A 60948-nucleotide genomic window follows, 5' to 3' on the forward strand; every position below is an offset into this window, starting at 1 on the left:
TTCCAATCTTTTCCAGGACCCATACATTTGTCTTTTTATTTTTCCATGACACCTGCAACAGTCTCCTGTAGCACCACATTTCAAAGGCATCAACTCTCTTCCTGTCATTCTTTGTCATGGCCCAGGACTCACTTCCGTAAGTAGCAATAGAGAAAGAAGTTGCTTGAAGCAGACGAACCTTCAGACTGAGAGATAGGCCTCGGCTCTACCAGATGTGGGACATATTCTGTACTGTTGATCTTGCCATTGCCATCCTTCTTCCTATCTCTGTGGTGCTCTCTCCTTTGTTAGTGATAATTGAACCCAAGTACTCAAACCGATTTACTACGTCAATCTTATTTCCAGCTACGGTGAAGTCAGTGTTATCATAAGCTCTATCGACAACCATTATTTTTGTCTTTTGGTGTTTAGAAGAAGGTCTTTCTCTTCACTTGCCTGTTTGATTCAATAAATCAATCAGCTCCTCTCTGCTGCTGCAAACGAGACTGGTGTAATCAGCATACATTAGGTTCGTGATCTTTTTACCTCCAAACTTAACTCCCCCTTGAATCCTTCCAGAGCATTTCTCACAATGTCTTCAGAGTAAATATTAAAAAGATTAGGAGACAGTATACAGTCATGACGTACTCCCCTGCCAATTCCAAACAACTCAGTATTGCCGTTGCTGGTTCTCACTGTTGCTTCTTGGTCATAATAGAGGTTTTTGATCAGTTCGATGATGTGACTTGGGAACCCCATCTTTGCCATTGTATTCCACAATTGAGAGTGGCTCACACAGTCAAGTGATTTGCTATAATCTATCGAGCATAAATAGAGGGGATGTTTGTGTTCTCTGCCTTTCTCTAATATGTTTCGAATGTTGACAATCTGTTCTCTTGTCCATCTACCTTCACGGAACCCTGCTTGCTCATCTGAGATCTCGGCTTGCAGTTTGATTTTCATTCTTCTGTTAATCACCTTATTTTGCTTGCATGACAAATCAAGCTGATCGTTCGGTGATTTGCACATTGTTTCAGATCTCCCTTCTTTGACAATGGTATAAAAACAGCTCTACACCAGTCCTTGGGCCACTCCCTACTATTCCAGATATTGCAACAGAGACGCCACATCAGGTCAGCACCTTCTTCACCTGTAGCCTTCCACATCTCGGCAGTCAAGTTGTCAAAACCAGAGGACTTGCCATCCTTCAGTTGTTTTAGTGCAAGATCCACTTCTGATCTTAATGGAGGGGCCTCCATTTGATCACGTTCCTCCCACTGAGTGTCAACTTGTTCCTGTGCAGCAAACAGCTTGGTACTATACTGCACCCATCTTTCCTCGATGTCTTCATTCTCCGTCAGTGTTTTGCCATTTTCATCATTAATTACATCCAGTCTTGGGATTCTTTTCTTTGTGATTTCTTTCACAATTGCAAATGCTGCCTTAGAGTTGTTCTTGTGACGCTCTAGGTCTTCACACTTCCCCTCGATGCATTTCCTTTTGTCCTCCTTCACACTACTTGCAACTGCCTTATTGAGTCTCGTCCATTTTCCTCTATTGCGTTTTGCTTTTTCCCTCTTCCTGTCATCAGCAAAGTCGAAAGTCTGATTTGAGATCTATAGTTGTTTCCGCTTCCTCTGTTTCATCGTTTCTCAACAGCAGCTCAAATTTGTTCTTCACTTCCACTGAGAATTGAGAAGGGATATTTTCCACATCATACCTTGTGGGAGCTGAATCACATTTCTTAGCTTTCAGTCTACATAGTCTATACAATCCAATACTATAATAGTCAACTCCATTAGCGATATCAATATACACGTTTATATACCTCATTTTAAGATTCTTTACTAATCCTGTCTTCTGATTGGTTGAAAATGCAGTCATGTTCTTAACCATGCCCGCTAATTGAAATTCATAGTCATTTTTCCCGGCTCTACCGGTTTATATCCATTTTTCATAGCACTTTTTCCATGGCTGTGAAACGTGACGTCATTTTGCTGCGATCCCCATTTTGGTTTACGTGTTACCGTATAAGTTTCTTTTGTGCGATGACCGATGCGCAATACCGTTAACGGTGTTTGAGTGCAATTCGATTTTGGTCGCTGCATTCAGGAGACGAATCTACCAATCCACGCAGCGCAGACGACCGATCGCCATTTTGTGTACTAGTCTCGATCGCAAAATACTGGGGTTTTTGTTTCATACTGTACACAAGTTATTGTTGGTGTTAATATTCATGACTTCAAAGAGATGGAAACCTAAATGGGTGAGTCAACATTTTCCTTTTTTTCGGTATATAAAATATATATTGACTGCTTTTAATATTCGAGGCATAGTTGTTTCTATAGGGTCTCGGGAAACTCACAACCTGCTATGACCCCGCGGTGCAAGCGCCTTGGGGTCATAGCAGGTTGTGAGTTTCCCTTGACCCTATAGAAACCACTATGCCTCTCAAAGCAGTCAATATATCCTTAATATGACAGATGCCTAGAATGGGAAATGAAAATCCCATTCATTCCCAAGCTCCCTTCTTACTTAAATGATATTTTAATCTTAATCTGATATTTACAACCTTTCGGTCTGCACACTAATTACCGGCAAAATAAAAGCGAAGAGTGAAAAAAGGTATGTTGCTAGGTTTCATACTATAGTTTGCTAAGGAATGTATCTTTTTAATACAACAAGCTTCAAAAAACCTGTGAGGGGATAGTCACTGCCGTCACCTTCGCCCCTCTCGTTCACTATGCTTCCTCGCCCCTCGCACTGACGGACTGTTGGGGGGAGGCGCGGGGGCAGTTGCCCCTCCCCCCCCCCCCAAAAAAAAAAAAATAATAATAATAATAATAATAATAATAATAATAATAAATAAATAAAATAAAAATAAAATAAAAAAAATTTAAATTAAACTAAAAGTTTTTCTCACTTCTTTGTAAATTATAATTTGTGAAAGAAAGTATACATACAGAGGATAATTGCTTCATATGCCGTATGTTAGTTTTTGCAGCTATATGCAGATTTCGTGAAAAGGGCAGGGTAAATAATAACGACAAATTTGCAAACAAAATGGTCAAAATAAAAATTATTTAAAAAAAATATCAGCACAAAAATCAGGAGCACCAGTTTTTCATGTGTGTACGTAAAATGTATTTCTTGCAAGTCTTTGCACCCGTGTATCATTGTGCCGCATTTTCTGTGATCACAATATTAAATATACTATTAATGACACATTGTAAAAGATTTTTCTTTAGTGCATTTAAATTATGGAGATTTGGCAAATACTGTGATATACACTTAACAAATAGCTAGTAAAGCATGAGAATATTTTTCCAAGACTACCGAGAAGACTACCGGAATATTCACCCATTACAGTAACTACCCATCACACTGAAGTATATATATATATATATATATATATATATACAGTAAAGTTATCAGTCATGCCTTTCGTTATCAGGCTCATAATATTGATGAAATCTATACGAGCTTAGACGTCTGTAAAATATTCATTTTACATTACATAAGTATGCTTTATAATTGTGGGTATGTTGTATATCTTTTTCACACTTCCCTTATTTTATACTTCAAACCTTCAACTTCACTCTCTCCTCCATTATTTTCTCTTTTTCTCTAGTGGTTCAATTCTTTGCTGTAGGTGTTGTTTTGGTTTGTTATAAAAATATGGACGTAATATAAGAAGTCCCAATAATTTTTTGTTTTGATTTAATTTTAGCGCAGTTAAAATTCGGTTATGAAATACCTAGAATAAAAGACAAGTAGTCATAGAATTAAATTTCGATAAGGGATTGTCCGATCTGTACAACCATGACTATCTTCCCATACTTTTCTTAGAACTGTATAATTCTATAACTCAGAAGGCAAATAATGTTGTAAGACAGTCAGTCTAGATCGGTGATATGAAGTCATGTTATTCACATTTTCTTTTCTTTTTTCTTGTTTAAATTGAAATATAGGCAAGTTAGGGAAGCGGGAGGTCACAATAACCCTAATGACATCCTGTCAGCTTTCCAGCATAGAGGGTTTGAAGAAAAAGCTGATTACCTTGCAGAGGGCTCGCCCTGATCTAATAGAAGCCGTGAAGGTCCTCCAGCTCCCTTACAGTCGGTTACATTACTACACCTTCACTGAGGATGTTGATATCATGGTTCTCTGTCACTCTGTCGAGAACAGGCCGTTCGCCATCACAAACGTAACAGACTCCCTCTACGATGAGTTCCTCAATTATTGTAACAAGGAGCTTGGTGAGTGAATGATAGAAAAAGTCGAGTAATTTATAGTAAAGATGACAAAATATTTCGTGAACTTTCTTATACTTTGTTTGTTAGTCAGTTTGGAAGAAAATCACACTTAAAATGTCCCCTGAATAGAATTGCTTGTCAAAATGATCTCAGATGCGAAAAGACAGTTTGGACCGAAATTTGAAGCCGCATGTGTTTGTAGACCCATATACCCATATATGTGTGCAGAGCATGTGGTTTTTTTTAACAAGAAAGGTTCACTTTCTTTCCATTTTGATCGTTCAAGAACTTTACACTGCCTAAAGACCTACACTGTATAAAGTTGACACTGGTTCTTTTTAAAAAAAAAATCGAATTTCAAATGTTGATCTTTAGCATTCTGTGGTCTCGTTATGAATGCCTGCTCTGAACGTAATATTATTATGACTCTAAAACATAATAGCATCCTTATCTCACAATGAATAGTATGAAGCAAGTATTGGGGTACAAATTAAAGCTCAGCTAAAGCACTGGCACACTCCAATTGCAATTCTTAGAAACTTCACTATTGTTAACAATGAGACAGATAAACTGGGCAGATGAAAGAAATGGAAAGGGATGTCAAAAAATCATCACCAAATGTAAAGATTTCTTTCCATTCAGTGTAGACTCACTCTCGATCGCTGTCAAAAGGGAAAAAAGGCATTCATGTTGCTAATCAAGACCGGAAATTGTGGATTTTGCAAAATATGTGTTCCATACAGCACATTTCTGTTAATTTGGCCCTTTTCTTTTGTGCCAATTAGCGCATACGGTCAAGTAGCGACTGTGCCAATTGGCACTGGTGGTGGATGAAAGGTTTGTGGAGTAGATTTTATAGGAGCACGATTTGCCAATGGTTCTTTTACGTCTATATCCTTGTGCTTTCTAGGAAAAGAAAGAATCGCGGTCATTGCTCACGATTTCTCACATGATGAAGACGAGGTGAGGGCAATGAAGATGGATACTTTCAAGAACACCCAGTGGTCGACCTTTGAGAAGGCGGGCCTGGTCATGATCTGTGGGAGGATGGATAAGACCCCAGAGATTCAGGAGAAAGATTGGAACAGCTTGGTGAAGTTCCTGGAGGACGCTTCCAAGTCGTCTCCCGCAAATGGTGAGTAAGACATCTCTTGATTTTTTCTTTTTACGAAGTGATTGATTTTTTTCTTTTTACGAAGTGATTGATTTTGTTATTATTACATGTAAAGGGGTATCTCACATGGAGAGCTATCATAAAGTTATGCTATTTCATACAGCTTTTTGAGAGCAATAATGAAGGCGTCATAAAGTTATAGTTTGCTTTATTTTGATTAATATCAAGCCTATTACATCTTTAACCAGGTTTATTCAATAGCCTATGTGTGTTTCTTAGTTACAAATATCACCATTAACTTATCTATAACTACCTGTGATGTTGTTAATCTTGAATCCTCTTGATTTACGTCAGATACTATCACTCACATATGTCACAAGCCTAAAAACGACCTGAATAACGTATTTGGCAATAAGCCATTTCTAAGAAAATCTTCTTGTCGCTGCATAATTGATATATTTTGAAATAAATATATGTATATCATAAGTTCATAAATATCTACAGATATTCTTTATTCTGACAACAGCTGATCACAGTCCATCAATGCTTCTCAAAAAAGACACTTCTGAATCCAAACGAAAACCAATCGAATCTAAAAAAGATAAGAATGGGAGCAATATCTTTGGCACGTCCGTGATGACATCATTAAGTCACTATTTTTTTATGGAAACGAGATCCTGCAAGCCCGCCATCTATATCAGCACCTCATTGGGGCTAGACAGTGTCAAAGGACTCAAGGAAAAGTTGCAAACTTTGTTGAAGCAATCGTTCTCAAAGTATGAGATCAGGGAGCTAGTGTTGCCTTACAATCGCCTGGAGGATTTCAACTTTCCCTTGGTGGACAGAACTGATGCCATGATTCTCTGCCATTCGGTCCAGAGCAGAGGGTTCTCCATCACGGATGTCCCAAACTCAATCTATGACGAGTTCCTGAAGTACTGCAATCGAGTCTTTGGTAGGTGAAACTGTGATCTTTAGTGTATATAATTATTTTGTAACGCTATCTTTAGTTCGATTTATCTTGCAATCAAATTGATAGATTAATCTTACTTGATTGATTGCATAAATTAGTTTGAATGCCTTGACTGGTTGACTGATTGGTGAGTTGTATGATAGAGTCATTTGAGTGCACGAGTGATTGGATGCTCGCTTGATTAAATGAATGGGTGAGTGGCTGATTGAGTGCAAGGCCTAATTGATTGCGAATTATTGATTGTATGATTTATTTTATGAGCGCTTGATTGTGTAAGTGATTGACTGCGTAAGTGATTAAATGTGTAATTGATTGATTGTGTGAATTATTGAATGTGTGAATGAGTTATGACTGATTGTGTAGGCCTAAGTGATTTGTTGTGTGATTGAGTGGTTGCTTGAGTGGTTCATTGTTGTAGAGATTGCCGTTTTCAGCAAGTGATTGAGTGCGTGATTTACTGAGCAAAAATGACAGAGTTAATAATAACACTAATAACGGAAACAACAAGAAAGATAATTATACCATCACCACCATCAACAACAATAATGATGATAATAATAATAATTATAATAATAATAAAAATAATAATAATAATAATAATAATTGGTTTTGAATAGTGCTTATTTCCAAAGGATTCTAAACGCTGTCCATGATTCGATAACTTAATTCAGAGTTATTGTAGAGGGAAGTTTTGAAGTTATACAACTTAGGGCCACATTAGCTGCATGCAGGCGCGTATGCAGGGGGGGGGGGAGGTTAGGGGGTAAACCCCCCTTGAGTTTTTTTATGTGTGTATTATCTGTGTATTTTTTAGCAATACCCCCCCCCCTTTTGTGGATTTTTTTTTTTTTTTTTTTTATTAAAAAAATATATATATTAATAATAATTATGCCAATGGCTGACCTTAAAAAAAAAAAGTGACCTTACCCCCCCCCCCCCCCCCAATTTTCAAATTTCGAGACCAAAAAAAAAGAAAAAAAGTGTCCTCTTATTCCCCCCCCCCCCCCCCCCCCAAACCTTGAAAAAATCCTGCGTACGCCACTGGCTGTATGAGACTGTGTGATTGTGCATCTGACTCAGTAAATGATTCTTTTGTCAATCGAGTGAGGGATTTATGATGCGATTAATAATATATATATCGATTGTTTAAATACGCGACGTGATTGATGTGTAGTGATTTTGATCCAGGAATTTTCCAATCGTCCCTTCTATCATCATTAAACGATTCTTTTTATTTCAAACCGAGTATCATCTAAATCTAGTACTAATCATCAGTAGACAATAATGTATTAAGTTTGTTCTTATATTCTTTAGGGAAAAATCACATAGCTGTGATTATACACGATTTCGACTACAAGCCTGAAAACCTCAAAATCCACCTCGAGACAATGCACCGATCCCAGCCGACGACTTATGAATTGGCAGACTTTGTAGCTGTGGCAGGACGGCTCAACGTTCCCGATGTGCAACTCTGTCACGATAAGTCAACCAGTTTAGAGACGTTTGTCGGGAGATTTCGCTAAATACGATCGCAGAGACTTTCGAGAAACCATTCCTCAAATCTAAAAAGCTAGTATACACGTCCCCCCCCCCCCCCCCCCATATCATGTTTTGGTTATTATACACCACTGTTATGTTCACACATTGGTTAGAAAATTACACAAATCATGATTGTAAAGGCTTATAACACAAAACACAAAGCAAAGAGCTAATTTACATATACATCCCCATATAAGCAAACATGTTTGTATTACGTAATAACTATTACTGTTCGCACATTTCAATAGACACAAGAAAAAGCCCGCTGAAAATTGCCATAATGTGATTTTGCGAAGGTCTTTGCAATAGAGTTGCTAACTACTTTCTTTGATAAAATATCAGTTGGTAAATATTTGTCCCTCTCTGCAGGAACAATATGAAGATAAAAAAATCGAGAGTCGTCTGAGCGAAAACTTTAGGCATTAACCTTTATACCATATGGATTTACTTATGTAATAGATGCCTTACTTTATCGCGTTGTGACGTGCTTCTCGTAATCATGCTCGTATATGCCTGCTATAAAATTTTCGATGATTTTCAGAATTATTTGATTTTTGTTATTTATCCCATTGTTGAGGTGCTACATTCATGATTATATAATTGCTTCCGCGAAGTGTGTCATGATTAACCATAATCATAATTGATCCTGATTAATCTGCCACAAAACACTGAAAATGAACAGGTTAAAAGTTTTAATTCGGCTGTTCAAATGACCAGCAAATTAGCAAGTGGAGCTGATCTGTTCATAGGATTATATTTATACGACATTGATATCGTTTATTGTCGAGGAATCAACATGAAATTGATGGATTTACCAAGTTTGATACTATTATTACCGAATTTGATTTCAGAATATAGTGATAACAGATTAAAATGTTTTTCATCTTCATTTCCCTCCTCTCTTTTACTGTAATGAGTTCTAATACCCCGGAGTGAAATAAACATAAACATATTATTGTATGAATACAAAATAGGCTTGTCTATTAAAAGCGTAAAGCGATTATAACGAATACATTTCATAGATTATGCTCCCACATAGTGTATGGATACTGACAGTTGAAATATATACAATTTTCATTTTAAGCCATTTGATGTGATATTCGGCTCAGTATATATTTGTATACTCTAAGATAGAATGACTGTGCGATATTATTTGATGCTCGAGGGTTAGTGGTTGCATAAAGTCGGTTTTGTTTTTTTGCAAAAGAAAATTTGCATGAGGTGATGCTCTTTTGAAATGAATCATATATATTGTAAATAAAGATTTAATATACTATGTATGACATGTATTCTATTTTTCTACCAATGTATCACTCCATGTATGTATGCTATTTAGTTATAATGAAATTGAATTGAAGTAAAAAAATTATCAGACAGGCTTATGATTATGTACGATTTTCCTCTCGGAGTATCAACGCTCCTGTCGCTATATCTATAAAATATGATTAATCGGGATGTTCACCCTGAGTACATCATTATTTTCAAAATGCAAAACAATAAGCAAAGCATATCACTGAATGTTTGAGGAAAATCCGAAATAAAAGAAAGTTATGAATTCTTGAATTTTGTATACGTTTATGGTTTCCTTTAGAGAAGGTCTTTATATTTTGTATGATATGACATGATTCTTTCCTTCTTTTTTCCTAAATAAGGAATAAAAGGGCGGGGTGTGTGGTACCACGTTACCAATATAACGAAGGCGCAGATGGGCAAGTCTAAGCAATCTTGTCCTATATTACGTTACCGACCACACCTAAACTCTGCGTCTATCCGATGACTGCATCAAGCTGAGGACTCTACTAGAGTTTAACTCGGACAAAACATTAATTAATATATTTTATGACAATTTATGTTCACATTTGCATCATACAATTCATTTATGCTTGATAACGAATGGGACATGCCTTCAAATTCCACAGATAATAATTACTCAGATAAAAAAATACTCTCATAATAAATGTTTTATACGAAGCAGTTACTGTCGACCAATGGATGATAAATATATTAGGGCAAAGTTACATATGATTTCCTTCGTTCTTTTAGATTTAAATAATACGGATTGGTATAAGTAGTGGTAGTAGAAGTAGAAGTAGTAGTAGTAGTAGTAGTAGTAGTAGAAATAGTAGGCATAGTGGTAGTAATAGTAGTATCAGCAGTAGTAGTAGTAGTAGCAGTAGTAGTAATAGTAGTAGCAGCAGCATTAGTAGTAACAGCAGCATTAATAGTAGAAGTAGTGGTAGTAGCAGGAGTAGTAGTAGAAGTAGAAGTAGTAGTAGTAGAAGTAGAAGTAGTAGTAGTAGTAGTAGTAGTAGTAGAAGTAGAAGTAGTAGTAGTAGTAGTAGTTGTCCAATAGTAGTATATGTTGTTAGAATGCATTTTGTTTAGTTTTTTTGTTACGTACATTATTGAAAATTAAATTTAAAATTGTCTAACTCATGACAAATGAATGTTTTCTGAAATATACCTATACGCTGGTCGTAGACAAGTTACTATACACATGGTTAATAAAAAAATATTCCATTTAGGCTACTACATAATTATGAGTAAAGAATTTATTTGAATAGAATTGAATTGAATTGAATATCTCTCTGTTACTAAATTGATAGTTATATTAGGTTATATCTCACTTTGTAATGTGATTTAACTGTATTGCTGTCATACACTTTTGTACCGAAGACCTTTATAGTTGATAATTAAGAGGCTGGTATCTTAATGCAATCTATATTTTTGCAATGAAATGTACAAAGCTACTAAATAATTATACCATAATCTGTATATTGTGGCTATTTTTGTAATATGGTTATGTGATAATTCCCCAGGGTATGGGGCGGACAATACATTTTGGAACTTTGGGAACACATACAAACAACAACTATCCATAATCCTTTTTTGTTTGACAGTGTGTTTATTTAGATTCCTGAGTTCTTAACTGCTGGTAAGTACGTATATAGGGTCGAAATATGGGGGCTTTTCCGGAACCCGGGACCTCTCGCATTCATAACAGCATGTTAATAGCATATGTTTCAACGTCTGATGAAAACGTTTAAAGAAGAAGTTGAGTTCTGGTCATGCGATTGCATTGTGAAAGAAACGGTGTGGAATCGACCAGAAAAGGTTGATCATCTAGCATATAAGAATTTGTGTGTATTGCAAGGTTCTGGAATCATCAAAGTGATAAGAAATTTGGCCAAGTCTTGGTAAAGTTACAAACAATGTACACAGAAAGGTGTATATGGGACTAATCGAACACGTGGCGTAAAAATCCTACCCCAGAGTTTTACGATGTTACATGACATATTTAGAATATGAAGGGATTTGAAGAGCCATGTTTTTCAGGGAACATGTCTTATCTGATGTTCTTCCACACTTGTATAATAAGAATGATAACGCTCACAAATTATGTTTCACTTCATCCCAGAACTCAACCTTCTCTTTAAGAGCTCCCTGCACTGTGAAAAATTTGGGCAATATTTTTCAACACTTTGCCCAAAGTTGTGCCAATAGTCAACCCAACCATCTATTGGGCAATATTTTCGTATTTTGCCCAACAGCTGGTCAAGATTTTCCCAACAAGTGGGCTACCGTAGTCGGGCAGTTGAAGGGTCATATATTTGCCCAAATTTTGGTAAAAATACGAAACAATTATGCACGTTTGAAGTAGGGTACTTACGTTTACCAATACCACTGGGCAAAATATTGCCCAATAGATGGTTGGGTTGACTATTGGCAAAACGTTCGGCAAAGTGTTGAAATAATATTGCCCAAATTTTTCACAGTGTGACTCATGCACTTTATAGCTCATTCAACAACTGCCTATTTTAAGAGCTTTGAGGTAAAATTGGAGCCTTGATCTGATTGTACCATTTTTGGCAAGCCTACCATTGTGAAAAATTTCACTAAAGCCTTACTGATAAATACTGGAATTTACAGTGTGTTACTGTTAATACTACACACGTGTGTTTTTTGTTATTATGTGGCTTGAAGGAGAGTTGTTCTAGAAATTATTTGTAACCCCATTTGCATACTGGGGAGCTCTGCTTAAGTTATGCGCAAAACGTTTGTATGTGGGAAGTGTTAGTTTTGGGAACAGATACAAGCAACAACTATCCATAATCCCCTTTTCTTGTACAGTGTGTTTCTCTCGATTATCGATCTCTTTACAGCTAGTAAGTACTTAGGATGGTTATACTATGATTAATCTCGTAAAATGTAGGAATATATGATATGATTATTGGATCATTTGAAATGGATAAGATTGAAAGGTGCGAGCAGCTCAAGTGGCTGATGATGTTTAGTTTACAGAGAATAAAATTCAATATAAAACTTTTAAACGCATATCATATTAAATATTGAAAACAAAAAAGATTGTCAAATGCAACATTATATATGCGCTGAATAACTGAAAGAAAAACTTGACTTCTGGTAAAAAAACGAAAATGAATTCTCACAGAATCAAACGAAACTTACGCTGAATGTTCAAGATGTCAAATAAATATCATTTGCCAAACAATTTTGGTAGAAAATGTATACTGGCAGAGTAATGGGCATAGGAAGATAAGGAAATCAAGGTAAGTAGGACTAGGCCTGACACCATTTGTGTAGTCCCATATACATCTTTCTGTGTACAGTGCTTGTTACTTTACCGAGACTGGGCCAAATTTATTATGATTTTGATGACTCCAGAACCTTGCAGTACACAGCAATACTTACATGCTACATGGTCAACTTTTTCTGATCCATTCCACACCTTTTCTTTCACAATGCAATCGCATGACCATAATTCAACTTTGTCTTTAATGGTCAACAATGAAAACATTATTTTAGTGACTACGCCATTTATCAAATGAATAACCGTTAATTGATTGATTGATAGATTGATTTTTATTCGCCATGCTTCCAACATACAATAGGCCTATAAGAATAACAGATCAAAATTAAGTCAGCTTGGACAGGATCGATAACCCACGAAAGCTACATGGCTACATGGATAATTTGTAATGAATTTATTGAGCATGACTTAAACTAAATAAAGGTTTAAACACAAATTTAAACATGATCGATAAAAAGAACAATTTTCTGCAAAATATTCTACAAACTTTCCGTACCATAAATTAATATCTGCAATATTTCAATTCAAAGTCACATGGAAATTCTTTGCAAGATACTATAAAAACAAAAAAAACATTCGATTGAAATGTGTTATTGGGGTGTCTACACAGTGCATCAAAGTTAAATAAATAAACTGACCATAATTATGTAGGCCTAGGCCTATACTGAGAAAAAAATTACCGGGAAAAGATTTAACATATTTCATATAACTATGATTTTCTTAATGTAGTAAATACAAAGCTAGTGATGATATTGTGAGTATTACGAGAAAGATTGAAAGGGAAATATATGCTCCTTGGGTAAGCCTAAATGAGAATATAAATTTAATCAAATAACGAAGAGTTCACTCCTGATTGAAACTCTGATGAATGTATGCTACACGTACCACAACCTCACATCATCAATCTAAAACACTATAATGTCTAGAATTATGAGGAATATAAAATGTCAATATCAAATTTACGCCAGTGTTGTATATCAGGCTGTGTTCAATTATCGCAGGAATTGTTCGTGATCGGGGAATCCCCCTACAGAGAGGTCACTGGGAATTTCCAAATCTAGTCTTTATACCGGGCGCTCATCATTTGTGTTCTTGTTTACTTTCTCCTCCGTGTCATTATAGAACAGTTTATACTTTCAAATCGACTGAAAGAGGTTAAAATTACATTGTCTTAGTAAGTTTAATGTTAAAGAGAGAACGAACGTCAACGAGTGGATAAGATACAGTTGCGCACACCGTATAAAAATAATGGTAGATTACATTTCAATTGGCAAAGCTAGGTATTTCTAAATATGTAGACAAATAATGCACAATGTGCCTTCTGGGCTGTGGTTAGCTTAACATGATTGGTTCTACCAGCTTCCAGATGTTGATGACGTACACTCTGATGAGGAAATAGTCATCCCGGATGATAACGATACAAATAAATTGAGCCTGAAAAGAGACAACCATACGATCTACGCTACCCACCCGTGACCCAACATCCACAATCCTAGCAATACGGCTAGCCGTATGCGCGACACAAGTGTTTATACGGTCAAACAGAGCGGCGCTTTTTGCTGGTAACTTTATAGCAAGGGATTAATACCGCGGTGTTTACATGGTAAGTCATTTTTATAAAAAGAATATTCCGCACTGATCATTGGAGACCTTTTCGACACATCTAATATAGGTCTATATGTTGTAAATAATAACTGCTTCATTTCAGCCAACTTAAACTTAAAGACTGCTGCATTCTTACTATTCACAAAGTTGCTGTTTATCTGAATTCTTAAATGTAGATCTATTTCCTTGCAAATTAAAAGTGTAGTGATAGTCATCAGCCATGCATCATGTCTGGCCCATACAGTATAAGTCAACCTACATTTGGTTCGCTCGAGATTTTGCGTTCTTTAGATTTATACTCCATTGCTCCTTCCAGGCGCGTACGCAGGATTTTTTCGAAGGGGGGTTTTAAAATCGCCCCGAAAATTAATAAGCCGGGGGGGGGGGGGGGGGTAAGAGCATTTTTTTTTTGTCCTGAAAGTTTGGCCCATCGATATTTCGTATCGTTGGGGGGGGGGGTACCCCATTAGCACATTAAAAAAATACACACACACTCAAAATTGAGGGGAGGTTCGACCCCCCCCCCCCCCCCCCCCCCCCCCCCCTGCGTGCGCCACTAACTTCTTGTATTACAAAATATAAGTTAAGTAGAAAATTTATTAACTTATCATGTCACAACCATCTCCCGAATCAAACTTAAATTCTTTAAATCTAAACTCAAAGCCCCACAAAAGCATGAATTTTTACTTGCCACGTAGCCTATACATGTGTGTATGTATGCATGTATGTATGCATATATGTACCTGTATATCTTTTCAAAGTTTATTTGATTTACCAAGGACCTATCATTTGAAATTTGTTTTAGTATGGACCTTGTTCATCGTTTGTGATTCAGAGGTCACTAAAACCATGAATACAAAGTGAAATGCAAAAAGGGAAAACGAAGAGCATTAGCATATACCGAATGCTTGAAGAAAATCCAATGAAGTAATAGAAATTTATGAATTCTTGATTTTGTATATTATGTTTATGGTTTCCTTTAGAGCAGCTCTCTATTTTGAGTATGAAATGATTTTTTTTTTTAAACTAAGGAATAGAGGGTCAACCATGTGACCATATATCGAATGCGCAAGTCCAGGCTATGAAGTCACATATTACGTAAGCTCCAAGTCTATTTGATGACTGTATCAAGGTGATATCTCTACTACAGTTTACCTCAGACAAAACATAAATATTTCACAATTCCACTAAACAATTCATTTATTCTTGATAACGAATGGGTGGACATGTACCTTCCACTTACACAGACGATACTTTTATGACATCAAAAATAATGGCATAATAAATATTTGATACAAATTAATTATTCTGCACCAAGGCATAATAAAAATATTGGGGCATTGTTACATATTACTTCATTATTTAAGATTTAAAAAATGCGGATTGGCAGTAGTAGACCTTTGGTTGTTCCGCCCTTGAGAGGACATCGATCTGCAAGTTTCCTCCACTGTGTCCTGTCGTGTGCTTTTTTATTTTGCTTGATTCAGTCCGTCTTTTCGGTTAATGTCTAAAATAATGACAATCTATCGATCATTATCTCCATCCAGACACGCAATGAGCATTCCCATCGCTTATGTCTCTGCTACCTGGTTCATCGATGTCAAAGCAAGGAATATTTAAAAACATTAAAGAGAGGTTGTGGAAACCTTCTAAAAAACGACAAAAATTACAGGATGAAGACGACTGGTGTGATGCTCTAAACTATTTGTCACTGGACAGCGATGACGAATACTTTGATGCACCAGAGCCAGAGCAGCAAGTTAAACCACTCCCGCCGCGGAGAAAGAGAAAAATAGCCCGCGGCAAAGAATTGTCAGAAAATAAACTTGAGAAAAAGAGCGAGATGCATCAACCTCCAATTCGGCCCTGCACAGCACCCTCCACGTCTGGAGTGCGAAGTAGGAGAACATATCGGGAAACAAGTGAAGAACGACAAGGCCAGGTGAGCCATGCCCTGTATTTGAGTGCCGTATAATATTATTTTTTAATAATGCGTTTTCTTTAATAATAATTTTAATACTACTAATACAGGTAGGTATTTGTAATAATAATACAATGATTATTTTAATTCATATAGCGCAGCTACATTCATATTCTAATGCGCTGTATTATGCCATCTATCTAGAATTTATATTTCGAGACGCACATGGAAAGTCGAGAAGAAAGAAGATTCGGAATAATTGTCATATAATTGTGTCAAGCATTGCTAAAAGAGGTAGGGTATGAACTTAGATTTGATGTTAGAGTTCACAAGAACAACGGGAATTTGTTCCGTAGAAAAGGTGCTGTAGCCGAGAAAGCGCTTTCCACAGGCGATTTGGGATCTGAAGAAAAAGTTGTTGCGATGAACTTAAGATTGTTTGTGTTGAGTGGGTTTTAAAATCTGTTATTTGTTAAAATTATTTCCAGGGTTCTCGGCTACAACCGCACAGTGGCGTTTCTCGACTTGGTCAGCAAGATTCTAGCACTTCCACTCCGAAGAATACAAATCCTTTAGGTGATAAAGGATACAACACTGCATCTTCATTCTCTTCAGAATCGGACAATCAGGCTGGTTTCAAATGGTCACCAACCATGTCGGGTTACGCAGATAAAGGTATATTGTTTAAAAGTTAAATTTCCTTCTCAAAATGAAATTCTTTACCTGTTTTCAGCTGTTTAGCCACAGCCTTTGTCGGCAATGTGATCCGACTTGACCTGACGTAATGGACAATCACCTTTATTTCTCTAAATAAATACATGAGGAGCTACAAATTTCCGAATGCCTATGAGGCTATGACCGGTTTATATTATATATAATTATATAAATATATATCGAAAATGCTGAAAACAGGGACAATGTCCAACGAGATGCAGAGTGAAAATAGTAGAAAGTGTATCAATTCACAACGCTAGGTGGAATACACAAGAGGCGTGGATTGAACTTCACAAACGCTTTCCAATCATTCTCATCAGGTGAAGTGAGCATTCATGATCTTACAGGGTTATACCTACCTGGCTGCCACCGTCAGTTGGCGATTGGCGTCCACATCTGCACATCTTCTTGTTGTCTTTCTCCATTTGTTTCTATCCTGTGTTAAACTTTTGGCTTCTGAATATGTGAGACCTGTCCATTCTTTGATGTTATCAAACCACAGTCTGCCTCTTTTTCTTTTTCCTTCTACTTGGCTTTCTATTATTTGTGCTGCTAAGGGGCTCCCACTGCCACGCAGGGATATATTTATGTATATATATATATATATATATATATATATATTACATGTATCTATATATATATATATATATATATATATATATATATATATACAAGTACAAGGTTACACAGTTGTATTCAGATGAGGTCTAGGATTATTAGGCTTTCCTAGTTCTTTTTACGACTTTGATTTCCCGGGTTTTCCTATTTTCTTCTTATATGATTAGATGTTAATGGTGCAGGTATAGTCTGTATTGTTTGAGATGACTTGTATGTAAAACTTAACATAACATAATATAAATGAGTTAAACAAGGAGCCTTTCATATTGTGTCTTGAGTGTGTGGGAATGTTATACAGAGATGACTCGCTTAGACACAGTATATTGATATAATGGTAATTGTAAGAAAGCATTTTACCCCCAAATGCAGGAAATACAATATGTAAAAAATGAAAATGTGAAAATCGCACCCCCACCCCCTTGAGCACCAGGGGAGGGGACCCGTCTCCAAACAAAGATGAAATTAATGATTTGTTTTGCCTGTTTTTTTCTTCAAACAGATGCCCCCCCCCCCCCGGTTCCGCCACTGGGTTACACCACGTATTCTTTCGACAGGATAAATTAAAAGAGGGCATAGGCCGTTACCCCCCCCCCCCCCCCCCTTAAAAAATAATAATAATAATAATTTTAAAAAAATGGAAAATCCACTGCTGGGTATACTTCTGTATAGGTCTGCATTCATCTCTAAGGCTATCTTTTTGTTCAGCTTCTTACTCATCATGATCCTTATTCCTCGTGTATTTGTAAGCAGTAAACATTTAATGTGTACTATTTTACAGGTCGTCATTTTTTTCTTAACATTCAAGGTGGAATACCCGACAGCAAACTTGAAAAGCTGGCCAAGGCTCTTCCGGGTGAGGAGTATAGAAATGTTCGTTCGCTAGGTCAGAATCTCGGGTTCAACCGTACAAAACTATATGGGTATTGTGGATATGGTGGTAAACCAAAAGATAGTACTGGAATCTTGCGCATGTTACGGGACTGGAAAGAGAACACCCCTGATGCAAAGCAGATATCTGGTTTACTGGAAGCGCTAAAGAAAGCAAACCTGAAACACCTGGCAGATGACTTCCATTCACAAGAAGGTATGAAGTTTATATAGTTATCTTCTTTCTGCCGCTTAGATAACCATAAACATGGTCGAATAGGTAATTTAAAAAAAATCTACCCAAGGCAATTTCAACATCCTTGTGCGTCACATATTGAACTTAATGTACAAGGATGACAATCACATATTAATGAGAACATGATTTCCATAGGCAACACAGAGTAATCGATAAGTATTGATAACTTGCATAAGGTTTTTTAAGTAGTTCAAACTCCGAAGTTAATCACCCTTTTTTTATAATTCGAATTATACAGGTCAACCTTTCGACCGAAATGATCTTTCAGCTCCTAGCACTTCCACTACGAAGAAAACAGAACCAGTTCGTTCTGGTTACGGACGATCCAACACTGCACCTTCATCCTCTTCAGAAGCGGACGTTCATGTTGGTCCAAAACAGTCGGCAACCAGCGATGACCCGTCCCAGTCACAACTCCCCATGAAGGATTACACAGATAAAGGTTTGATAGTTATTTTGTTTGAAAGTTATATTTTCATCTCAATGTAACATTATTTACCTTCTTTTACCTTAAATTTTCAGCTGTTTAGCCACATTTGTCAGCGATGTGACCCCACTTGATATTTCTGAAGTAATGGACAATGACCTTCAATTCTCTCAATGAATACGGGAGGCCCTACAAATTTCCGAATGCATGTGACACGTATATATAATTTTGTATATAATACATAAAAATTAGCAATAGACACATGAAGCACAATAAAACAACACTGGAATTGGAAAAATGTTATCCTTTATCTTCGTTTCTAAGCATCAAAAAATGAATACGTATTAACTGAGTTTCATTAATTACCTTTGTTTCATCCTTCAAGGCGGACTCACTGAAGCCAAACTTAAGACAGTGGCTGATGCTATCGGTGATAATTTCGACAAGATACGTCTGCTTGGAGAAAAGCTTGGTTTCAGCCGCTACTGGATTAAAAATGGTCCTCGCGGTATATCTGGGACTTTGCGTATGTTGCATGATTGGAAACCCAGAACAGCTAAAGCAGAACAGATGCCGAAATTGTTGGCAGCATTGAAGTCTTCACAACTGCAAAATGTGGCTGATATGTTGGATCGAGAACAAGGTATATCTTCTACATTCTCATTTATTCCATCTGTGTGTAAAAACTATACATACAGAGGATAATTTGCTTCACATGCCGTATGTTATTTTTTGCAGCTATATGCAAAGGCGGATCTAGGACTTTGTGAAAGAACAGGGGTATATAATGAAGAACCGAATTTGTTTTAAAGCCAAAAAATGAAAAATGTATATATGCACATTTGAGGTGCCTTTGTGGTTTAGTAAAAGGAGCACAAAACAAAAATTGGGAGTACTAGTTTTTCCTGTGTGTATACGTAACATTTATTTCTTGCAACTCTTTGCGCCTGTGTTCGTCATACCCTTTCTTATAATTATCATGATATTGTATTAGTGCGTACATTTATGAAGATAAATGATTTCAACATTTATTTTGGACTTTCTTTCTCCACTCCCTCCTCCCCCCCCCCCCACCCTTCCCTCCCTTTTAACATTTACTCACTGTGTCCGTTGCTTCATTATGTTCAATATTTCTGTTCGTCCTGTCATTATGGTGCCGCATTTCTGTGATCACAATATCAATTATACTGTTAATGGCACATTGTAAAAGATTACTTTTTAGTGCATTTAAATTATGGAGATTTGGCAAATACTTTGATATACAATGATCAAATAGCTAGTAAAGCATGATAATTTCTTTCCAAGACTACCGAGAAGAATGCCGAAATGTTTACCCTTTACAGTAACTACCCATCACACTGAAGTATATATATATATATATATACAGTTAAGTTATCAGTCATGCCTTTCGTTATCAGGCTCAGAATATTGATGAAATCTATACGAGCTGAGACGTCTGTAAAATATTTAGTATTATTATATAAGTATGAATTATGATTTTGTATGCCTTTTGCAAACTTCCCATATTTTATACTTTAAACCTTCAACTTCACTCTCTCCTCCTTAATTTCCTCCTCCTCTCTAGTGGTGTAATTCTTTGCTTCCGGTTTGTTATGAAAATATAGCCGTAAGACGATGTCCAAAGACAATTATTTAGTTAACTTTATTGCGGACAAAATTCGGTTATGAAATACCTAGAATAAAAGACACATAAATATGTATATATAATGAAATGTTGAGAAGGTATTTTCTGATTTGTACAACCGTTAAGATAGTCATTACTATCTTCCCTACTTTCCCTAGAACTGTATGATTCTATAGCTCAGAAGCCAAATAACGTGAAAAGACAGTTTAGTCTAGATCGACTGTTCGAAGTCATGTTATTCACACATTCTTCTTCATTTTTAAATTAAAATATAGGCAAGTTAGAGAAGCGAAAGGTAACCGTAACCCTAATGACATCATGGCACCTTTCCAGCATAGAGGGTTTGAAGCAAAAGCTTATAAACTTGCGGAGGGTTCGCCCTGATCTCATAGAAGCCGTGAAGGTCCTTGTGCTCCCCTTCAGTGGGTTACAACGCTTCACATTCACTGAGGATGTTGATATCATGGTTCTCTGCCACTCTATCGTGAACAGGCGGTTCGGCATCACCAACGTAACAGACTCCCTCTACGATGAGTTCCTCGATTACTGTAACAAGACGCTTGGTGAGTTAATGAAAGAAAAGGTCGAGTTATAGTAAAGATGAATAAATAGTTCATTAGCTTTCTCATACTTTGTATATCAGTCATTTTAGTAAAATTGTCCCCTAAAAAGGATTGGTCGTCAAATGATTTCAGATACGAAATCTGACGAGAACTGTAGGTGAAAAGTTTGTACCGAACTTTCAAGCCTGATGTGTTTTCAAACCCATCCCGGAAACCCATATACCTATATCTGTGTGCAATGCATATGGTTTTTAGCAAGAATGAGTCAATTTATTTCCATTTTGATCATTCAAGAACTTTACACTTTTACACTGTTGCCTACATAGTTGACATTGGTTCATACAAAATTTCATTGAATTTGAAATGTTGATTTCTGGAATTTGGTCTCTCGTTCTAAATTCCTGCTCTGAACTTAAGATTACCATGACTCTAAAACATAATAGTCTTTTTCACAATACATAATAAAATAAGTCTTGGCATATATTGGGGTACATCTCAAAACTCAGCCTATCACGTACGGGTCACTGCAAATGCAGTTCTTAGGAACTACATTATTGTTAACGATGAGATCAATAATTTGGGCGGATGAAAGAGTTGGAAAGGGTTATCAAAATTTTATCACCAAAGTTAAAGATAATACTCATCACTATTGTTGCTGACAACAGTATTGGAAGAAAGAGATGAAATTTAATGAACTCATTGAGAGTCACGCAAATGATCTCCCAGTTCCACAGTGTATTTTATATGCGATATGTTTACTGAAGTCTTCGAGATCATTTAAATATTTCGAGTGAAGATTCACTCTAAATTGATGTCAAAAGGCTGTTAATGTTGCTAATCGAGACCGGAGATTGTTGATTTTGCAAAATGTTGTGTTCCACACAGCAATCTTTCTGTTAATATTAGTAACATTTGTTTTCTGCCAATTGACGCGCGACCGTGCAAATTGGTCCTGGTGGCGAATGAAAAGTTCAGTGTACGGTTTGTATAGTAGATGTTATAGGAGTACGATTTGCCAATGGTTCTTTTTGTCTTGTCCTCTTGTGCCTTCTAGGAAAAGAAAGAATCGTGGTCATTGCTCACGATTTCAGACAGGAGAAAGATGAGGTGAGGGCAGTGACGATGAATACTTTCAAGCACACCCAGTGGTCCACCTTTGAGAAGGCGGGCCTGGTCATGATCTGCGGGATGATAGATAAGATCCCAGAGATTCAGGAGAAAGATTGGAAGAGCTTGGAGAAGTTCCTGGAGGACGCTTCTAAGTCGACTCCTACAAATGGTGAGTAAGACATTTCTTGATTTTTTCTTTTTACGAAGTAATTTATTTTTTATAATTACGTGTAGAAGAGATATCTCACATGGAGAGCTATCATTAAGCTATGCTATTCCATATTTCATACTGCTATTGAGAGCAACCGGCAATGAAGGCGTCATACAGTTAAAGTTTGCCCTACTCTGATCAATATCAAGCCTATTACATCTTTAACTATAGGTTTATTCAATAGGCCATGTGATGTTTCTGAGTGACAAATATCACCGTTCCATTATCTATAACTATCTGTGATGTTATTGATCTCCTTAATCCTCTTGATTTACGTCAGATACTATTACTCACATAATTATGTCACAAGCGTATAACATCTTTAAATCACGTACATGGCTTTTAGCCATTTCTAAGACAATTTTCTTGTCGCCGCCTATTATTGATGTATTTTTAAATGAATACATGTATTTCATAACTATTTACAAACATTCTTTTATTCTGACAACAGCTGATATCAGTCAAACAACGCTTCCCAAGATAAACACTTCTGACACCAAACAAAAACTAAACAAATCTGAAAAAGATAAGAAAGGTATGTATATCTTTGGCACGACATCATCAGGTGGCCCTGTTGGGATGGTAACGAGATCCCACAAGCTCGCCATCTATATCTGCACCTCGTGGGGGCTAGACAGTGTCAAAGGACTCAAGGAAAAGTTACAAACTTTGTTAAAGCAATCGTTCTCAAGTTATGAGATCAAGGAGCAAGTGCTGCCTTACAGTCGCCCGGAGGATTTCAAGTTTCCCCCGGAGGTGGATAAAACTGATGCCATGATTCTCTGCCATTCGGTGCAGAACAGGGGTTTCTCCATCACGGATGTTCAAAACTCAATCTACGACGAGTTCCTGAAGTACTGCAATCGAGTCTTTGGTAAGTGAAAATCTGGTATTTTGGGGTATAACTATTTTATAACACTATAGCTCGATTTATCTTTCATTCAAATTGATAGATTTATCTTACTCGATTGGTTGCATAATTTTTTTTGTATGCCTTGACTGGTTGACTGATTGGTGGGTTGTATGACTGAGTCTTTGAATGTTCGCTTTATTCAATGATTCGGTGAGTGACTGATTGAATGGGTAGGCCTATTATTGTTTGCAGTATGAATGGTTGATTGATTGTGTGATGTATTGTATGAGCGCTTGATTGTGTAAGCGATTGATTGTGTGAGTGATTGATGGTGTGAGTGGTTGATTGTGTGAGTGATTGGTTGTGTTAGTGATTGATTGTGTGAGTGATTGGTTGGATTAGTGATTGATTGTGTGTCCGATTGCTTGTGTGAGTGATTGATTGTGTGAGTGATTGGTTGTGTGAGTGATTGATTGTGTAAGCGATTGATTGTGTGAGTGGTTTATTGTGTAAGCGATTGATTGTGTGAGTGGTTGATTGTGTGAGTGATTGATTGTGTGAGTGATTGATTGTGTGAGTGATTGCTTGTGTGATTGATTGGTTGTGTGAGCGATTGATTGTGTGTGCGATTGCTTGTGTGAGTGATTGATTGTGTGAGTGATTGATTGTGTGAGTGATTGATTGTGTGAGTGATTGATTGTATGAGCGCTTGATTGTGTAAGCGATTGATTGTGTGTGCGATTGCTTGTGTGAGTGATTGCTTGTGTGAGTGATTGATTGTGTGAGTGGCTGATTGTGTGAGTGATTGATTGTGTAAGCGATTGATTGTGTGAGTGATTGATTGTGTGAGCAATTGATTGAGTGAGTGATTGAGTGAGTGAGTGATTGTATGAGCGATTGATTGTGTGAGTGATTGAGTGAGTGATTGATTGTATGAGCGATTGATTGTGTGAGTGATTGATTGTGTAAGCGATTGATTGTGTGAGTGATTGATTGTGTAAGCGATTGATTGTATGAGTGAGTGATTGATTGTGTGAGTGATTGATTGTGTGAGTGATTGAATAAATTCAAAGTTATTGTAGAGGTATGTTTTGTATTTTTTAAATTTGGGGCCACATTAGCCGCATGATACTGTGTGCTTGTGTAGTTGATGAAGGAGATAATTATTTGAAAACTTTTGTGTAAGCGATTGATTGTGTAAGCGATTGATTGTGTGAGTGATTGATTGTGTAAGCGATTGATTGTGTGAGTGATTGATTGTGTGAGCAATTGATTGAGTGAGTGATTGAGTGAGTGATTGATTGTATGAGCGATTGATTGTGTGAGTGATTGAGTGAGTGATTGATTGTGTGAGTGATTGATTGTGTGAGTGATTGATTGTATGAGTGAGTGATTGATTGTGTGAGTGATTGATTGTGTGAGTGATTGATTGATTGTGTAAGCGATTGATTGTGTGAGCGATTGATTGTATGAGTGAGTGATTGATTGTGTGAGTGATTGATTGTGTGAGTGATTGAATAAATTCAAAGTTATTGTAGAGGTATGTTTTGTATTTTTTAAATTTGGGGCCACATTAGCCGCATGATGCTGTGTGCTTGTGTAGTTGATGAAGGAGATAATTATTTGAAAACTTTTATCAATTACGTGATGGGTTTATCATGATATGAATTCATTATTTATATACGTGACTGATGGATGTTTAGTGATTTTGATCCAGAAATCTTCAAATCGTCCCTTTTATCATCGTCAAACGTTTCTTTTTATTTTAGACCCAGTATCATCTAAATCTAGTACTAACCATCGACGGACAATATTCAAGTCATTTTGTACGTTTCATTTGTTCTATTCTTCAGGGAGAAGTCGCATGGCTGTGATTGTACACGATTTCGAGTACAAGCCTGAAATCCTAAAAATCCAGCTTGAGACAATTCACCGAACCCAGCCGACGACTTATGAATTGGCAGACTGTGTAGCTGTGGCAGGACGGCTCAACGTTCCCGATGTCCAACTCTTTCACGATAAGTCGACAAGTTTAGAGACGTTTGTCGGGAGATTACTCTAAATACGATGGCAAAGACTTTCGAGAAAACAACCCAAGGCAATTTCAAAAAGATATTATACTTCCCAAATTGAACAAGATCGGATTACGCTACATCACTGTTATGTTCGGACATTTAAATAGATGAAGGGAAGGGCCACTGAAAATTGCCTCATGATGATTTTGCAAAATTCTTGTGCTGATAACTTCTTTTTGAAAAAGATGTCAGTTGATAAACATTTGTCCCTGTCTGCGGGACTATTGGGATAAAAAAAAAGAGAGAGAGAGAGAGAGTCGTCTGAGCGAAAACTTTAGGCATTGACCCTACTATCATGGATTAAGTTAAGTAATAGATGCTCATTTGTTGCGTTGTGACGTGCTTCTCGTAATTCTGCTCGCACATGCCTGCTATACAAAAAAATTGATGTTTTTCATAATTATTTCTGTTATTAAACTGTCCCATTGTTTAGGTATCAAATTCATGAATATGTAATTGCTTCCATGAAGTGTGTCGAACCGGACTTGATCTTTCATGATTAATCTGCCGTGAAGCACTGCAAAAGTAAACAGGCTAGAAGTTTTTAATCAGCTTCTCTTTATAGGCACATCGTTGGATCGGTGTATTGAGCGCTATATAAAAAAAAACGTATTATTATTATTATTATTATTATTATTATTATAAGGCCAGCAAATGAAGAAGTCGAGCTGATGCTTTTATAGGCTTGTATATACGGCATTGAGATCGTTTATCGTTTGATGAATCTCCTTGAAATTGATGGATTTACCAAGTTTGGACCCCCTACATGATTACAGAAATTGATTTCATTTTTAGTGATAGAAGATTAAAACGTTTTTCAGTCTTCTCCTCCCCGCCCCACCCCCCCCCCCCCCTCCCTCCCTTTCTGTCTTATATAAAGTTCTGCTGTCCTGCAGTACAAGAAATGAACACATTTACTGTATGAATACAAAAATATGCTTGTCCATTAATGGAAAAGCGATTATACGAATATTTCTCATAAATTATGTTCCCACATAATCTAAGAAAACGGATAGTTCAATATATACAATTTTCACCAAGCAATAACATGTTTATTATAAGCCATTTGATGTGATTTTTGGCTTAGCGTGCAAATGTATATTTGTCCGTTGTTATTTCATGCTCGAGTTGGTTGGTTCAACTTGATTGTATAAATACGTTTGTTTTAACAAAATAAAAATTGCATCAGGTGATTTTTTTTTCGGACATATATCTCATATTTGTTGTCATATTCAATCGCATACATTGTAAATATATGTAAATATGTTTCCATTGACAAAAAAATGAAACTTATTTAGTGTCTTGATAGAATTGCTGCTGGAGTATGAAAATAACTTCAATATTAGGACCTATTTCATATGCAGGACATGATACAACATAATAAATATCATGGTGAAATATCAGTGGAACTCAAGAGCGATACCAATTAATGTTTGCTTATCTCAAAGAAATAATGTTCGGATGACGTAAACGTTATTGTAATTTTCACACATCTGAAGATTGAAGTCTATATAAACTACCCTTTAGAAAGTCTGTGCGATCATGTTTTCGAGAAACGCGAACAAATTGAGAACATTTTATAGAAGAAATCACTTAAGTGAAATAGGTTTGTAGTGAAAATGTAGTGACATAAGAATAATCATTATGAAATAATCCAGAATCATTGTGCCTTAATGATTTGACCTGAGCCAGCAACTGATGCTTTATAAGTATTAGTAGTAGTTAAAGTAGCAGTAGAAAATGCCGCAGTAGTAATAGTAGAAGTAGTAGTAGTAGTAGCAGCAGCAGCGGTAGGTGTAATGTTTAGTAAATTCATTAGGATTTTTAATTATATTCAATATCATTTAAAAAATGTTATGACTACTTCAGAATCTCAGATAAGGGTACATTTTTACTCCCCTACCCATACTCGCACCCCTATTCCCTTATAAATGAATGTGTTTAACCAATGAACTGATGAACCTCTATTGCTATGCACGACAATTTTTTTCAAAGAACCGGATATAGGAGGCCTATATCCAAGTAACGCTAATCATTGAGGATCTTCATGGATCTTGTCTCAAAATGTCGCTAATCTTAGAAAATTCTGGTTCGTGATATGTCCGATAAATTTCCCCTTATGTCCTGAATATATTTACATTATTATTTGCGAAAATTTCAAAACGGTTATCCTTACAATGTACATCCATATTTGTAGACCAATCGGTATTATTAATATGCTGAGAACTTATAAAAGGCATTGTATGTATATAATTTAGGCATGAAATTATTTTATGCTGGACGTTGAAAAATCAACTTACGATTGGTTGGTTTCAACAAAAGTTCAATCCTTCGTGTAGGATTTATTATTATTTTATTTCATTCATTGCACAATTAAATTCATGAAATTATGTGATCGGGATTAATTGGAACGATGAGTCTTTCACAGTTTTGAATTGTAAAATCGTACATTACATTTGATATTCATTTTATCCATCTAAGGAACTAACACTTCAACAAGCTCTGCTTCTAGTTAGTTCCTCTTTCCTCGTGCTAATTCGATTATATTTGTCGTTTCATTGCATATTTTTTTTGTAATATACTTATTCATTGTATTATGTTTTGCATGAGAAATAAAACCATTTGAAAATATTTGAAAATTAATTTTGTATGATTTTCGAGGAAGGCACACATTAAAGTTGGTAATTATTTTGTAAATATCTTCGTTCGTATAGGACTATATACTTCAAGTTTTGTTTAAGGTTACAAGCAGGAGAGTACGCAGGGGGGGGGGTCGAACCCCCCTCCCCCCTTAATCTTTTTTTTAATGAAAAAATGCGCTCTTACCCCCCCCCCTTACCCCACTTATTCAGCGGTTGGCTGAGTCTTTGCGAAATTTTCGGTGCGGTTTTCAAATTTTAACCCCCCCCCCCCCCCTCGAAAAAAATCCTGCGTACGCCCCTGGTTACAAGTATTGTGGGGAATAGGTGGATCTAAGATATGACATGTTTTTGAAAAAGTACAAGGAAGAGGTAGCCTAAATCAAGTTAAAGTCGATTTCAGTTGATGAATACCATACGTGTATGCTATGCTATTCCTTGTGATTTGTTATACATTAAAATGGGCTACATTATTATATGTACATACTCATTTTTGTATCAGCGCTCTGATCACTTTCAGCGATAAGAACCAATTATTATTATCATTATTGTATTTGTTATTATTATTGTCATTATTATTATCATTATCATTATTATTAGTATTATTATAATTACTATTAGTATTATTATTATTATTATTATTATTATTATTATTATTATTATTATTATGCCATGGTTATAAATATTTTTCGATGAAAGTACAATGCCATGCCCATTATTGTATTAACTCAGATTTGTTTACAATTCAAAGCAATTGAATGTTGGAAATGAGACATTGACAAATGTATGTATGCCGTTAATATAAAAGCTAACTCCAGTACTAATTATGAATAAACAATGTGGCTGTGTAAATTGGGTGTATGTTGATGGCAGTTATATATTAATTTAGAAAGGGCGAAAAGGTAAATTCTTTCATTTTTCTACCAATTGTAATGGTAAAAAAAATAGAAAGAAAATAGATATAATAGAAGATTAAAAAGATGCGAATAAGCGCTAATAGTAACTTCTATCTGCACATGTCGAAAACAGGTCCTTATAATATACACACATTATGTACATGTATTTACTTTAATTATCCATCTTAAAACTTACATTTGCTACTTCTGTACATTATAGCCAACCTTTGATTCTAAAATATGTGCTTTCAGGCCAAGACTATTACTGCCTTGAAACATTAAAGTTTGTCAAATGATCCTTCATTGCTTTTTCAATCATTATTGTATTTCCGTTCTGTTAAACATGTTATGTTTACATTATTGCTTATAGTTTATTGCTACCTTAAAACTCTGCCACTTAAAACGTATTATTATATTCTTTTATCAGATTATCAAGTTAAATGTAATGGATGATATATGTTTTGAATCTTTGACGTTTAGTTTTGAGTTTGTTTTATAGTACTATGTTCATTCTAGTGTTACCCTATACGTGTTTCAGTGATTAAAGTAATAATTAGGGTCCGGTACGCTCCTAAGATGTTAATTTTAGTGTTTAAAGACACTATGTCCCTTTTGCAGCCAACATAAAATTATGTAGAACTTTGCAGGAATTATTAATTTGTCATGACATGCCCTATCTGTGAAATGTAAACATTAGCAGTGTCCTAGTATTCAAATTATGCAAGGAAACCCGTTTACCTTCTAGACTTTACTGTCAGTCACTATTGAGTGACTGAAATTTGTTTTCTTTGGTAATACATTGTAACATATACATAAAATAAGCTGTAACAGGTGCATAAGCATTTGTCTACACCAGTAACCCACTATTTGTCATGGCCAAAATTAAACTGATTGAATATTTTGTGCAGCAGAAAACGTACGACCATTCGGTAAATTGGTCTGAAAATCAGATTATTACTTAGGTGATTGCAATCACTTAAGTCGATCCGACAACTAATAATTGTTATTTTCCCCACTAAAAGCCATTTTTCAAGCCCTTTCGTTTTGAGGGAAGTTCTAATTTCGTATTGTCCTTCAAATGCCGTTGGAATTTTACCTTTTCATTGTTTTGGCTTGCAAATGGGACATAGTACCTTTACCATAGAGTAATATGATCAGAGAGTATAACATCGATAGCAAAAAGGCTTCAAACTACCAATATTAATAAATGGCGTAGGTTCAAGAGCTTCTTGAATCGAGATGGTTTATTGATGCGTTTTCTTTTAATCATCGCAGTCATAAAAACTGAATTGTGATTTTGTACAATAACTGGGATCGAATATGAAACAAAATTTATGATGGGGAAGGTGCTACATTGCTCCATTCTTTGATAGGTGGTAGCAACTTAGCAAGTGATGATGCTACTACCAGTTTTCCCGTATCTTTAAAATCGTTAGCAGAAAGGTTCCATTTGAGAGCAAGGAGGAGTGGGGCGGGGTGGGGGCGGGGGGTTAAAGCAAAAGTGCCAACATATTGACAGGAATCATTAACGTTCAGTATAGATCTTTAATATCCATTTGGATTAATAATGCCCCCATTCCCTCTTCCCCTCCCGGTAAGACTGCTCTCTTTTAATAGCAGTGATATGACTACTATAAAGGAATGTTGAAATATATTTTATACGGAGGGTTTACGGTTTCTTTCTGTAAATAACCAGAATTTGTCATTCGAACTTAAATTACAGATCATTTTTTCGTCATTATTTATCTTTTGCGTCATTTTTGCAGCAAATAAATGCAATTTTTCTTGATAAACATTTCTTAATCGTGTTAATGACTATAATTATTTCGGTTAGCAGATTGAATCCAAGCAGCAAACCTATACAGCAGCTTCAGTCACGAGAAATTGATCTTTTTCACGGTATGGTCCTTCATGATTTTAATCAATTACCATAATGATAAAACATTATTTCACGAAACTGCATTTAAATATTATGATTAATACTGGAAAATATTATAACGGATTTCATCGCCATGACGATCATGACGATCACTGATTGGACATGGCACTCTCTCTCTCTCTCCCTCTCCCTCTCTCTCTCTCTCTCTCTCTCCCTCCCTCCCCCTCTCTCCCTCCCTCCCCCCCTCTCTCTCTCCCTCCCCCTCTCTCTCTCTCTGTCTATATTCACCTTTTTTTTCTGTTTTCTCTTCCCCTCCTATAGCGATCTCTCCTTTTCCATCATTCTGATATACTCTCTCTGTTCATGTCTCTCTCTCTCTCTCTCTCTTCACGTCTTCCTTATACCCTTCCTCTATAATTTTCTCTACATCTTTACTCGTTCTCTCTCCCCCAACCCCCTATCTCTCTGTTCTTCGCCCTCTCTTCTACTTTACTCCCCCCCCCCCCCTTACCGATCTCTGCTACTCCATCATTTTGTTGTTCTTTCTCTTTGAATCATTCTATCTGCCCCTTTCTCTGTTTCTCTCTCCCTCTTGCTCTTCATGTCATCCTTACTCTTCAGCTATATCTTGCTCTCTTTCTGGCTTTATCTACATCTCTCCTATAATTATGTCTGCATGTGTTTTTTGCCCCCTCCCCCTATCTCTCTCTCTCTCTCTCTCTCTCTTTCTCTCTGTCATTTAAAGGTAAAGACCAGTATTGGAAACGCCCCAATTTCAAAAAATGAAATGGACGCTCTTATTATCAATCATGTGAAAGAATATGTTTTGACTAATACATGATGATAACAGTTTTGCCGGGAAACCGCCTACTAATTGATATATTTGGTAAATTAGTTTATCTACATGGTCTGTGAGAGATAAACGCACGTGTCGCGCACGTGTGCGTATAGTCCCATATACATCTTTCTGTGTACAGTGCTTGTAACTTTACGAAGACTGGGCCATATTTCTTATCATTTTGATGATTCCAGAACCTTGCAGTACACACCAATACTTATATGCTAGATGATCAACCTTTTCTGATCGATTCCACAACGTTTCTTTCACAATGCAATCACATGACCATAACTGGTCTTTACCTTTAAGTCAAGTTATTTTCACATTACACTTTTCCTAAATTGTCATAGATGTGTATTCAATGAAACTCAGTTTTAGAAGTCGATTTTAGTTGCTACTGTCAACATCGTTTAATGAGAATACATTAATGAAATTCAATGCGTTGAATATGCCTAATATCATTGATCCATCGCAATGAGCAACACATAATCCTTGGAAACTTACACATTCAAATACAGGAAAGAGTTAGCATTGTTAGACGACATCAACTTGGTTTGACGACTAAGAAAAATTATTCAAGAGAAGAATAAACTGTTTTGTATATTTCTCCCAATGGGGAATGGTGTTCGCCCCCGCATCCACAAGCAATATTTTAGTCTTCAGATTTTCAAATTTAAAGTGAATTATTTTATTACAAGAATTATGTAATGGGTCTAGTTGAAGGAATCAAAGTGCTTGTGGGATTTCCAAATTAGGAACAGATTAATTGCACTTTTTAAAAAAGCCCAAGGTATATTGATGTCTAGGACAAGTTGCACACATAAAAAGTTAACATTCTTTTTGTCATTAATCATGAATAAATACAGCCGAAGCAGATCAATTAGATGTTGATGGTGGTTATTTTACCCGACTGCTCAGAAAGCACAAATGCTTGTAAGCAACCAGAGGGTTTTTTCCTTGATGCTGTACAATGACTTTCATAAAAGTTACCCGTTTACATTTTGACCCAATGGAAAGTTATAACATTTGATTTATAGTCAGTAAATATATACATATATTATACTACATCCGCAGTTTCTGCTCCTATTTAATCAAAACTCATATTTTGTTTATATATGGAAAAAATAGTTTTACGAATATATTATGAAATTTACTTGATCCTTCGAAGCTATTTTATCAATCATTTTCACTCCACAAAACGTCTCATAAACATATAGTCTGCAAATAAACAAAGGATAACTATTATCACAAGGCTCCTTAGTGTTCATAAGGAAAATAAATTTGAGTTTGTAAACTCTACTTATATAGGAACACACGTACACACACACACATGACACTCCGAGGAATAGATGGACTCGTTAATCCATTTTGACTCGATGATTACCGTTCATTTCGTTCGAATGACGATTCTTGACATCTTTCTTCGGCCCCATCGTGATATAAGCATTGTAAAAGAATTGCGCAAAAAGCACGAAATAGCTGAAATACATGACGAGCGACCAGGCGACATTTTGGTACGTCGTATCGCATTTCCTTCCCGCGTTCAATTGGAAAAGCGCGTAAACGTTGACGGCGCATCCGATCACCATTTGGAAGAGCTGCATGAGCGTGATGGTGATGTTCACTTGGCGGGGTATTTTGACGAAGCCGGATGCTCGTAGAGCGTAGTAGCTGTACATGACGGCGTGCACGGTGAAGTTGGCGACTATGAAATAGCGAGCTGGAGCGATTTGATCACGATACGAGTACCAAGCGTAGAGGAGGACGGTGATGTGATGATACCAGTGCAGAAACATCAGCTTCTGTTTTCGAAGCACGATGAAAACGGTGTCGCCCAGCTCGGGGACCTTGCTTAGGATGAAGAGCCATGTCCAAAGCCCGATACGGCCGTCGAAGATAGTTGCATCGCATACCGAGCTATGCCAGCCGTCGTGGGACAGGTAGTCGACGAGCTCGCGAATGGTGATGATCGCACCGGCGATGCTGAAGACGGCCAGGCCGCCCGACCAGGCGGTGAGAGCCCTGCGGAGTTCAAACTTGGGCCGATTCTCCATCCATGCCCGCCCCACGAAGACCCCGACGAAGTAGATGGTCGAGAAGATAAAGGCAAGCCACCAGTTTTTAAGGAACCAGACGTGTTGCTTATCCGAATCAAAATTTTCTTCCAAATGTTTTATCCAAGGCAGAGCCATGTTAGAAGCTCAATTCACATTAACACTAGAGAAATTGAGTCTGAAATGATGAAGTAATGATGAAATCAAATAATCCTAAGGCTGAAGGTGAATAAAATTAAGTAGCACATTCATTCACTCCCGTTGAGATTGAATCAACTATCCACTAGCGCAGCATCGTTGCTAATGTTTCAACAAAACGTGTTTAACCAAATGTTTGCATCCTTTTGAGGAAAAAACAAACAGACCTGTAGGTTATTACAACGCTTCTCAGATTTGTATTTTTCCACCCTCGATCTGTCGTCTGCTAGAGCTAAAGCCGCAAATAGTCTGTTTGAATAGCGAACACACCTTGAGTACTCGATCTGTGCTCAACGTATCGTATCAGAGAAATTGCTATGACTCAGTAAATTACGGGTGTTTCTGAATTGTGAATCAAAATGGTAGACAAAAATAAACCTATTACTCAAAATTGTTCAGGTCTACGGCGAATTGTATCCATGAAGAACTACAAGATAAGCTTCGAATGTCCTAACTAGTGAAAATAAATTTAGCGTGCGATAAATATCAAGAGTACTTCGGTCAGCTATGATCTTACACACCCCCGTCATTTAATATAATGGGCGCGCCCAAATTTTGTTGACCTCGTGTAGACTCACGTTCGTTCAGAGCGTGATCGCCGCTGTCGAACAAATACGTATGTTTATTGATGTTATTGTTCGCTTTCAACTTCGACCTCTGGAATTATGCAAGAAGAATGATCGTGCGATATTCTGATTGCTCGTGCATTAACACAAAGGAACTATTGTTCGTTGAGCAAACTCTAAGCTTTTTAGCATGTAAGGAAAGTAGTAAAAAGTCATATTTCACTAGATAAGACAGAAATCGAAGTGTACATTGGATTTAAGCATGAAGGCTGGTTTCAATCCAATAAGTATAAGGTACTCGACCAAAAGTTCGTGATGATCATTTGAGCAACGTGATTGGTCAGAATTGGGGGTGTGTCGAAGGCATGGCATGGGTGTGCGTTTCATGCAGCGCATACGATCGTTCGGCCTGTTCATCATGGATGAGCGAATACACCGGTTGAATTACATTTCAAATCTATTGATGTTTCTTTCCTGGGAACCTTGTGACGGGTATTCCATTAACCTGCTAATAATGAATGAAAGATGTGTGCATTAAATTTTTTAACATTAGGAAATGGTCTATTTTCTACCAGAATGCATGTTCGCGTGGATAGACAATATTTGCCTAACAAACTATACCGTTTAAGTCAAGTTTAAACTTAGAAAATTTGTCATTTATTTCAAAAGTCTGCTATGAACGAAAGGTTATCATACATATTTTGAAAGAGTGTTATATCTCGAATCGTTTGGTAATATTTCTGTGTGGTATGTGTTCACGCTTGGATGAACAGGCATTGTTTGCGAGAGTGCAAAAATCAGCTTGCGCGAAAGTATCAGAGTGAGTGGATTGAATGTATCAAATAAAATGCATTGCATTTGCTCTTTGCAGAAACAAAGTCACACACACACGCGCACAAATGTTCTTTGATATTTGATATATAGATATGTGTGGCATGATTAATTTTGTTGGGGATGTTATTTGGATCTGCAAAGACCGAATTAATACCCGAATCCCAATTGTTATTTTCAAACATCACATGTACTACTTTGGCGCAAGTCGATGTTTGCACTCTCCTAAACAATGGCTCCTGTTCATCCAAGCGTAAACAGATACCACAAACACATGATATCAATTGATTTGGGATAAAACACTCTTGCATAAGATGTATAATAATTTAATGTTCATAGATGATTTTAAAATAATTAGCAATTTTCTAGGTGTTAATTTTGTTTTGACTCACACTGTATAGGGTTTGCGGAGCGTCTTCTAAAGAGAGCGGGGGTGCACAACAAAATGGGCACTTTTGATTAAAAAGGTAAACTCCAAAGCGAAAATATACAATGTGTAGACATTGGGATATAGGCCTAAGTTGTGATTACATTATCAGGGATGATTTTAATAGTTGTTTCTCTCTTTACATGTGACAGTTGGGTGTGATGGTCTGAATACTCATTTCCGAGCGAGCCGGAAGCGATTAAGATTGTTGAGGTCGCAGAGCATACAAATTGCATCTTTTAAAGAGGAAAACTCCAATCCTGATAAGAATTTAAGCCCAATTGAATAATGAAATACTGAACCAACCTTTAATAAGTAACATAAGTATATCAACCATAAATACAAGCGTGCGTATAGCGAGCAGGATTTGGGGGTGATTTAAACAAAAATTGCTCTTAGTAGCTTCAAATTAGGGGCACATGTCATGGAGATAGGAAAAAAGGTCATGTGTAAGGGGGGTAGTGTGCACTAAAAATAAATTCTCGTTTCGCGCCGGCCGATATTTCGCTCAGTGGGGGGAGGGGGGGTTGACCCCCTCGAGCAAAAAAAAAGGTAAATATCTGATCACAATCTTTTTTTTAAAACTTTTGGGGAGTAGGGGGTACAAGGCCCGCTCGTCAAAATATTGCCCAATAGATGGTTTGGTTGACTCTCATGCCCAACCTTTTCAAAGTGTATCGATGTGTCACGAAAGTGGTGTTTTCATAATGATTATTGGCCTCCTTTAAATTTATATTTATATGGAAGACTTTTAGAAGTCAGCTGTTACAGTCCAACTAACATCTTCTAATCTGTCCTGACTAAAATGTGCAATGTTGTTTAATTTCTGAATTCTTTGTTGAAAAACTTGCTTGCTGTACACTAATAGTGTATAAGTGTTTTATAAATGTTGAATGTCTAGTCCGGTTAATAATAGCACCTAATGATTTTATTATTTGACACATTATCCTATCGATAAGCGTAACGATTTGCTTTAGTATCATATAATAATAAAGGATTTTCCTGAAAATTGCATTACAACGTATATTCAACGTCATGGAAAATGTAGTATAATTATACAACAATGATCTAAGACCAATGATTTAATTGAAAAAAACTTACGTTTGATATTGAAGCTGTTGCCATTTGTATATACATGAACTTCAAATAATAAGTAGCCTTGAAAGTGTCGCAATATATCAAGTGTGAATGAGCTTGAAGTTCAATGGTGTAGGTTTGTTTGAGACTATATAGCCTTTACACTGTTTCATTTATAATGAGATATATCTCCAATCAAATCAAACTGAGTGATGTTATGGAACAACTTAACAATATCAATCTTCTATTCTCCTGAATAAACCTGGGAAACTTGAAAATTACATTACAATGTAAATTCATCGTTAGTGGAAATTTAATTCCAAATACAACAATGGGCAAATAATTGATTCCAGACCAATGATTTAAGTGAGAAGAACTTACATTTTATATTGAAGCTGTTGCTGTTTGTATAATACTTGAAATAATGAGTAGCCTTGAAAGTGTCGCATAAATAATCATGTGTGAGTGAGCTTGAAGTTTAATGGCTGCCTGCCGTAGCAACAAACAGAGTTGACAAAAGACTTAACTCCGTTTCGTTGACGATCAGCCATGCATCAAGTCTCTCGTCTTGCTATTTAACATCTTACCTGTACTAAATTTCCATTTTCCTTAATAAACCATTACACAGAATAATATTTCTAAATATGGTGCCTGGCTGGATGGGGATCGCATTCTGCTTAAAGGTAAAGACCGGTAGTGGTAAAACTTGCGGTTCAAGGGTTTTGGGTGCAGACTGCAGAATATCCATTCAATATTGTTTAAATATTGCCTTCAGAGGTTTAGATAGCAAATTCGCCGGAAAACAGAAACATGGCGATGCACAAAATGTTCAATGTTGAAGTGCATTCGCGATATGTATCCAGGCCGGATCGATATGATAATTTACCAAATATATCAATTGGTAGGCGGTTTCCCGGCGCGTCCCGGACAAATTTCTTATTTGTTTCAACCCACAGAATGTATGACTCAGGATTTTTCTTTTTTTTAAAGGACCTTTAACAATATACCATCAATAATAAATTTATAGCAGTGCCCCAAGGGAGAAGGCATTTGGGAGAAACAAATTTTTTTAATGATGATATTTCGTACGCGACAAACGTACGCCACTAAGCCAAAATCCACAGACCAAGTTGTCAATCTGAGATTCACGTAGATTTAGTGATCTCATATTTCAAACATTCTTAAATCTCAAATTATTGGTCCAATTTATTTCAAACTTCACCATTTTGTTTCTCTTATTTTTCTGCCGTCATACAAATAATCTTATAACACAAGTTGGGGTGACCTTTACATGGACACTAATCCTTCTTAATTGACTACTGTAACACAGCGATTATCAGGAGTTTTTTGTTTCAGAACAGATTATAGATCGTTTATTAGGTGAATTATCCAATGTCAAGTTATATAATCTGACAATGCCATTACAACTATCAGTGGAGGTTACTTTTAAAAATAGTAATTAGTTATAGTCGTACGTTTCTGAGCAACAACCAAACCATTATCAGTATGTTTGTGAAATAAATCTTCACCCTCATGACTTTTGCAGCCCCAAAAGGGTTTTAATTATCAAGGGCGATTCCGTGCAACGTGTTCAGTACAATGTCAATGCATGTCTTTTTCCCCATTTTTTACACATTCTACATCCTATCATGAACAATCTGAATTATGGTGTTTTGGGCAGCATTATCATTAAAATCATTTTATCAAGAGTTGTTTTTCGATTCAATATTATTCATTGACTATATTATGGTTGTCATTATGTCGTACGGGACACGTTGTTGGATTCGCCCTCATAATGATTCCATCGACGAAAAATGTTAATAAATACCCCGATAAATACACCTGAAGGCTAAAGTCCCATTTAGATATGACGAAGCAAAACCTCAGCGGTTTTCCCCCTATGATGACGTAAAGTGTAACATTTCTGTGAGGATGACAATGACAGTTACATTTATACTCATGTCACCCATAATCAGGATATTTGAGAAAACAATTATATATGTACAAATAATATATATTATTTAACCAAGTAGATACATTACGTAGCATTTGACGTTTATCATTTGTGAACATGACTTGTGCACATAAAAAGGATAATTCCAAGGTTTTGTTGCGCGCAGTTGCCATTCACTTGACACGTAAAAAGACCGCGGCGGTTGACCGCGCCATTCTTTATTTGCGGCAGTTTACCGCACCATTCTTTATTTTTTCCGGCGGTTGACCGCGCCATTTCTGAACAAGCGTTGAGGGTGAAAGAGAAGGGAAATTATCCACGTGACACTGTACATGTTATCCCGATCGTAAACAAATTCTAGCTTGTATTTTAAAGAAAATTTCTCATTGAATCAATATAACTAGTTGAAATCATGAAGATACTCAAACAAAAACATATACTCCCAGTGCATGTTAAAATGTTAACAAATTTACACAATTATGATAATCACATTTCGATTTAATTAAAAAAATGATGTATTATGAAAAAACGTAGGCGTAGCTGACTGGAGGAGGCTTGGGGCAACAGCCTCAGAACTGAAAAATACGTATTTTATTATCTAGTTCTGTGGCTACAGCCCCTCCCAAACAAATATTAAAACAAACAATTAATCGGGCGCCTCTTCAACTTATATCATTCGGGCAATAAGACAACGGGGCGATTTTATTTGATCTTTATATTATTATCTCGGGCGCTATATTTCGAGGGAAAAGTTTCCATAACACTATTAAAAAGAAAATGTCTCGCTCGCTTGCAAAGTTTAACAATGCATTTTCTTAAATGGACTTTCAGAAACAAAAATGTATTTAAATCTGAGTTAGACTGGGCTTGCGGTCTAAGTCTGGTTTACCGTAGCTTAGACTAGAGTTTGTTGAGTTAAACCGGAGTCCAGAATTCAGACCGGGGAGTTGATCTTCGGGCAAGAGATGTAGGCTAACCCATTTGCTATGTAAACTGAGCACGTACACCCATGCCGAATGAAGATGAATGACGTGTATATCCATGGAACCGGCGCATGTGTAAATATTATGCCCAAAATACACATAGATGTCAAAGATCTGCCAATGGTCAATCTCTATCAGACCAGAGGGAAGGATGCCATGACATTGTAGAATAGGATGATATTAGAAGAATGACCACCCTGCAAGGTCACTGACAGGTGGTTATCTCATCAAATCAGCTCTTTGATTAACATAAGAAAAGGAGGATTATGGGGGATCGATGGTCACCGATTAGGCATTGTTTGCTATAAGTAGTGCAGTGGGGCTTTAAAGCTTTTCTTTTCTTTTTTTAGATTAGGTGAACTAAGTATCATCTGACCCTAGGGGCGGATCCAGGATTTTGTAAAAAAAAAAAAAAAAAAGGGCTATACATGAAAAATTTCTGAAAAAAGACTTTTCGGTGCTCTTTTTCTCCGCAATTCTTTGATAATAATGATTTAAAAATGGTTAATATTGTGGTTATAATGATTTAAAAATGGTTAATATTGTGGTTATTCGGGGGGGGGGGACCCCGAGGAAGAACAGATCAACTTTGTCAGTGGATCTAAAAAGTGTTAATATTGTGGTTATTTTGTGGGATCCCAAGAAAGAACACATCAAATTTGTCAGTGGATCTAAAGCGGGTGTTCCCTTTGAAGAATTCTTTTAATTATTTTTTTTTACTAGAATGGTCTATGTGAAATATTTTAATGTTTTGTTTCATTATATGTGTTAGGTTTGAACTTAGATATTTATCATTGCAAATACTCCCAAACTAACCAAACGAAGTGGTATCTTTCGGAGTTCGAATTTGAGCTATTTGAGTTTCAAAAGGAGCGAAGCCCGGTTGTGCCCTCTCCCAAATCCGCCAGGGCCCTACCGTACAATGGTTATCCATATAGGAACAACACTTATAAACCCTGCCAAAAAGGGTTATTATATGAAGCCGTTACCCATCAGTACGTGTTGAATAGCCTATGTCATGTTCATTTTGGTTTTAAATTATTTCGAGTTGATTCATGCGAAATTGATCGAAACAACAGTGAAAGAAAATAATCAAAATTCTTCCTTACTTAGATGTACTAATAAGATTAAAGAAGAATCGGGATTGACGTAGCCTTGTTGCCAATCTACACAGGAATGTTAATGTGCAGAATATTTAAAAGGTTAACAGAACTTAATCGCAATGGTCCGAATTCACAAAGCAAGGTTTGAGCTCAGACCAAGGTTTGAGCTCAAACCTCCTTTTGTTCCGCCAAACCTCCTTTTGTTATTTACAAACCCTGGTTTGTAAATAACAAAAGGAGGTTTGGCGGAACAAAAGGAGGTTTGAGCTCAAACCTTGGTCTGAGCTCAAACCTTGCTTTGTGAATTCGGGCCAAAGAGTTTAACATTTCGTTATTTCAGTATTCAGACGTGACCTGTTTATCAGAAGAAATCGCCCCTATCCTCGAAAGTTAAATTGTGCCTCGTACACATCAATTGCTTCGTTGTTTAAACTGATGCAATGTAACTAGGCTTTCACAGAATCTTGTTTTAATCGACAAAATAACCTTTAATTATTTGTAAAAGCCTACTAACTTCTTGTCTCATTATTTATGCAAATTTCAAAGTAAAATACCCAATTTTCAGGGTTTCAGAACTTACATTGGCTATAATAAAGATCTTGAATATCGTATTGCAAAAAAGAAAAACAAACTGCCCTTGCACTTAAAAAAATGGAAGTTTGTCTTATAATCCTGTTTTATAATGTTGTAAATGTTGTAAATTTACTATTCGTGAGGTTTTGATCTGCGTTTTACTGCTTTTTTGTAATGTTTTTATAATAACTTGTAAATACTGTGATTATTTTTTGATTGTTCAATAAAACACACAAAGAAAAAAAAAAAAAAAAAACTTCTTGTCTCATGATATCTAAGTTCTTTCTGCTCACTTGTCCACTGCGCCATTTCACGCGCATAAGGGGCAAAAGGTGTTCATTACGAATAGCGATCGAAAACTCAAAGGTTACTAAACCCAAATGCAAGAAAAAAAACATTTATGATGATAAATATCAAAGAAATTGACAATAGACTTTCATAAAAATAGATAACATCGCTAATAAACGTTATACATAATGTATCACTCAATAAGAAGGTTACGAATGAAGGCAAGATTGTCATCATCCTAACCAAGAGAAGATCATACATTTTGCTTGTGATAAACATTTCTTTGAGTTTGGGTTAATGTTAACACTTTTTTCTTTCAACTGCCCAATAGTAAATGTCAATAAAGGAGCGATTGTTTTGGAATGAGATAGCAAACACAGAATGACCTTTGACCGACATTCATGCTTCAGCCCAAACTTGATGGTACACGAGGATTTTGACAATACTTGGCAGCACAACTATGAAATTGGTATTATTAGGCAGGGCATTAGTCCTGCTTTACAATAAAAAAAATATTAAAGGTCACACAGCTTATAACTCTTTAATTAGGAGCTACCAAAGTTGGGTACACTTTTTTCATACGCACTGTTCAAAGATCGGTCGCCTAGGCATTCTTTGATCTCAGTTTGGTAAATATACTGCGGAGTTATCTTCCTCATAGATTTTCAAGGTAAAGAAATGCCATTTATAACACAGTGATCCCCTTTCTTGAACTTTGCCATATTATTTGTTAATCGTTTTACCTAAATTGAAGAAAATAGAGCAATGAATCATGCACATAATGCATACGTAGCTAGTAGAGAGCGGCCGCTCGTTATCGTTACGGAGCGATTTGAGATCATTTCCTTTTTTGATGTCGCCCCCGTAATAGGATTTTTGGTCTATTTTCGGTGTTTCCGGGGCGAAATCGCCCGCCGCCCCGAGTATTTTTTCCCTGGCAACGATGGTCTAGGAAAATGTATTAAAAAGGTGATTACGTTCTCGGATTCAAATAATCAAGTAGGCAGAAAATCAAATACGCATATCTTGTTAGCAGATAGATTTGTATAAAAATAAACCTTTATTTGCATCGCTTGAACTCGCCTGGTGCTTAACAGCCGAAAAGAATGAATCCACGAAAACATCTTCTCAGGCACACGATACTCCTTTCGTTTTCTCTCCTAATTAAACTATTCTTCTCTGTATTCATGCCCCCCCCCCCCAAAAAAAAAAAAAAAAAAATTAAAAAAAATAAAATAAAAAATAAATAAATAAATTTAAAAAAATAAAAAATTAATAAATAAATAAAAATAAATAAAAAACTAGACATTTAATTCGTCATAGCGACGAATTAGGTGGTCTGTCTTCATTTCTTATGATCATTGAAAGGTCAAAAAGAAAAAAAAGTGAAGAATTTTTTTTTTTGGAAACGCCTGGACTCGAACCAGGGACCTCGAGGTCGGAAGTCAAGTGCGTTACCGATATACCAAAACATTTCACATAGAGATTACACGTAAACGGAAAATGGAATTCTCCAATCCCACTTTGTAAGTGAAATATGAGCATGATCCCGGCATCTGATCGAAAAATAAAGGCCACACTTGTGATAGCTTATTGTCTCAGCTACAACATACTCAAAGCTCAGCGTAAACAAAGATAAAACGACGGAGATATTGCTCGCCAAAGACGAGAATGTAGAATCCAGTTTTGAGAAAAAGTCATGTCCCTTAGAGAATACACACAAAATGTGAAAAATTGACATGCCTCCTTTAATCTTAAAAATACGCCATGATGCCTTTGTCAAAATGAAATATCGTGATGACTGTATTTGTAGAGAATATTCTCAGGTAGAACATATCAAAATTTGAAAGAAAATTGATCAACATTTACAGAGATACAATCAATTTTCCAAAAATCTGCTGACGTCATAATATGAAAATTGAAATTTTGAGTTTGGAGGCCATTATGATGACGTCATGAGTTAATTGAGGGTCAAATGAGACATGAAATCATATCTCCAATTCATATTCTATCAAAATATGAAAAAGAAATTGGGTTCACTTTGCATCCTAAAGCGCTACAATGGATTTTGTATAGGCATGTTTTTGCCCCTGTATGCTATGTATTACAAGAGCTCGCACGCACGGACATTATTTTAAACGGACGCTCATTCCGTTATTACTGGGCAGAAAAAGGTGAACAAGATATCAAAATGCTTGGAAAAATGTGCCAAATATGATGACAGAGAAAATTTGGCGATTTTATGTTGAAAAATACCAGTACGCGCGAAAACGCGCGCGCATGCACGTGTGCGCGTTTTTTTTAGAAACGCTTAAAATGGCCTGAAACGTATGCAAAAATAATTTGAGACGATTTGGAGCATTTTTATTTTTTGCGCGCGCGCTGACGTCCGGACGTACGCATGCGCGCGCGTTTTTTGACCTGAAATTGACCGGACGGATATTGACCTTAATCATGATAAATATGAATGACAAATGCCTTTCCGTTATGAAGATATGATCATGAGTAAAAAGTACCAAAAAAAACACAAAATGGCGCCTGGATGACGTCATGAAGACTTGATGACCTTGAAAATGTTGCTGTCACGTCTCATGACAATGACCTATGACCGTCCCAAAATTGAAAGAAATTGACTAAACCGATCTTCAGTTATCCTTTACACAAAAAAGTGGGGAGAAATAAATAAAAATAAAGAATAATAATAATAAAGAAAGAAAATTCTGACGAAAACAATAGGTGATCTGTCATTGACAGACCACCTAATAAAATAAATAAATAAATTAATTAAATTAAAATAAAAAATAAAATATCAATCAATCAATCAATCAATCAATCTTTCTCTCTCTCTAAATCCCCCTATTTCTCTTTGTTTAAGTATCCTTTGTTGTTATCATTTTCTCTTTTTCCCCTTTTTTTTCTTTCTCCCTTTCTATCATGATATTCATAATGATATTGGTATTGGTATCAATGTGCCACACTTCTTACGACTTCATGCACTGTCTGATTAGTATGTATTTATCATCATCACCCACAATTTAAAAAAATATATATTGTTCTTATAGGTCTCTTAACAATCACTTACATTCGGTTTTTAGGTAATTTTTGAAGTATATTTTTAAAGTACATACTTAAGATATTGAGAAATATACTATATCCTCTGCAGAGATTTGTGAAAATGCAGGAATTAAAATATTTCCATTCAAGTATTCTGTACGTGTATACAAATGGATGTGAATTCATTCCCCGTATATCTGTGAGGACCCCCCCCCCCCCCTAAAAAAAAAAAAATGTTGCAGGTCTATACATGTAAATCGACAACTGTAGAGGAACGGTGAAAATGATTAATACAGTAAAACTGGTGGATGCTGTTATCTGGTCTTTTACTTTATTGTATTTACAAAAATAACTTTTGCTTAATGTAAATTCTTTCTCTTTCTCACAAATTATTAATACTCAGCATATTTTTAATTTCCAGTCACAATTATAGTACACAACAGGATCAGCTTTATCTCGTAAAGCTTACTGTATTTCCAAGTAAAAACTATATATATATATATATATATATATATATATATATATATTTATTTTATTATTTTGCTTTCTTGTTCCATTACTTCATATTTGAAGATACACAGTAAAGTAAAATATTTATTCTGTTAACTGAGTTAATCAGCCTTATTAATTTTTGTATTCAAAATGGTATCACATAGGTCTTTATCATTCTTGGATCGGTACTTCATATACCAGTAGGATATCATTGTATGTAACTGTAACTGAGTTAGATACCAGCAGGAATATATTCCAATGCATTTTTGTTTGTATTCTATGTTCAATTGAACCTTCTCACTTATACTCTCTATGCTAAACCATATAATCAATATACGTATATATGTACTTGTTATATTTTAAGGTTGTCATTGTACACTTCTGCATTTCTACCATTGACTGCACTTTTATTTCCAATAAACTTTGAATAAAAGTCAATTCAATGATATTCAGAAAATCAAAAGGAAGTAATTATAACATTACAAGATAGAACTTAAAATAATTTAATGTAAAGATTATTAAAATTATGATTGTCATACAGTTAACAACTACATTATTCATGTCCCTTGTAAATTTGATGCATTTTTCGTAACTCAAGAGTTAAAGGTGGACCGGTTGAATGTAGGCCTTTGTTTAATACTTTTAGGTGTAAGCTTAATACTGTAATAGGTCACATTCGTAAGAAACGTAAATTAGGACAAATCAATTTTAAACAGACATGAAATAATTACAAAACCTGGTAAGGGTATGAATAATTTAGTTGATAACTGTATTTCATTAAACAAACAAAATATTGAATTACCTTCTTTCTTATATCCCTCCTTCATGATGATTTCAGGGCATTTTGGGGGGGTAAATGTAACCATCTTCTCATTGTGTGTAGTGGGTTGGAATGTGTTTATTGAATAGACTTTTACGTAATTTAATCGAATTTAAAACATAAATCGATGTTAAGTGCCATGTTACAAATTATTTCATTCACCTGTTGCAAATAATTGTATTTCAATAGTTAGAATGCGAATTGCAAACATTAATTGTTGCTAGGTAGGACAAGCATTAGGGCCTGCGTACCTAACAATACATAAAGTATGCAATTTGCATTCAGACTATTGGAATACAATTATTTGCAACATGGCACATAACAAAGATTTGTTCATTACATTTGATTACATTACGAAAATGATCTATTGTAGTAATTATCCCTATGTTCGTTATCTGGCTAATCATGGACTATGTAGCTCGAAGCTTGCTGTTTACACTCAAATGCTAATATTCCAATAAAACAGTCCCGTGCTAAATGCCTTTGGTTACCTGACACTTATCACAGACAAGTACAAGCGTGTGTCAATAAAATAAGCTTACCGGTACATTTAAAGATACAAATTATGCAGATAATTTTTGACACATTTCCGCATTCTTGGTAATTTCTCATTAATACTGTGATTGCATAGATTTATTGGGTGGAAAACATTTCTTCAGGTCCATACTACTTGTGCAGACATTCAGACGGATTTTGTAGGTCTATTACATTTAATAAAATATACTCTTTGTGCATTCAAGACTGGAAATCACAGAACATAACAATACTGTCCATGTTTCACATGATAGCAAGACATTGACAATACATGGTGTAATTATAATAGGGTGATATATTTTTATGCAAACTTTCTTTTTTTGGCAAGGAGATCAATTTTCACTGACATTAAATCAGGATAGTCTAAGGCAGTGATGGCCATCTTAACACCATTAATTTACTTAAAACTGTAACAAAAATCTTTTAAATTTCAATTATCGTGATATGATCAGATTAATTTAGAACTACAACCTACAACCATTAATGCATGTGAACAAAGCCAGCCTAAATTTAACATTATTCTGGTTTAATCTAAAAGTCTGATTTTTGAGACATTTTTATCGGGATATTGGACAGATAATGAATAATCTGGAGACTTTAAATAAAAGGGTCTTCAAAAAAAATGTAACCCCCAACCCCCATTTCATAAGGGCTCCTCTTTTAAGAGCATGAGCGCATGATTCATATGAATTTTTGTAATCACAGTGTTATGGATATTAATAACAAGATTCAATTCTATTCATGATTTCTTTTACTAGTGATGAAACAGGAAACCCTGATATGTCAGTTAATCTCGTATTTATATGCAAAACCTTTTAATTCATCATGTTGAATCTGCCACTAATACATACAAACAAACACCCTCATAATGAATCTACAGCTCACGGGAACATTACAATCCCCACAAGTATTGTTGCATGTGAGATGGCGCTATTTCACTACATGAAACAGGCAAATAAACCAATCTCCTTAACAAAAAATAATCTTGACTGGTGATAAAGATCTGTATCATGTACAGTTGTAACTCATACGTTGAAATGTTGGTGTATTACAAATAAATGGATGGGTATGCATTTGGGCCGGTAAATTTTATAAATTCAAAGAATTGAAAAAATCAGGCACATCTAGTATTACCGGGTATACTGAAATGCTTCCTCAGGGAATTTTCCCACATATAGACATTACATCTATATTAAATAAAATGTTTTTTAAATGAGGCAATTTATTATCTTGAATATAATGTACATAACTGTCTGCAAAATGTAATTCTAACTAAGCTGAAAAAAAAAATATGATGAAATTCATCTTCATGGAATTGTCTCAAATGTAGATGTTACATCTACCGGGTATATAAAAATAACCATGATATTTCCAGACCTTATTCTCATCATTTACATAATTGCTAAAAGGAAATTCTAACATATATTCTTCTAAAGCAAATCTAGATTTTCTGACTCACATTACATGCTCATTCAGATATGAAGTAGTAAACCACAGTACTTTAAAATAAAAAAAAATAACCTGTAAATAAATGGCAACTCATAGTTTCTACATTTACTCACTGAGCTCTGTACTCTGTACAAAAAAGTTAAGCATTTTACACTTACGCCATTATCTAAAAACAAAAACACCACGTCATATCTGAACAAGGATCCATCATGAAATGGAATTGAGAGGTAGATCATTGGTAGTGATTGCAGAGTTGCATCGTGATGCCAAAGGTTCATGTAGAATGCAGAGAATATGGGTGGTAATTAAAGGGGAAGTCCACCCTGATATTAAGTTGGATTATTTAAAAGCAGAAATGTGAGAGGAACAGGTCAGCAAAAGTTTGAGCAAAAACCCATTGAAAAAAAAACAAATATTATGAATTTTTGAAGGTGCAACCAATCAAACACAAATTGGCAACTCTAAGATGTATCTTGCAAGCTCCCCTCCCATTTCCCCTGTAATACAAAAATCAAAAATCTATATCGCCCTTAAGAAAATATTCAATTATACATTCACCCTACATATATTTATTGCATAAATGAATTTAAATGACACCTGTATGAAACAAATCTTTTCCGTCATCAAAAACTAAGAAAATGAGAACTAATGAAATTTTCTGTACAGAGAAAATTGGGGAGGAGCTCGCATGATACATCACACTGTAGCCAATTTGTGTTTCACTGATGACAACTTCAAAAATTCATAACTTTCCTATTTTTAATTGGAAATTGCTTCAACTTTCACTAAATTGTTTCTCTCATTGTTCTGCTTTTATCAAAACCTACTTAATATCAGGTTGACTTCCCCTGTAAGCCCTACAGTGCCATTGATGGTATTTGCACCTAATTCACACACATCAAAATGGAATAGAATTTAGTCTGGCATTCAAAGAGTTAAGCCCTACCCTAGACTAAGGCTGCTGAAGCACCTCCATCAATAGGCATTGTGATACCATTTATCATTGCACTCATGTCGCTGAGCAGAAAGATAACTGGATTAACAACATCCTCAATTTCTGTAGGAGAGAGAAAAATAAAAGAAGAAAAAAGTAAATTCCTCTAGAATGATATAAACAAATCTATAAAATACCCCTTTTGAGAAGCTCTGCCTGCTTTTGGACTACGAAGTTCACTATTTTCACTTTTCTTTAAGCGGGACTGCACTACTTGTAGCAAATTGCACCCTCTATACAGCCAACAATGCTTAAGTGGTACCTGTTGATCCCCCATGATCCCCTTTTTCTTATGTAAATTGAGAGCTGATTTGATGACATAACCACCTGCCAGTTACCATGCAGGGAGGTCTTATCCCTCCTGGCCAAACTAGTGCAGATATGCTTTAAAGGAAATACTTTTATCATGCCTTTATCCGAATCATTTCATTGTAAACATGTTTGCTACACATCCCCTCTCTGAAATAGTGGAGATCTGTTCTTTCATCACTAATCACAACATTATTTAAATGTTTTTTCTTATTTCAAGCACAAACAAATGGAGAACTGCTTGCATCAATCACAGAGTTGCCAATTTGTTTTTAAACAATCCCACATTGGTAAAGACATTACGGTAATCATTTATTCCAGCAAATCCTGTGTATGTGAACCATTATGTAACACACAAGTTAAACAAATATTCTTTGTCTAAACATGTAGGTAGCTTCATAGTGAAATGCAGTGGCAAATTAAGGCAAAGGCCGTGAGAATAAGTGATGTTGGTGAACTAAAATTTCTTATCTGACATACTTGAATGAAAGCTTAGGTAATATAAAGCCAAATTAAGGTAATACATGTATTTACCAGCTCCATATCCTGGCAATGAAGTCGTACCTCTATGTGATAAATTCATGATTTGCAACAATCATGCATCATTTAGCATAGCATTGGTCTTTTTGGGCATCGTTTATTAATACCCTAAAGAAAACAAGTCACTGCAATTAGAATACCAAACAATGACTGCTATTAAAGAGAAATCCAACCTTGACGGATAGCAACCTACTCTATAGGAAAGCAGAAAAATCAGAGAAGCATACTGGTATAAATTTGAATTGATAACGTCTCTGTGATGAAGTGGCGTATAACTTGTATCTATTTTAAACTCGCTCTATTCTGTTTCTCTGATCTTTCTGCCTTCATACAAATGAAGCTATTACAAGGTTTGGATTACCCTTTAAAGAGGGACGCGACTTACCTAGGAACCTGCCCAGTGGTATCCTGTTGATCATTGCATCCCTCATCTCACCTTGGGCCCAGAACTTCCTGGCCATGGGAGTCAGTACAACGGTAGGGTTCACACAGTTCACTCGAATCTAAGGCCAAAAGAAATGCATCATAATAAAAAAATTAAAGATTTTTTTATACAATGCCTAACTGATTACAAGATAACCACAGGGCTTGCAGTATTATAATACATTAGTTTGGGGGGGCTGAACTTTTTTGGAAAAAGAAGGACAGGACATGCAAGCACTATTTTCTTAGTGAAATCATTTTTAAAGGGATCCGGTAACTTTGTCTCAGATTCTGAAACAAAATTCTGGATTTAGCTCATGATGCAATGATAATTATAAACCTTTAGGTCAGCCAGGACCCTCATGGCTTTTACAAGCCGATCGCCTGTCTGATTATCAAGATATTTATGATTGGAATTACACATTTTGAAAACCGTTCGCCTGACGGTTTCCAAAAACTACAGTCTATTGGGGAAAACGAGTATGGTAAAACCGGTCACTCAAAGATTTTTTACTTTTTTGAGGCACTTCTTGATCATTTTGAAGCGCAATTTTTTTAGGGCTTCAATATTACACCATATCACAGACACTGATAACATGTAGGGCCGTGTATCTCAGATTTAACATTGTTAAACGATCCCTTTAAGGCTATAAAAAGGGACAATTTTCGACAAGACATTGTACAGACTTTCATAAAAACATAAAAGTGTTAATTGAGAAAATGTTTGACTCAATGCATGCATACTATGCTATGAAAGACCAAAACAGAGGTACCTAATTACAGTCTGGATTAAAGTTCCAATTGTGAAAAATCATTTGGAAGGACTATCATTTTAAGCTCTTTACTCCAAAAATTGGAGGAATAAAAAGGAAGTTTATTTTTATGTGGCAATTGAAACAGATGCATGCAAGGATCTCTCTTTCTGATACATACTCATGTTTGAAAGCTTACAATCTTACAACTATAAAAATAACACCAAAAATTTAATGTGGAGAAATAAGTTTTACCTTGTGTTTTGCCAGTTCTAAGGCAGCAACCTTTGTGTATGAATCCAAAGCCCCTTTGGATGATGCTGCAAATACAACAGACATAAAAGTAAGTGGGAAGAAACTCACATAAAGATAAAGAAAATATGAAATAGTTAAAGATTACATTTATTCAATACCCAATGACAAGTTCTAGCTTTCATCCTCGAGCGTATCAAGTCATTGAGACGAAAAAAATATTAGTGTACAAAACTGATATAAAGTCTTTATCTCCTACTAAAAAAAACGTCATCTAAATGATGTACACATAGTTTTAGTCTGTAAATTTTCTAGAAAAATAGCAATGGACTTCATCATATGCATGTGACCATTTAAAAACATTTAATCTGCAGTAATGCCAAGCACTTCATACTTCATGTGCATATTTTGCAGATTTCCCTTTTGCTCTAACTTACACAGAAACTTACTGACAAATATACATGTGCATCTCTTTTATTAAAAAAATCCCATAAGATGCCCTAATCGTATATAATAGCACAATACGGTATACAATGTATCTCACCATATACGGCATGGTTGGTGAGTCCCTGTAGACTGGCAATGCTAGAAAGATTCACTATAGAACCACCTTCGCCTTTTGCGATCATTCCTTTTGCCACAATCTATTTTTTTTTTTTTAAGGAGAGATATAAGTGGAAAAGGGATTTTCAAAATGAAAAAAGTATTCAGCTGGAAAACCTTTAAAGGAATGTACACTCAATTTCATCTTCATGCAAGTATTGAGGTACATCTACGTTTTGTATGAGAGTTGAGCCCACCACACACTATACGATCTGACAACAATCCGATTTTCGAAGAATTTTCAATAGCATTCGATACAAACATTCAAACATGTAAAATATCAATGACCAACAATCTGCATAGAAAATCAAAATTTAAAGGGATTTCATGCTTTCTTGGAAGAAAAAGCTTAATCTGCACAGAATTATATAGCGACATCAAACCAACAGTGCGATTATCTACGATTTGAAGCCGATTCACTTTTTATTTTGACGAGAAGAATTTGATGCACTAAAATTTCAGTTTTTAGGTTTCTTATCATTATTTAGAAGCTAAATCAGGAATATTATGTTTTTTTCAATTTCTCATCTCATGCAATTGCCATTTCTTTGACAATCGGATCGCATGACGATCGTGTAGTGTGCGGTTGGTATTAGGGGAAAATCTATAGTGTGGATTAAGATGTGGAGTTGAGTGAGAGTCCATTTTCTCCAATGTCAGATCTGCTGATAAGGAAAGATTTAGTATTCATTGTACCATTGAGTACATTCTTTGTGGGGGTTTTTGTGGCTTTGTTTCATATATACATATACCAATATCATAATTTTTGTAATCGGGTTTGCCATTGATAGACCTGTGATCTTTGCAAAACCCACCATATTTAAATTTGTTTGTGTAAACTATACTTTTTACTTTCTCTTTTAATGTTATTGTCATTGTGATTTTTCTTTTTATTCAATTTATGTGAAAATAAAATAAATTGAATCTATTTGAATTTAAGTGAGTTGAATTGAATTGTATATACACGTACCTAGACAGAATTGAAATTATAAAGGAAAGAATTATATCATTATGATAAGCTTGGTTTTCATCCTTCCATGTTAATATGCTACAAAATGAATGAATGGGGGGGGGGGAGAAATCATGCAGGATAAAGGGAGAGAAAAGGAGACAAGTTATAAAGTCACATTTATAAAAAACAATTTTCATGTAAACTTTGCTAATAGTTTCTCCGTTATTTCCTAACCGTCTATTCCCAGTCCACCACCCCCGTTTCTCTCTGAAATTCTCTGCAAATTTGTACATCTTAAATATTGGAACAAAACACTGTAAATAAATTCATGCATTCAAACATTCATTATAATGATGCACTTAAAAGTAAAACATGCCAAATTATTCATTAGTTGAACTCACCTTTGTGATTTGAAGAATCGCTCGATGATTTATCATCATAACACTAAAAACAAAAAGATATAAAGAAGCATTACCATTCCACGAATTGTAAAATTTCATAGTAATCATTTTTTTTAAAGATGAATTAGTCCCTTTCTTACAGTAAAACTAAATCAGTAACTCTTTTTACTCCCAACTATAGCAAACTATATAGAAAGGTACACTTTTCTAAAAAATGAACAAACAATGAAAGGATATTGAGACTAAAATGCATGCAACTATGAGGGTGAGTGATGAATAAGGCCTTTTGTCAAAGATTGGGTTGAACAAAGAACATTAGTCTGAGGTCAAAGTTATCCTCTCGTTAAACAGGAGTTTAGACCGAGGGTTAGGGTCCTGTCTTATAAAGAGTTGATATCATCACAACTGTGTACATAAGAGATAGGATACTGCAAACTTGTGATTGATTAAAGGACTTGCAATTGATTTTGATCAATCGCAATTCTTTCTAAGACGGGTTCCAGATTTAGCTGAATAAGTAGCATATATACCACAAAACAGAATTGAAAAGTTTTAACAAATTACTTAGAAAAGGGAACACTGCAGAAAATTCCCATTTTGGCCCTTAAAGGCATCGTTTAACAATATTAAATCTGAGATCCATGGCCCTACCTGTTATCACTGTCAGTGATATGGTCTAATATTGAAGCTTTAAAAACACTGCGCTTCAAAATGATCAAAAATTGCCTCAACAAAGTAAAAATCTTTGAGTGACCAGTTTTACCATACTAATTTTCCTCAATAGACTGTAGTGTTATGAAAACCGTTTGGCAAACGCAAAATTTTATTTCGATTTTGAATCATAAATATCTTAATAATCAGACAGGCGATCGGCTTGTAAAAGTCATGGGGTTCCTGACTGACCTAAAGATTTAGAATTGTCATTGCAGCATGAGCTAAATCCAGGATTTTGTTTCAGAATCTGAGGCAAAGTTACCCAATCCCTTTAACAGACAAAATATGAAGGAGCCTTACTTGTCATAGGCCTCTGCCGAGACCTCTAGGCAGGACTCTCCACTGGAGACGCCAGCACTGTTAACAAGGAGGTCAAAAGGAGGTAAGGGTGATAGTACTTCATTGGTCTTATCCCAGTCGTGCACATCCAAACATATCGTCTCAATCCCAGGCACCTGCATAAACAATGATCAGGGGACAGACAGTGAAATGCAATTAAAATACAGTGGAAAGTGGAAACATATCAGAAATCAAAATTGTAATCATAGTGACAAATGTAATTGAAGATTCCTAGAACTGCAAAGGTAACTTTTTTTTTCTAGTAGGGAAATAAATCCGAGGTCATAACCGTATAAAAATATCTACTGGGGTTAAATCATTTAACTTATTACTTAAAAAGAAAAACATCAACATAGGTCTACATTTTTATTTTTTTTTTCAGGATATTTTGTTGTTTTGTTAATACTTTATTATTCTTTGTTAGATGTTTTTCTTATTAATCTGACTCAAGGTTACAAAAGTAGGCAATTTGTTAATACTTTATTATTATTTGTTAGATGTTTTTCTTATTAATCTGACTTAAGGTTACAAAAGTAGGCAATTTGTTAATACTTTTTTTATTATTTGTTAGATGTTTTTCTTAGAGATCTGACTTAAGGTTACAAAAGTAGACAGGTCCTTTTCTGCAAAACTTGTTTGAAATTTTTTACTTATTTCTTGGGATGAAAAAAACTTAGAACATTATTCACCTCTTGCTTCAATGTGTCCAAATCGGCCTGTGACCTAGTTAGAGCAGTCACCGATGCTCCACACTTCGCTAGTGCCACTGCAATTCCTCTACCGATTCCTGCATGAAAGTCAGGGACATGAACATAGCAAAGGTCAGATCATATACATACATTATGTAACATGCATTTATGAGTGGCTTGTTTTGGCACAAGACTACAAGTTGATTCACTTAGTGCTACACACTAACACTATAGACTAGGGCCTTCAGCAATGTAGGCCCTTTTTAAAGGGGAACTGACCCCAATGAATAATTGTAGATATTCTGTAAAATGAGATGAATTCCTGCCTTTTGACGTGCAATAAATCTTACAAACGTGTACAAGAGATATATAAATCAAGACTTTTTGGCATGATGTTATGTCTTTTAGCATGACATGAATGCAGCCATTTTCATGAAAATGTGAAGTACCAGTTGGAGTTGTACATGTATCATGCATCAAGCTTTAAATGGAAAGACTTTTTAATTCAATAACAAAACCTTTAATTTTCAATTGGGGAAAATTCATAGCCGAGAAGGTAGAAATACATTTGGTGAAAAATATATAATATTAATCAATAGGGTAACAATTGTAACTCATTTATTTAAAAATACTAAAATATAGCGTTTGAAAAATCTATTTTGATTATGCGAAACCTTCACCTCAGAACAGCACCAACCTTTTGTATACAATTTGCTTTCTGGCAATTGGAGTACAAACTACAAAGGATATTAATAGCAGGTGAATGAAATGTTTCAACAATACAAACACATGGGAAGGAAGCACCTATAAATTTGAATACATTTAGTTGATAAACAACTCCGCATAGTACTTCATGCAATCAAGAAAATGGTGATGCCCATGTCTTGCTGAGAAACTACTTTTGTCTTGCTTTATCATTGCTTTCTAATACACTTTGGTGGGGAATCTAGGTTGATGGGCAAGTATGCAATAAATCTCTCAGAACAACCAAAGTTATTCTGTGGGGTTATGCTAGACTTCTTCATTAAGGCAAGCATCATCATCATTAATTATCATGTTCATCTTTCATCCTTAATCATTAGGTCTACAGTCATCATCATCATCATATGGCTGATATATTATCATTTAATGTATATATAGGTCTTCTTCTATATCAAATTATCATCATTAATTAAACGTACATGATTTTTATCATCATTCATCCTCATCATCATCATCATCATCATCACCACCACCACCACCACCACCACCACCACCTACATCATCATCACAGCACCACTCATGAACTTATGATGTGCGAGGTTATCTAGCATCGCATCAACACATTACTTAGCAATAGCATTGACCACATAGCTCATCGCGCTCTCACACTCAGATTTCCAAGAGAAATAGCAACTTTAATACAAGTGTATCGGACTGAAATGAAAATTAAGTGTGGGACTCTCATCTTAAAACAGAATTCTGCACAGCTGAACACAAATCACATAGAGTCGGACGGTTCACTTACCTTTTCCGGCACCGGTAACAAGGGCCCTCTTATTTTTAAAACAAATTTCCATGCTTTTTAATGATTTGTTATGCTTTTTCTTCCGGCAAAGGAGGGGTAACAGACGCCCAATCTGACTGCAATGTCTCTATGCTTTGCTGGAGTGGGTATCGGGGTAGTTCTAGCGACTAATAAGAGAACCGGTCGGTGACACTGAACTGCTACTATACTGAATATACTGTGCGGAAAATCCGTACATTTCAGTGGGTGCAGGCTTAATGGTCGCTAGTTTTAAGGAGCGCACTATGTGTCGCTGGTGTGCTCCGGCGTCATCTGGGCCGAATATCGACTGCATATGGTTGACAAAATGTACATCATTTATGTTCCATTCACAAGACAATAAATAAAAAATTATAAAGTCCCTAAGCCTAGTGCACACAGATTAATTTGACACTTTCTGTATGCACCTTATTGCAGTTGTGTAAGTGTTGCCATACATTTTGAATTCAAAGCAAGCTATGTACTAATTGAAGATAATTTGAAAGTTTGAGTGAAAACAATAATTAATGATAAGATTTATCTGATCGATTCCTTAAAATCTCCCAACTATATTATAGCACACATCACATCCAACTAAAGTATGATGCTTAAGCAGTATCTTGGACCATGTAAAGAGAGAAACAAACAATGAAATCATATAATCTAATCACAATTGAGTTATAACCGGGGCCTACCAATGTCTTAAAGTTTTATACTTTCACTTTGAGGTTTGCATTTGTAGGTGCCCCTTTTTCTAGAAAGTCCGCTTTTTGTGTTGGTAAGTCACACGCTTATATGTATACATTGAAACAAAAGGTAATAATATATTCTGTTCGGTTGGTATACATGCCCCACCCTTCCCATGGCATTTGAAAGTGGCTGAGAGTGAATTGGTCCTAGAAATTTAGTTGATTGATGAAAATTTTATGAAAAAAGGGCAATGCATGGACCCCACGACTCCCGCTGCAACTCCTGGTGGATGAGACATATCTTCATGTTCTTTTTCTGACTAGTTTTCCAAGGTCATGCAGTCCATGTCTATAATGCTGGGATCACACCTCTAAATTTCTCTCTCAGAATTCTCTTGTCTTATATTCTCCGCTCCTACTTTTCATTTCCATCTCTTTAAACATTCTTTACTAACTCTAATGATGGTATCCCAAAGGGAATGATATCTATAACATTATTAAAACACAGATAAATGTCAGTCATGGACAAGTCCAATATGAGTTTTGATCACGTCTCATACGTATCAGCACTTACCAGATCAGTGAACAGAAATAAACATGCATGGACTACAATTTGAGATCAGCATTGCTATTTATTGTTCATGCTGCAAATCAACAAGAATATTTATTCATTCTAAGAAACAGGAATTTAAATGCAATAATTTACTGTTCTACCAGAAATAGTCTTGCCAATTGAAATAAATTATGTACCACTCATCTTTTAGCAAGTTATTTAAGTCATTACAAATATTTTGAATATTATTGAATGAAAGCACTTTTATTATTATTAACCAAATTTTGTGAAATAATAAAATATCAGCCATGAATTATTTGTTTTTGTTGAGTTTGGTATATTGTCGCTACACCTGAAATAGGAACTTCTTTCTTTACCTTGCCAACTTTGGGAAATGTAAACCTGTGATGATACGTCAATAAGTCATTTTGAATATAATTGAATGATATTTATAATATGTTGTGAATTCAATAAAATATTGGTCATGTATTATTTGTTTCGTATTCACTTTGAAATATCTCCCCATATGAAAAAGTCGGTCCTTGTCAAAATATAATCATGTTCACGATTTAAATTTTGATTACAATAAACTATGGGTCATGTATTATATTTGATTTGCATTCATTCTGTATTGTCTTCGATGGATCTTTTAATTTGCTATCAATGCAGAGATGTGAAAGACGATAACTGCAACACAGATCCATATGCTTTATCATCTCTTTATTATAATTAAAGATACATTCTACACAAAGCAAATGAGAAAGATACTCAGAGGTGAATGATATAACAGAATTCAGAGCATATCCTTATATGCCTATATCCACTCTACTCTTTGATATCTGCCAAAGATTAATGGTGAATTTTGTCAATACATAACTGCTAACAAGAACAGTGCATTTCATTTTCCATCTATCCTGATGATATGGTCTTGCTCTTGTTTAATGTAAATGTATAATGTATCAAAGATCAATAGTTTATCTCAAATACATAAACACAACCACAACTAGTAGTAGTAGTAGTAGAATGGTTTTTTTTATTAGACAACTTCAAAATGGTAGCCTGAAAGCTAAATTACATTGCAAGTTTTACATGTATTAAAAAGCATTTCAACAAACTTAGATATAGACAAGTACACATAATACACAGTCGGGTAGATCATAACTAATTACATATTCCCTACTTGCAATTAAATTGATGAAACAAATAAAATAGATTCTGCATTTTTTTTTTCTGTAATCATTGTTAAGTGAGGAATATTCATATTTTAAATATAAATTGAGGCTGATTAATTGAGTTATAACAAGTAAGTACTGAAGATTTGTTTAATTTCGAACCGTAATGCACATTGAATGTCTATAAAGCTACACAATATATAAGGATTTATCATAGAAACATGATTAAACAATTACCGAAAGGGAGAGAAAAGGTTAGGGAGAGAACGATGTTGAGAGAGAGAGAGAGTCAAGTTAGAAAGAAAAACAGGAAGACATGCGGAAGATGGGAGAGGGAGAGAGAGAGAGATAGGGAGGGAGTGGAATGAGAAGAATGGAACAGTTGGAACTGTGAAGACATGGAGAAGCGGAATGATGATGAAAGTAAGACGACAAGGAAAAGGCGATTAGAAAGAAATTACAAAGTAAATTACAAACTTTCCCTTACAGAGAAAAACAGTACAATTTACCAATTATGCATTACTAAGATAATAACAGAATATATGCGTAAAAACTTTAAATATGTAAAGACATAGAATGTACATGGGAACGTGCGTAACTATAAGAGAGATATTCACTAAACCATTTTGATTGATATTGACACCACAATATTTCTCTAGGCACACTTGAGACTGTAGTGTAACAGTACTGAAAAATCTGGATATAACAAAGTGGTTGGGATCAATGATAATTGTGTTTTTTACCTTATAACATGAGACATTGTGCCAACTCAGATCTTGTTCCATGTACATCAGACTTCCTCTATATACTCAACATCAATACCACATCAACACTAGTTTATTTTTAATCAATGCTGAGACAACAGTTTTCTTTCTAATATCAAGCATTATTAAAAGTGTACCACTCATCAAACATGTTCTTGATGTAAGAGATATCACGTGACTATGCTGTATTCAAAATATGAGCTTCAAGTATTACTTCCTCCTACTTCCAAGAGAGATACAGTCAAACCTGTCTATAGCGACCACCCAAGGGAAACACAAAGAGTGGCCTTTGTTGACAGGTGGTCTTTGTAGACAGGTTCTAGTTTTAATACGTGTTTCAATGAGAAACCACTTTCAAAGGAAACAAAAAATGTGGTCCTTGTAGACAGGTGGTCACTAAAGCAGGTTTGACTGTATTACAATTTTTTACAAAAATAACTTAAAGTAGACTAGTCAATGCATGTGTAAATGTTTGCATGAAATAGGGTGCCCACAAAGTCAAAGTGTGGAGGGTTCTCGTCTTTGTGACAATATATATTCTGTTTACGTGATCTACAAGTTGAGACTATAATGTTTATATTGAGAGAGGGCGTATATATAGACACACCCTCCAATATGGCTGAATAAACATGCAGTCAGGCAAAAGTAAATTGACACAGGAGATCACAGTTTGAGATGTTATTATTTATGACTTCCTCACTTCATATAGCAACCAAAATGACACTGTCTTCACATTCCTTAACCATTAATCAATAGAATGCCAGCCGAGGTTAGTTTTTTTAAAGTTGATTTTATATATATATTAGCTAAACAAAATATTTCAGGTGAGATTGGTATACTTTGATGGTTAATCTATTAAAGTAAAAAGTCCATTCCACATCGAATCGATTTGTTTTCTTCATCTAAATACAATATTTCTTTAAACAAACTTGATATCAATGATTTTGGGTTTATCAAAGATCTTATGGGCTAAGTGCTGGTATCTCCTTGGCTTAATGGTGTGAATACATGTATTTCAGGACAGACCCAAGTTATTATCTTATTGATTTGATTTATCAATACTAAAAACATTACATTTCATTTGATAAGCTTGGTATTGAAGCTTAAAGCCCGTCTGTACTAGTTTGGCCAGGAGGGATTAGACCTCCCAGAGAGGTCACTGACAGGTGGTTATCTCATCAAATCAGCTCTCATTGAACATAAGAAAAAAAGGGTCATGGGGGACCAATGGCCACCGCCATTGTTTTCTATATAGAGGAAGCCAGTAGCTACAAGTAGTGCAGTGGG

General features: G+C 35.5%; 3 protein-coding genes across 3 annotated transcripts; 1 reads left to right on the plus strand and 2 right to left on the minus strand.

Annotated features, from left to right (window-relative positions):
* The first annotated feature begins 19453 nt into the window (after positions 1-19453).
* Positions 19454-26152, plus strand: LOC752765. Its single transcript, XM_030984429.1, has 5 exons — positions 19454-19521; positions 20799-21086; positions 22141-22365; positions 22859-23281; positions 25114-26152. Exons 1-5 carry the CDS (start codon positions 19503-19505, stop codon positions 25320-25322), a joined length of 1164 nt encoding a protein of 387 aa, XP_030840289.1. The 5' UTR covers positions 19454-19502; the 3' UTR covers positions 25323-26152.
* A 5820-nt stretch (positions 26153-31972) lies between these two features.
* On the minus strand, positions 31973-34125 carry LOC100893456 (elongation of very long chain fatty acids protein 6). The gene has a single exon (XM_011671068.2). The coding sequence runs from the start codon at positions 33777-33779 to the stop codon at positions 32946-32948; it is 834 nt and encodes a 277-aa protein (XP_011669370.2). The 5' UTR covers positions 33780-34125; the 3' UTR covers positions 31973-32945.
* Positions 34126-48589: 14464 nt separating this feature from the next.
* Positions 48590-56647, minus strand: LOC591319 (L-xylulose reductase-like). The gene is made up of 8 exons (XM_030984431.1): positions 56466-56647; positions 54959-55056; positions 54231-54385; positions 53217-53259; positions 51805-51904; positions 51264-51328; positions 50219-50336; positions 48590-49047 (listed from the first exon to the last, which is right to left on the minus strand). The coding sequence occupies exons 1-8, from the start codon at positions 56515-56517 to the stop codon at positions 48938-48940; spliced, it is 741 nt and encodes a 246-aa protein (XP_030840291.1). The 5' UTR covers positions 56518-56647; the 3' UTR covers positions 48590-48937.
* Positions 56648-60948: the final 4301 nt, after the last annotated feature.

Source organism: Strongylocentrotus purpuratus, unplaced genomic scaffold (assembly GCF_000002235.5).
Source record: "Strongylocentrotus purpuratus isolate Spur 01 unplaced genomic scaffold, Spur_5.0 spur5_scaffold_14, whole genome shotgun sequence".
Taxonomy (NCBI): Eukaryota; Metazoa; Echinodermata; class Echinoidea; order Camarodonta; family Strongylocentrotidae; genus Strongylocentrotus; species Strongylocentrotus purpuratus.

What these genes read in the sequence shown, in the direction of transcription:
- LOC752765 (XM_030984429.1), top strand. An exon ending in TTACTGTAACAAGACGCTTG is followed by an intron (nt 21,087 to 22,140) that starts GTGAGTTAATGA and finishes TGTGCCTTCTAG; the next exon opens with GAAAAGAAAGAATCGTGGTC. An exon ending in GTACTGCAATCGAGTCTTTG is followed by an intron (nt 23,282 to 25,113) that starts GTAAGTGAAAAT and finishes TCTATTCTTCAG; the next exon opens with GGAGAAGTCGCATGGCTGTG.
- LOC100893456 (XM_011671068.2), bottom strand. Translation starts at nt 33,779, where the DNA reads ATGGCTCTGCCTTGGATAAAACATTTGGAAGAAAATTTTGATTCGGAT.
- LOC591319 (XM_030984431.1), bottom strand. Translation starts at nt 56,517, where the DNA reads ATGGAAATTTGTTTTAAAAATAAGAGGGCCCTTGTTACCGGTGCCGGA. An exon ending in TGGACACATTGAAGCAAGAG is followed by an intron (nt 54,386 to 54,958) that starts GTGAATAATGTT and finishes TTGTTTATGCAG; the next exon opens with GTGCCTGGGATTGAGACGAT. An exon ending in ACCACTGGGCAGGTTCCTAG is followed by an intron (nt 49,048 to 50,218) that starts GTAAGTCGCGTC and finishes TCTCTCCTACAG; the next exon opens with AAATTGAGGATGTTGTTAAT.